This window comes from Phoca vitulina, unplaced genomic scaffold (genome assembly GCF_004348235.1).
Source record: "Phoca vitulina isolate PV1807 unplaced genomic scaffold, GSC_HSeal_1.0 scaffold11, whole genome shotgun sequence".
In the NCBI taxonomy this organism is placed as follows: Eukaryota; Metazoa; Chordata; class Mammalia; order Carnivora; family Phocidae; genus Phoca; species Phoca vitulina.
The window spans coordinates 2,009,410-2,081,498 of NW_022589714.1; the positions used below are offsets into that span (position 1 = coordinate 2,009,410).

Here is a 72,089-nt window from a genome sequence, read left to right on the forward strand (position 1 = left end):
TCCCCCCTCTCATGCTCTCTCTCTCTATCTCATTCTCTCTCTCAAATAAATAAATAAAATCTTTAAAAAAAAAAAAAAAGTCAGCCATTAAAGTAATCTGCACACACCTCAGTGAGTAAATATAGTCATCCACATAGGAACCAGGTAGGAACAAAACAACAGGTGCTTTGAAAGGATGACAAAATGTATTTGTACCTAGGCCATGCCAAAGCCATTTCCAAGCCAACAGGAAGGGTATTTATTATTTTCATTTAACATTTATTAAATAGTGTTGCAGAGCAGGCTCTCCTAATCTGAGACCCTTTTGGCTGTGTGCATAAAGCTTTTCAGATACCTGCAATTTCTTCCATCTTACTTACAAAGATGCTTATTGAACTACAGGAGATAAGTAAACATCAGGAGAGGTCTCATAGGAAACCTGATGAATGGTTCAAGTCTCTCCCTGGTGGAAGCGATCAGACACCTGACCTTCAGTACATCTCAAAATATTGCAGCAGAGGAATTAAGCTCTTAAATGTTCATACTACTGGTAGGCAGAGAGCAGCAGAAAAGCTTCAGGGTTGGAAGAAACATTATGATGTGGTCTAGATGTCTGGGAATCTCGTTAAAATGCAGATTCTAGTTCAGTCAGTCTGTGGGTGGATGCTGAGATTTTGCATTTCTAACAAGCTCCCAGGTGATGTTGGCTGGAGGGAAAAGAGAATGCTTAACACAATATTCCTCGAATAGCGTCATTTCAGGCCTGCGGGCCAGGTTGGTGGGAGACCCATCTGGGGGTGGGGGGTTGAGCCTTTTCTAGCATCCCACAGTCACTTTTAAATATTCTGACTTCAGAATATATGTCTTTTGAGTCCTCTACCTGAAATAGCCAAAAATAAATATTTGCATGTAATTTTATAGACATTTCAGCCAATTTCCAAGTGCAGAATTTTAACCGAATAGGACTGCAATCATCATAGTTTAAGCAACGTGGCATTTCCCGTAGTACTTAGCACAATGCCTTGCTCAAAGTAAACCCCTGGATAAACACGTTTTGGCTGAAGGAGAGGGTAAGTAGATATATATTCATATCTCTGAAGGGTATGATGATTGGAAAAACACTACTTTTTGATTGGTTCTTATAGGAAAATCACAAAATAAACTGGATAATTCATTATTTTACCTCAAACAACCAATTGGTTTCTTATAATGAAATTCAGCCTTAAACTTTACCAGGTAGCTCTTAGAGTTAGCTTCTGTTCCACATGGAGAAATTCTGATTGTAGGGGGTTCGTACCGCAACCAGTATGTCACCTACAACCATCAAAATTCTCAAACTCTAAATAAGGTCTTCACAAGGCAGTTGATCCAGTGTGACAGGATCTTAACAATATCAACAAATATGAAAATGCACTGACCCTTAGAGGGCTGTACAAATCACTGAATAAATGATATGGAGTCATTTTGATTATGAACACATTTATTTCAATTTTCCTTTTTTTCACTGAATATTTGTTATATGTTAAATTCAAAACACCCTCTTTTCCAACTGAAGAAATAGCTTCGATTTAAGATACAAAACATTTTAAACCACAAACGTTTTTATTAAACATTGAATGAAATGAGTTAGGTTGAGCCCAACAGAAGGTGACCCTAGAGTTTTAAAAATGGAATTGTCTTGCATACAGCTCTGTTGCTAAGATCTCTACACATTTTTTTCTAATCAGCTTTACTGAGGTATGATTTAAAGTGTGCAGCTTGATGAGTCTGATAAACGTATATGAATTGTGACAAACATGCTTGCCGCTACAACCAAGATATAGAACATTTGTTTCATTCCCCAAAGTTCCTTCATTCCCTTTCATAGTCAATACCTACCCCACTCCCAAACCCGCCCTCTTGACAACTACTCCGTTTTATGTCACTATGGTTTTGCCCTTCCTAGATTTTTACATAAATGGAATGACATAATATATAGTCTCTTTTTGTCCAGCTTCTTTCGCTTAGCATGTTGCTTTTAAGATTCAGCCATGTTGTTGTATTATCAGTAGTTTGTTCCCTTTTTATTGCTAAGGAATATTCCATTGTTTGGGTATATCACAATTTGTTTATCCATTTAGCAGTGGATGGACATTTGCCTTGTTTCTGATTTGGGGCCATTGCGAACAATACTTCTATGTGTCTTTGTGTTGGACATAGCTTTCACATCCCATGAGTTAATACCTAGAAGTAGGATTGGTGAATCATACATAAGTGGATGCTTAACTTCATAAGAAATTGCCAGACTGCTTTTCTGCAAGTGGCTGCATCATTTTGCATCTCCACCAACTATTAATCGGAGTCCCAGCTGCTCTACATCTTCACCAACATTCGGTGTTGTCAGTTCTTTCCATTTTTGCCATTTTCGTGCAATATCCTTATTTTATTTCTTTATTTTTTAAAGATTTATTTCTTTATTTTAGAGAGAGAGAGAGAGAGAGCAGAGGGAGAGGGAGAGAAACTCAAGCAGATTCCCGCTGAGCGCAGAGCTGGACGCGGGGCCCCATCCCAGGACCCTGAGATCACGACCCAGGCCAAAACCAAGAGTCAGTGGCTCAACCAACTGCACCACCCGGGTGCCCCTCTCCTTATTTTAATTTGCATTTTCCTAATGACAAATGATGTTGAGTATCTTTTTTGTGCCGACTGGCTGTTTGTATGCCTTCTTTAATTCACAATTGTTTATAATGTTTTTAGAGTAAAGGTGACCCCACTATAAAGACTGATGAACTAAGGCCAAGAAAAGAAAATGTAAACTCCCACCCTTATGCCACAGAGCATACTAAGGGGAGACAATGTCCTCAAGGAAGAAATGAGAGGTTTTATTAAACAGAATTAGGAAAACCGGTACAAGTGAATTTTCGTAAGTTTTTATATTTGAGAGTCTAGCTAGATAGAGGATAGATTTTTTAACATAACAGAGCAATTTTCATATGAGAAAGGAAAATTAAATCCTAAATTAAATGAGGAGACAGTCCCTTAAAATGTTAAATCATAATTTAAAAAAAAATCCCAGCGTTGGGTCAGATTTTCTATATGAAGTGAACATAGTATGGTGGTTTAGAGTGTTGGCTCAAAAGTCAGATCGTCTGGATCCAAATCCTGGCTCCATGATGCGTGTGCTGGTAAGCCAAGTTATTGAGCTCTCTGACTCTAATGTCTTTATGTATAAAACGAAAATAATAATAGCTACCACAAAGGCCTGTTGAGATAACACATGTGAAATGTTTCGAAAGATGTCTGGCTTGTATTAAACGCTCAATAAATATTAGTCATTGTTATTATTACATGGACACTTAAAAGCATGATATTGCAATAGATACACATAAAAGACTTTGAGTTAAAAATATATATATACAATTTCCTCTATAAATAGACCTTTACAAGATTGACACTTGGGACCAATCCAGGTCACCACTGGTTGGAATGAAGTCTGTTTTCCACCTCAAAACACATTTAACAAGGACCCATTTCTGCAAAATCATCCCAGGTAGTATGCTAGGTAAATTGTCTTCCTTTTAAAAGGAAGGCATCACTTCTTCCAGCACCAAGAAAGGAAGGGCTGAGGGTATGGTTACCTAAAATCAAACTCATAATTTGATTCTTTTCCACCCAAACAATTGGCCAGTGTCCCCTAAACAGTTTATTTCTAACACATTCTGGATATAAGGCTGATCACTTGCTAGAACAGCAGCTTCTAACCTATAGCTCTATTAAGGTAAAACAAATAAATAGATAAAAATAATAGCTCCATTAAGGTAAAACAAATAAATAGGTAGAAATAATCATAATATTTTAAAAGCACCAGTAGTTTGATGTTATATTTAATATTTTAGTAATCATTTTAGTATCTACCTACTTGTGAAAAATAGCACACATATATGTAGGACAGTTATTTGTTAAATCAACCAAAAATGCTTGGTGAGGACCCTTGCAAATTACTCCAAGTGCCCTCAATGTCTGAAGCTCCCACGGGGGCAGAACACACATGCAGATTTTCTCAATTTGGCTCTCCTGAGATGATTCTCCCATGATGTGTTCAACGATACTCTCTCACACTAAGATCAGAACAATTTCTCCGAGTGTTTTGCAGCTCTCATATAGAATGGGTACAATTGAGACATCATTGTAAAGGCCTCCAAGTCCAGAAGAGACTGTCCACTTTCTTCAACGACATAAATGTCAATCCTGTTTTTGACCGTGGTTTCTGGAATCTTTCTAATACTTCCATCAGGACCTCTTCTGTTACTGGCCCTGCTTTCCATGTGGATGCAGACTGAAGAGACAGTTCTTACTTACTCAATGAAGGCATTCCAAGTGCTGGGCTTTTTTTCCCCCCAGGCTGACAAAGATGAGACTTCTTTTCCCTAGAGATCACAGGTGCGTCTCTACAGGTTTGCAGCCCTTCTGAACGCCTCAGAGTACCTCTGGCTGGGTGACGTTCCACCCATTTCTCTCCTCTTCATGAAACGATGGAATGCCAGTAACATTAAACACAGGCAGTGAATTATTCTTAAGCAGCAAAGACCAACTGGTGGCTCACCTTTTCAGTGAATTCCAAAAATCTGGAGTCATTTGAGTCCAAAGGGGAAACTTGTGAGAGAGGGGGGCGGGGGAGCAGTGAGAAAATAGAAGCAACAAAAATATGCCTTCAGTGTTCTCACTGCTCATTAGACTAGCACTGAACCAGTACTGGTATGGCCTGAATAACTGATACTTTTTATAAGTAACTGAAGAGCTATAAAAAGTTTAACATTTAAGAAAACAACAAACAGCTGTGGCGAATGAGCAAGAAAAAGTCTAAAGAAAGAGCCTGTCTGGGTGGCAGGAGGTCACACTGCTTCATGAGGAAGTGCTAAAACATCGCTAACATTTTGCTACATCAGTGTGTTTTCCTGGCTGGTCATACTACTCTTTCTTTCACCTCAGCCCCACTCCCCTATCAAACAGAAGAACGAATGCATGTCACCAGAATATTTCCTGAAAACAACATTTCATTTCTATGCATCTATGTGTTTGGCAGTGGAAACATGAGGGGTTCCTGATCAACAGAGTGAACAAACACACTCTGCATTCAGGCTGAGCCTCACTGCCCTGGGACCCCTGGGCTTGGTTCACAAGCGCCTTGAGGTGCCGCACAGCTGCCCTTCCCTTTAACGGAAAATGCCATCTGCAGGTCCCATAGCTAGCAAAAGGCAGCAGTAGTCCTCCCTATTTCCTCTGGTAATTGTCCATAAACTCAATAATGAGGCAATTGCCAGTGGGAAGCAGTATGGTAAAGTGATCAAATTTATGGGCTTGGGGCTCTGAATTCCAACTCCAATACTTACTCCTGGATGATCTTGAGCAAATTAACTAACCTCTCTGCACCTTAGTTTCCTTAATAGCAAATAGTAAGTCAAACAAAATTATCTTCTCCTGGCCTTAGGCAGGCTTTTTAGACAATGCTTTAGAATGACTTTGAGAGGCACATGGCCATCTTTCCTAATTTTTAAGCTTTAGGTAACTTTTCTTAGCAGTGCCTAATAAGTATTAGTTGGGACAAATAAAGTGAATGGGGAAAAGTAGGTCCAGATCCAACCATATCAAAAATTACATTAAATGTAAGTGGATTAAACACTTTTAATTAAAAGGCAGAGATGGTCAGAATGAATACAAAGCAAAATCCAGCCGTATACTAGGCAATATAAGAGATATACTTTAAAGATAAAGATTCAGATAGGTTGAAATGAAGTGGATGGGAAAATATATGTCATGCAAACAGTAAACATAAGGAGGCTGGAGTGGCTATAATAATATTAGATAAAGTAGACTTCATTACAGAGTTTGCCAAAGGAAAAGAGGGACTTTTCATAATTCAGTAGAAAGACATGACAATCACAAATGTATATGCACCTAATAACAGAGCTTAAAATACATGAAACAAAATAGAGTAAGTGAGAAATAGACAATTCTATATAATCATAGTTGGAGATTTTAACACCCAGCAATTGATAGAATAACTAGGCCAAAAAAAAAAAAAAACCATTAAAATGTAGAGGCCTTAAACAATATTATTATAAATATCAGCCACAATTTTCTCTTCCTTTGATTCAGCATTTCAGATGCTTGCAAAGCTGCCAGTTCTTTCTCCCTACCCCCAGCAAGGAAGCCACCCAGGCCATTGTCCCACCTCGCAGGAGAAGCTTCCGAATGCTACAAGGTGGCTACATCTTTTTTTTTTTCTTCCTTAGCCTGTTTTATATGAACCAACTCTAGAATCGCCAGTCTGTTCCTACAGCCATCCTGCCATCTGCTAGGCTTGATCGCCATTGCTGGAGTTCTCAGAATCTTCCCTAAAATAGTTGCAGTGCTGCCACAGGAGATGTCCAACCATCATACTTCATACATGTGGTGTAGGACAAGACCTCCGCATGGGAATACCGGAGGGCACGTGGAATATTAAAATCCTTTACAGTGTCCATAGCAAAAGAATTTATGCTTTAACTCTGCCCCTTATGTGAACTCTAAACAAATATAGTCCTCATTTTTCTTTATATCTATTAGCAACTGCTCAGATATGATGGAAGACTGTATCTGAAGGAAAAAATAAATGACAAAAAAAATTGTCCTTCTGAAGAATGTAAAGGATCAGTTTCCTCCTTAGAAATATTTTCTCCTGCCTCCTTTCTGCCCAAGGCTGTACAGTTACATTGCAGGATTCCATTCCATGGAATGTCCACAGAATGAGATGTATGTGATCCAAAGCCCAGGTGAATTGGGCAAAGGCTTCCCCAAATAAGCAATTTCTTTTTCATTCACTTGAAGACATGGACCTCAGGTACATAGTTTCAATTAAGAAGTCTGCATGCAGAGGCATAGACATTTTCAAGGTTTGTGGATTCCATATGTTGGCATCTCCAACCCACATAAATCTCTTTCCCAGAATTCCATTCATCCTGACAGCCTTTGCCATGTGGAGGCCATGATGGAAGGAAGAAAGTCTAGGGAGTATGGATGTGGGACAGGATGGAACCTTTGCAATGCTTTCCTTTAAGACCCATGATTTAAATCATCCCTGCAGGCACAGGCTATGGCAACAAAGGATCATGGCATTAATGGAGGCCTTTTCTAAATAGCAAGGGCTTCTCATCTCAGGATGCCCTCCCAACACAGCAGCAGCTCCCAGAGGAAAAGAGTCTACTGCTTTTCAAACCCATTCACCTCTCACCCCACTCACAACTTGGTGTTCTCCCCTTAAAGAACATTCTTAGCCCTTCTCCTCCCAAATGGCAGTACCCGAAGAAGCCCAGTCAGCTACAGAAGACTAGGCCATTGTTAACAAGATCTTTTCCTCCTCACCTGGACTCTTCCCCCATGATACGCCCTGTTAAAAAGGAGCACAATTATAACATTTTCTCCTCCTTCAACAGAGTATTTTATTCTTTGCTGACCAGAAGGAGAATCCAGCTCATTCCATGATTAGTCTTTTCAATGGTCTGGGAGGGCAAATAGGTGACAGGCACAAGGGGAAAGCACTTCCATGAACACATTTTTTTTTTTTTTTTACTGGAACTTGTCCTATTGCAAAGCTCTTCTGCCAGATTCCATTAGGAAATTGCAAGCAGATTCATATACCCAAGTGTTCCTCTCTCTGCTACTCATAAATATATAGACATCACATGGCAGGGAGGGGGAAGAGGCTGACTCTCTCGCATGGCATACTCTTGCACAGCAGACGTGTAGGCAAATGCAAATACTGAACACGGTAGTTCGTGCATATGTGCATATGAATATATATAATGTTATTACTCCTCAGCAATGAGATTCCAAGCTACCAGAGAGGGGAGGGAAAGTCATAATCAATACAGCTGCACTTCGGAATGTCAATTGAAGGCAGACAATGATAAGAAGATGGGAAGGCTGTCCCTAGCAACATGAAAATAAGAGCCAGGACCACCTAAGGATTGATTAGGGACTGGGCCAAATTCCAGCCCTAAACTCATCACAAATGACGCTAAGAGCTCCCTAGGGAAGGCTCCGATTGGCATTTTTGAGCCACACATCCTTTTCTTTTGATACAGACATCAGGACTGGCTAGGAGATGACTGGAGAATAAAAACTCAAGCAAAAAAATGAATTCGGGAAAAAATGTTCTCCCATCCAAATGCTTTCAACTTTCCTGAGAAATCCTTCAGCTTCTTTAAAACAAGTCAGGATTATGATTCCACTTTGCCATTCAAGTCCCTAATGAAGGGCCAAGCCAGTGTGCAAAAAGGTAAAGAGAATAGTAGATGAAAACGTCAGCAGACAGGTAGGAAGGCTGCAGCATGGCGGAGCCTTCCAGCTGGAATTGTAAGGAAAACAAACCCAAAAAAATCTGTTTTTCAGGGAATATGCTAAGATTTTTTTTCTTTATTCCTCCAGGAACACTTAGGTCTTGGGTATTTTGTTTGTTTGTTTGTTTTGGGTTTTTTGTTGTTGTTGTTTTTTGTAGACAGAGACATATACTTAATCACACACATATTGTATGAAAGAAAAATGTATAGACCTTCTAGACCCCAAAATATAGAGCAACGGTTCCAATTTTCATTACCAGAAATAACTAGAGGAAATGAGAAGCAGGTGTGGGAAGGCTTCCCTGAGCGATGCCAGGCTTCGTTTTAATTCAGTCGTGTATGGCCTGCCGCTACCTCCCAGCCTTGCTGCGAGCACACTCAGAGGTCAGGCTATTAAAATCAACGAAATATGCTCAAATTCCTTTCTCTTAGACCCCAGCCCTATGTTGCTTGTCCATGGAACACTTCACTGACTTGTGGCAGAAGCAGCACTCCCTCTTTGCAGTAGGAAATATACTTTCTTCTTAGATGACATGAAATGTTTAAGGCCTAAGCTTTGGGGGGTCTCCAAATTAATCAAAGAGAACTGCTCATATACAAAACATGAAACTACTTTTGGGTGGGTGGTAGAAATCTAAAATAAGTTCCATATTTCTTCTACTGGTAAACTACATGTTAAGGGCGTATGGAGTATGTGGCTTGTTGGTATCAGTAACTGTTCATATCATGTAAATATCTGATAATGTGCTTTGTTTGAGGACCACAACCTGGAGAGAAGGAAGGCTGAGATAGAGCCAAGGATCTACCTTTCTTCTTCCTTATCATAAATAATCCACATTTGCTTCTTTTATGTCCATTGGGTGGCTCTTTCACTTCTTTGAAGACTTAGAATTGACCACAAATTAAAGAAATCATGAGCATCTGCTTTTAATAAATATACCAGAGACCAGTGCCCACAGAGAAAGAATAATAGTTACTTCATTGGACAGGATTCTATCTGAAGTGCTTGTTGTTGGATAATTCTTTGTTAGTTTATGACCTCGCTCTGGAATTATCATATATGGTACTTTCAGTAGAGAAAGGAGGGTCAGGAAATGGGTTTCAGCCCTGGTTCTGCCACTTCTGGGTTGCTGACCTTTGACAAGTGACCTAATCTCTACAAAACTTAATTTCCTTATCGGTAGAATGAGAGGTTGAACTAGATGATTTCCAAGGTCACCTTCTGCTATAAAATTTTATGATTCCAAATCTCTAGCCTTCTTGGAAAAAGCGTATCTGGCTGTGCTTGTGTGAATTTGTTACACTTAGCACTATAATGAGCTAAAAAGACCTTAAAGTGACAGACTAATACAACTGAAATAAAAGGGTAGTGATGATCCTAATGACTGAATTTGCTCACAATTCATGTTCATGTAAGGAATGGAGACACAATAGTGGTGTTTAGCTATGGTAGATTGTTTGGGACCAGGCCGCAGCCAGAGAAGCTTCCACAAAGAAAGGTCAGAACCTCAGCTTTAGTGCTTAAACTCACCTCCCCAGTGACTTCACACACCGCTGTCCCAAGAATGCAGGATCTCCCTTACTAAGCCTCTAATCCAATCAGGAGGCAGGCTGTTACTTCCCATGTCGGTATGTAGAGCTCAGGGATGGACAGAAATGAATCCTTAATGAAAGAAAGGGTCATTACATTGGCTGGTCAGGTACTTTCATAGCCAGTATGCTCTTGTCTCTCTCTTTTTTTAAAAGATGTATTTATTTATTTGAGAAAGAGGGAGAGTGGTGGGGAGGGGCCAAGGGAGAGGGAGAGAGAAACTCTAAACAGATCCCATGCTGAGCGCAGAGCCTGATGTGGGGCTCGATCTCACAACCTTGAGATCACGACCTGAGCCAAAATCAAGAGTCAGACACTTAAACGACTGTGCCACTGAGGCACCCCCAATATTCTCTTCTTTTATGCAGAGATAAACTGCCTCCCTCTGGAAGTCTGACACCTTCCTAGGACCTAGAACTCACCCAGAACTCCATTTATTCTTGGATCTATGTTTCTGCTCATCTTGCTCTTTAACTATAGTGACACAAGTGTCCCTCTCTCCCTTGACTTTTTATGTTCACTCTCATTTACATGATGGACTCCTAAGTGTTGGAAATAGCACCAACATAAATATGCACACCATACTCACAGGGATGTGGGTGTACATGGATGTGCTCACACAGGTGCATGTCCCCCTTGCAAGGATTGTTGTAAAAAAAAAAAAATAAGTTTGTTGGCAACCTCAAAACTAAAGTCTTGAAGTTTTAGGTACCAAATTTGTCTTCTTTTACGATTTTGTTAAATTAAAATTTCATGTTTTGCACTATTGTTAATGGGGGGACATCTGTGTGGTACTTGCATTCATAAATGCAAGTGTATTTACATGGCATTGTACCCAGATGATTCAAAAGATATTTGTTCAGCCGAAATATTCTTTTTTAAAAAAAGATTTTATTTATTTATTTGACAGAGAGAGACACAGCGACAGAGGGAACACAGCAGGGGGAGTGGGGGAGGGAGAAGCAGGCTTCCCGCGGAGCAGGGAGCCCAATGCGGGGCTCAATCCAGGACCCTGGGATCATGACCTGAGCCGAAGGCAGACGCTTAACGACTGAGCCACCCAGGCGCCCCTCAGCCAAAATATTCTGTTTTGGGTTAAAGAATTGGTCTCATTTTAAATAATTATTCCTCATTTATTGAAATATATTCAAACTTTTTTAAGATGCTCAACTTTTCTTCCAGATTTAACAGAGACTAAGATCGACTACCAAAGAATTTTAAATGAATCCATTATTTTTAAAATAAATTATCTCTGGCTGATAGATAGGTAACTGTTATGGGTTGAAATTTGTCCCCTTCTCCCAAATTCCTATGTCTGAGTCCTAACCCCCTGTACCTCAGAATGTTATCTTATTTGGAATAAGGTCATTGCAGATGTAATTGGCTGAGATGAAATCATGCAAGAGCAGGGTGGGGCCCTCATCTAACATGACTTGTGTCCTTATTAAAAGGGGAAATTTGGAGACAGATACACACAGAGAGAAAGCCATGTGAAGGTGAAGGCAGGGATCAGGGTGATGCTTCTACAAGCTAAGGGATACCACAGTTTGCAGCAGACACCGGACGCTAGGAGAGAGGAATGGAACAGATTTTCCCTCTCAGCCCTCAGAAAGAACCAACCCTGCCAACACCTTGATCTTGGACTTCTGGCCTCCAGAACTGTGGGACAATAAATTGTCTGTTGTTTAAGCCACTCCATTTGTAGTACTTTATTGTGTCAGCCCTAGAAAACTAAAACAACCAAATTTGGAAATTTTCTCCTCTAGGCTTTTCTTTAAATTACCAAGATCAAATACCTCTAACAATTTGTGTAAGCCTGATTTGCTCATTCTACTAACTACACACACACACACACACACACACACACACACAAAATTACATGACCACGCCCAAACAGAGAGACATGTGTCTGGACTCAGCTCCATTGAGAGTGGTTTTGGGAATGCCCCGGAGACCATGTTGTAACAGTAGACGTCAACGGGGATGGTGTTTTCTTACTCTCAGTCTTGAATAAGTAAAGGATGAAGAAAAAAAAAAGCACACTTGCGTATTCATTGGTTTAGGCCCAGTCATGATTTCTTTAAAGACGCTGCCAATAGATTTTAGTCATTCTCTGGCAGAGGTTTCTCTTCAACCGCAAACACTACATAGTTGCTGAATGAGTCACCACCTTGAGTGATCTAAGTCCTTGACCAGTACACGCCTGCTGCCTACGGCACACACTGTCTCTGGTTGTGCATTTTGTTGTGCTCCATTCTCCGGAACTTCTTTAATGCTTTCTTAAGGGTAGGGCTGAGGATTCACTATGAATCCCTAGAAAGGATGAATCTTGCTTACTCAGCAGCGTGTGAACTGGCTGGTCATCAAGAACCAAAATGTTAACTTTTATTAAGCTTTCTCATACACTGAGCTAAGCTGGATGTGGCATTTTTACTGCCAAAAAAAAGCAGTAAATAGGAATTTTGAAATAATTTTCCCCCAAACCAGGAGCCTTCTTTTTTTTTAAAAAGAATCCAGGGGGAAAACAAGAGGAAAGAAGCAGAATGATGTTCCAGGAAGGACAGTGGAGCCGAGGGGGGACCCCCGACACACACATACATCCCTCAGCAGCCAGACTCACACAGAGACTAAACCTGCATCCCTGGACATGTCGAATTTACTGAATTTACCAAACATTCTGGGCATTTATTCTTCAGGAAGAATGTACTAAAACTACCACCAAAGAGTTATTTCTATCAGTAAAGTTGAAAGCACATAAACCTGTGAGCTTCTTTTTTGCATGATTTTTTTAAAAGTGTGCCCTAAAGATATTCTTCCTATCAATATGTTTTAACCGCAAGATGTTTTGTTCTTTAACGGGGAAATTTTTTTTTTCTCCCATGCTGGCGTGCTGGTAGATTGAACCATTTTGAATATTTGTAACATTTTCTTCTAAGGTGAACTTTTTTATTAGTATCTGGCCAGCTCTTCTTGAGTCCCTTTCTCTTTTGTTTTCAATCACTTATCTCATTTTTGTTGTTCTTCTGTGAATGGGTACCAATACCATGAAAAGAGAAATTGGAGAAATGAAACCATCAACAAAATGATAAGCCAACCTACTGAATGCAGAAAACATTAGCAAATCATATATCTGATAAGGGATTAATATCCAAAATACATAAAGAAATCCTATAATTCAATAGCAAAAAAAACCCAAACAATCCAATTAAAAAATGGGCAGAGGATCTGAGTAGACATTTTTCCAAAGAAGACATACAAATGACCAACAGGTGCATGAAAAGATGCTCAAAATCATTAATCATCAGGGAAATGCAACCTCACACCTGGTAGAATGGATATTATCAAAAAGATAAGAAATATTAAATGCTGACGAGGATGTGAAAAAAAAAGGAATACTTGTGCACTGTTGATGGGAATGTAAATTGGTGCAGCCATTCTACCAAACAGTATGGAGATTCCTCAACAAATTAAAAATAGAAATACTATATGATCCAGCAATTATACTTTTGAGTATCCAAAGAAAATGGAAACACTAACTTGAAAAGATACATACACCCCCATGTTTATTGCAGCATTATTTACAATAGCCAAGACATGGAAACTATCTTAGTGCCCCCTGATGGATAAATGGATAAAGAAAATGTGGTACATATATACAATGGAATATTATTCAGTCATAAAAAAGAATGAAATCTTGCCATTTGCAGCAAGGATGCGTCCTAAGGCATTATGCTAACTGAAATAAGTCAGACAATGGAAGACAAATACCATATGAACTCACTTATATATGGAATCTTAAAAAAAAAAAAAGGCTCATAGATACAGAGAACAGATTGGTGGTTGCCAAAAGCAGAGGTGGGGGGGTAGGTAAAATTGGTGAGGGGGTCAAACAATACAAACTTCCAGTTATAAGATAAATAAGTCATTGTAATGTAATGTACAGCATGGTAACTATAGTTATTAATAGCGTACTGCATATTTGAAAATTGCTAAGACAGTAGATCTTAAAAGTTTTCATCACAAAAATAAGTCTCTTAACTATGTGTGGTGATAGATGTAAACTAGACTTATTGTGGTGATCATTTCACAATATATACAAATATCAAATCATTGTGCTGTATACCTGAAACTAATATAAGGTTGTAGGTCAATTATACCTCAATTAAAAAAAGAAATGGAAGAAAAGTTTTAAAAATTCATTTCAACTATGCTGTCCTATTCCATAACCTTCCCAAATGCAAAGAGAGAAAGACACGTCTTAAGTTTATGCGCTGGCTGGGGATGTTTTCAGAACAAGCTGAAGAGTGGCTATTTAATAGTATTATTCATAACTTACATTTGCATGCAATACACAGTTCTCAAAAAACCAACTTCATCCTCAAAACAACCTTGAGAACCTGACATATTACCATTGAGGAAACAGAAGCCCCCAGGTTATATGGAAGGTGGTGGAGCCAGGGACCCTTGGCTTAGTTCTCTTTGTTCTCCATCCTGTTAAGGCTGGAGACAGGACAGGTAACTCAGCCACCTGCCACAAAGAATTCTCTAGTTAACTTACCATTAGACTTCCCTTTGCTGAGGACAGCAAAGTGAGCCACAAAGCTTCTCTGAGCTTTTGTTTTCTCGTGTGCAAAATAAGGACAATGCCCCCCCATCCCCATAGGATAGGTAAGAGTAAAACTAAATAAAGCCAGTGAAAGAAAGTTACTAAATCATAAGTGTTATACAGATCCCTCCTTCAGAAGCTGTATCACACTTATGTGCTGTTTGACCTCAGGCAAGTTTCTTAATATTTCTAAGGCTCACCTTCCTTATCAGTGAAACAAGGCAACTGCCAGAACCTTGCCCATAAAATGCTACTGAAGACTAAAGGAGATAATCCGTGCCAAGCATTTTGCACCCTGGTCAGTGCATGGACACAGCAAGTCCTCAATAAATGTCGTTAGGAAAGCCATTCATGTTTGATCCCAGCCTTTTCCCAGCACGAGTATAAGCAGGCAAGCAAAACCCAAAGGAGTCCAGGGATTCCATATTATAAACCTGTCTGTCCAGGCTCTTTGCTCCCACGGCAGTTTCAACTCTATACTCTCAAAATACATTTTTGGGAGAGCTCCACTTATCCTTAGTTTTGCGAAGGTACCGTTTTTGGTCCACAGCAAATATTTAGCCATTGAACATGGTTTGCCTCCTTTTATTCCTACTGCACGAGATTCTAGGATTTGGTTGGAGAATATGCACATTACACCCATCCTGATATCTAGGGAACAAAACAGACCTACTCCACACCTCAGTGTTCCTCTCAAAAGAGGGGCAGTACCACAATGCCCCTTCAAAAGATATGCAGTAGTTATGGAACCCAGTTTTACAAACACACACAAGAGCAAATCACTTTATGTACTAACTAGGAGAAGTCAGTTCTAGATGTCAAGGAGTAAAGGAATGTAAAAACCAGCAAAATGCCTGACATGTGTAATTGGCACTTAAGACAAGCCGGGATAGAAGAGAACAGTAACAAGGTATCTTCCAGATTGGATTGGTGTCTGATCATAGCTTTGAAGAATGTTTTAACAGGAAATGAAGAATAAACATCAGCACAAACTAATCTTAAAATCTCATCAGTCTCTGGTTATGAACACTACTTCTTAATTTAATCAGCTAACTACATTTTTCTGTAACTTAGATCATCTGAATTTATAAATCTTTGCATATTGCCTGAGGGTCATATAAATTACACCTATCAGCCCTCACTTGAATGGTAAGTGTTTACCAATGTGCTGGTATGGTTGTGGCGTCTGGGCCAGTTCCTCAGACTTACTTTTAGGATATGTCAAAACCCTGAAAAGTCTCAGTGACTTTAAGAGAGGAGAAACACCTCAACTTGGGGAAGGTGGATGCAGATGGAGGGGTCCTAAAATGCTTGACCATGTCTTGTTCCTTAACATTTCAGAAGTAAATTTGTTCATCATTCTCAAACATTTTATTTTCCTCCTAATTTTTTCCTCTGGGAGGTCTTGCAGGGTTGGTGATTCAGATCTTGGACTTCCTACCCTATCAGCTTCTTTCTTTCTTTTTTTTTTTCCAGAACTTAAATGTTCAAACATGTTACTTCCTATCGTATGGGAAATGCATTCAATCAATGAACATTTATTAAGAGCCTACTACCCAAAAGGCATTATATAGGGCAGTGCAGTTGATACCATAAACCCTTAGTCATCTGCAAACTATACTGAGAGCTATAGAATGTTCCCGTGGCTCTGAAAACAAACAAAAACAAAAAAACCAAGCCTTTCACCAGGGCCTCTTACCTTTCCCTCAATTCTCTCTCTAGTCCAGTTTTTCTTTCTTCCCCCCCACCCCCATGTCTGTTGGTGTCTTTGACTTAAGCCTTCCTCTTCCACTGTTCAATGCTGTCATCCCCTCATCGTGCTGGGCTTCCCCCACATGACACCTTGTAAATAGCCACCTCCCTGAAATACACAGAAGTATTTCTTTTGCAACGTAGGTAATTCTGCCATATAGCATTTAAAGAGTTTGACACGATCATATTTACATTTTGTATTTTTAACTTAATTCTCTAGGTAGAAGATATCTCCTTTTAAGAATATCGAACAGTGGGGCACCTGGGTGGCTCAGTCGTTAAGCGTCTGCCTTCAGTTCAGGTCATGATCCCAGGGTCCTGGGATAGAGCCCCGCATCGGGCTCCCTGCTCAGCGGGGAGCCTGCTTCTCCCTCTCCCACTCCCCCTGCTTGTGTTCCCTCTCTCGCTGTGTCTCTCTCTGTCAAATAAATAAATAAAATCTTTAAAAAAAAAATTTTTTTGAAGAAAGCCCATAAAGGCCCTTTACCTTTGAGTATGCATGAATCTGACCCAAATGAAAACATGAGGAAAAGAAAATTATATAATTATCAGAAAGTCCTCCCTGTTTCCGGATGTACACATTTCTGGAAAAATCAAGAAACAGAGGGTTGGGGCACCTGGGTGGCTCAGTCGGTTAAGCGACTGCCTTCAGCTCAGGTCGTGATCCTGGAGTCCCAGGATCGAGTCCCATATCAGGCTCCCTGCTCTGAGGGGAGTCTGCTTCTCCCTCTGACCCTCCCCCCTCTCATGCTCTCTCTCTCTCTCTCTCTCTCTCTCTTGTTCTCTCTAATAAATAAAATAAAATATTTAAAAAAAAAAAAGAAACAGAGGGTTAAGGAGGAGATGAGCTAAGCCCAGGGTGTGCACCCTTTCTGTGGCATCCCCCTCAGGTACTGTGGCTTTGGGTACTTTGTCTTTAACTGAGAGAGACAAGGATACCATTGTTGCTGCTTTCACCACAGTTCTGGGAACGGAGAATAGCCACGTTCTTTATTTTTATATCCCAGTATAATCTCTTTATTCAAGGCCTACATTTCAGAAGGTCTCAATTTGAAATGCGGTTCTTGGAAAACCCCGTCTAGTAACCAGGAAGCAGGCCGAGGGCGCATGGGAGTTTGAACCACGCTCACGTCGCTGTGTGATGCTCTGACCCGCGGCACCTGGCCAGTTGGCGTCCTCCTCAGCTGGAGGCCCACTCGGAGGCAGTGCCAGGGCTCTGGAGTGGTGGGGACTGGCAGACTCTAGAACCTGACCGACAGCAGGCCAACCCCAGCTCCATCACTTACTAATGTGACTTTGGGCCAGTTACTTAACTTCCCTGTGCCTCAGTTTCCTCCCTGTGAGATGGGGAAAACAATAGAACCTGCTTCATGGGGCCCTCGCGGGGGTTAAGTAAGTTAGTATGTACGGGGCTCGTAGAGCTTACATGTTAGGCATGTAGTAAGCACTGAGTGCGTGTTTACTATTATGATAACCAAGACTCCAGGGGAAATCCAGTTGAGGGCAGAATGGTCTCCTTTATCTGAATAGAAACCATGAAATACCAGCATTCAATATACTTAAATCTCGAGTCACCTAATTCCAGATCCTGAAGACCGGCTTCTAAAAAGGCACAATTCTTAGTAACACCGGAACCAACAAACAAAACAGAAGTAACACCACCACGTACAGGATTCCATGGAGCCATTTCAAGGCAAAAAAGGAACTGACCCAACGGGAAAAGGGTTGCGCCACTGCTGCCTTCGAGCACCTGCCTTTCTGGACTTGGGTGTGTATGCGTTTCAGAAAATGGCCCCATTAAGACAGACAGACTTTCTCCCCAGATTCCTGGGTTCAGAGAAACCCACAGTTCACCAAGGCAGTTTGCTCAACTCTAATTAGGAATCTGATTGCTGGTTGGCCTTGCACAAAGGACTTTTAATTAGGGCTGAGAACGCTTAGAAAAATCCACTTGGCAAGTCGACTCCCTCTCTCTATCTCTTTTTTAACATCTTGCCAAGATCATAAGGAAAGGGAGAGCTTAATTACAGTTGGTGTATATATCTTTAAGAAAAAAAATACATTAAGTGCTTTAAAATAGGCTCTCTTGGCTCTGTGATCACAAGGATTTTACTCACTTCTTATCCCTGATTGGTCTCATTCTCAGTTACAGATGAATCAGACACATTTTGAGCAGCTTTAAGATTTGCTTTTCATCCAAAGCCAAGTAGGCAAATGGCAGTGAATTCACAAGCTTTTCCAAATGATCTCATAGGTTCCTCTGGCTCCACTGTGGGGGCCGTTTGCACTCGGCAACGCTGTTATCTTAAACACCCCCGGCCTTCCTGGGTCCAAGGAGAGGCCACAGCATAGGACCCGGCTAGGCACTCCGCTTTCTCGAAGGCAAGCTTCAGTCCCTTAGTGTGTCCACGTGGCAGCTGTGAATTGGAAAAGGAGAATAAAATGAGCACACGAAGGACCCTGAGCCAGAAAGGTGGGCCTGGGGGAGGGTGGGGTGGACACCGAGCCTTGGAGGTGGAACCTGTCCTTAAATCCTTCCCTAGACCGTGGTCGTGTCTCAGGGCCTCACTCTCATTAAGTCTCCGCGCCTGAACACAGGTGACACACGCTCCCCTTCAGTCCTCATGAACCCAGCCCTGGCAGCCAGCGACTTTTTAATTATTTATATGAAAGATCTGATCGTACATGGAGTGGCTGAGCCCAGTGTAACAGGTGCTCCAGGCGACTCTGTGAAGCTCAGATCGGCCACTCAGATGCACAAGATTTTCCGACTGAAGTTTGCCTTTTACTGCTCCTTTAGTCTCTGCCTTTATTTCTCAAGTCTTTGTGCCTCGGTGCTAAGGATCCCTTTCATCTAATCTCAGGAACCCGAAGCTCTGCTATGGAATTACATTTCTTCACTTACTATTTATGTTTGATGCAAAAATAAGAAACCAGGTAGAAGCAGAAGACTCTGCCACTTATGTCTGAAAGGGATACGTCGATCATCCTGGAGCCCCATCCAGCTCTTTCACACGTTTTCAACGTGATGCTTCTGTGCAGACTCTTGAGTTTGGCTCGGTGGCACTGTGTTAAAATTCAGGCACATCCCTCTCTGGTGAGCTTGTGCAGCTTGTGGGTCACTAGGGATTTTAAAGTCATCTGCCTTTTGACCAAGACGATTGGTGAGGGGTGGCAGAGCCAAGCTGCTTTGAAATCGTTCCCACCGCCTGGGAATATATGACGGCTGCCTGAGTGCTTTTCCCACACAAGCACCTTGCTCAGGTCACTCTGTTCCGCAGTAGCAGCCGCAACAAACACACTTGATGATCTTATGGTGAAACGTCATTGGGCTGAAAACTCGTTAATATCACAGACAATATTGGAGGGAGAACGGCTTTCTAATTCAAGCCAGGTCAATTTCCAAGCTATTTGGCCGATTTCTCGCACCATATGTATGCCTCCCCCTTTACACTGTTTTTACCCTGTCTTGCGAGAGATCAGGCATCTATTGATCACCGTGATGTTCTACGGGCTATTAAAAATAATCAGGTTTATGTGTTACCTTCTTTCCCAACCGCCAAGACGCTCCCCAGAACTTAGCATGAGCTCTTCTGATGAGCTAGAGAGGGAAATATCATTATCCTTGTTTTACAGATGGAGAAATCTGAAGCACAGGGAGACTGTTTTGCCTAAGGTGAAAGTGTTGTTTTAATCCTAGACTTTTATTTTTATCTCTTCAAATTTCTTCCCGAGGGTGGTAATGAGCTCGGAGAATTCATCAGGACGAAACCTTGTCTGAAGACTTGTTTATAAAATTATTTCAATAAAATTCGCAATCAGATTGGCCGGGGTGGGCCTTCAAACCGAGTGGCTTCCCTAATGAGCACACTCATCAGGGCGGCACAATCTTGTTACCAGCCAGCTTCTCCCACACTTGTCAAGGCAGGGTGGGGGTCGGGGGTGGCTGGTGTAAGTTTATTAGTAATAAAGACCAAAGCCCTAGGAGCTTTTATACGAGAATCTGGTTTCTTTTTCATTTGTTTAATTATTTTAAAAGTTAGGTTGGAAAGTGTTTGTGGAGCAGCTCATAATGTGACTTCAGAGAGGGAAGGCTTGGCACATCCCATTCATTAGCTCTGAGGCTGCTTCACGTCGGACTTCCCTCAGTTAGGTGTTCTCTCCTAATTTCTCTTCCTGTGTTGGTGCTGTTTGCCCCTCTGATTCCAATCCGCCTCCCCTACTCACATCACACCTAAGTTACTTAGACAAAAGACGGAATCTTCAAAGTAAAAAGGAATCCAGAAGGAACCCAGGGCTTCTGATACTCAGGGACCTAGAAGCCACCATGCATGGGTATTGGTTGGCGGAGGGTGTCTTCCACATATGCGGTGTTTTGAAACATAGGTCCTCTGGTTCTTTACACTAGGACAGCGCCACTGAAGACAGGGAGCCAAACTTTGAACCATTGTGGGGGTAGGCTGTCAAAAGGCCCCTCACTGCCAGGTGGGAAAGTGCTTCTCAGTCCAAAAAATCCACCATTGTCCAAAATACATCTCATACCTACACACCAAGTTGACTCAGTTGCTCCTAGGCCTCCACTGAAATGGGAAGAAGGCAAAGTAAAGGAGGGCTTACGACTAACTGCCTTCCCTAATGGAAGCTCAGATTGTTAGACAGACCTTCTACTTCCCATTTGACAGCTGCACTTGGTGCAAATGGAGAGAAATGTAATTCATTTCCATTCACCTTTGTTATTTTTAGAACATTCATAGCTTTCCAATAAAATTTCTGATTGCAAATGATAAAGCAATAAACATTTATTGTCAAGAATTTAGATAAAACAAAGCAAAGAGGGGGCACCCGGGTGGCTCAGTCGGTTAAGTGTCTGCCTTTGGCTCAGGTCATGATCTCAGGGTCCTGGGATTGAGCCCTGTGTCTGGCTCCCTGCTCTGCGGGGAGTCTGCTTCTCCCTATGCCTCTCCCCACCACTTGTGCTCTCTCCCTCTCAAATAAATAAATAAAATCTTAAAAAAAAGTATTGGGAAGAAAATTACATCATCCATAATTACATCACCCAGATAGTAAGTGTGAACATTTGGCCTAGGCCCTACCAATCATAAATAGATGCTTCTTTTTTTCGTTTAAGATTAGCATAGAGTTTATGCCCCACTTTTCCTTTCCATTTGACATTATTTCTTGAACATTCTTCTATGTCCTTAAGTAGTCTTTGAAAATACGATTTTTATCAACCACATAAATTGCACTGTTTGGTGTACTATGATTTATGTGCCCATTTCCCTAATGGGGGCATCATTCCCTAATGGGGGCATCATTCCCTCCCTAATGGGGGCCCATTTCCCTAATGGGGGCATCATTCCCTAACCTTGGACATCAAGATTGTTCTAATTTTTAGTTACCATAAAAAAATTGTGTAATGCCCATCCCTTTATAGTACATTTCTTTATTTTTGGAAAGATAGATTCCTCAAATGAAACTAATAATTCAAAGCCTATTAACATTTTGAAAATTCTTAGTATCTGTTTTCAATTTGCTTTCTTTTTTAAAAAAATTTTTAAAGTTTTAATTTTACTTCCAATTAGCTAACATACAGTGTAATATTAGTTTCAGGTGTACAATATAGTGATTCCACACTTTCATACATCACCCAGTGCTCATCACAAGTGCCCTCCTTATACCCCATCACCTATTTCACCCATCCCCTTACCCACCTCCCCTCTGGTAACCACCAGTTTGTTCTCTATAATTAAGAGTCTGTTTCCTGATTTGTCCCTCTCTCATTTTTTCCCTTTGCTTGTTTCTTTTGTTTCTTAAATTCTACATATGAGTAAAAGCATATGGTATTTGTCTCTGACTGACTTATTTCACTTAGCATTATACTCTCTAGCTTCATCCATGTCATTGCAAATGGAAAGATTTCATTCTTTTTAATGGCTGAGCAATATTCTATTGTGTATATATACCACATCTTCTTTATCCATTCATCAGTCGATGGACACTTGGGCCATCTCCATAATTTGGCTATTGTAGATACTGCTGCTATAAACATCGGGGTGCATATATCCCTTCTAATTGGTATTTTTGTATTCTTTGGGTAAATATCCAGTAGTGTGGTTGCTGGATCATAGGGTAGCTCTATTTTGAACTTTTTGAGGAACTATGTTCCACAGCGGCTGCACCAGTTTGCATTCCCACCAACGGTGCACGAGGGTTCCTTTTTCTCCACATCCTCACCAACACTTATTGTTTCTTCTGTTGTTGATTTTAGCCATTCTGCCAGGTGTGAGGTGAGATCTCATTGTAGTTTTGATTTGCATTTCCTTCATGATCAGTGATGTTGAGCATCTTTTCATGTGTCTGTTGGCCATCTGCATGTCTTCTTTGGAGAAATGTCTGTTCTCTTCTGTCCATTTTTGACTGGATTATTTGTTTCTTGGGTGTTGAGTTTTATAAGTTCTTTATATATTTTGGATACTAACCATTTATCAGATACGTCATTTGCAAATATCTTCTCCCATTCCATAGGTTGCCTTCAAAAATTTGTTTTCTAAAAGGACTGTATCAATTATATCCTGATTGTTATGTATAACAGTACCCTTTGAACTGAATCTTTGCTACACTAATTTTTTAAAAAATCTTACCAGTTGGATAGATGTTTACATCTCTTAATGGCATATTGATATTAATTTGTACTTTTTGATAACTAGCTATTCTTAATAGCTTTATTGAAGTATAACTTACATACCATAAAATCTCCTTGTAAGTGCACAATTCAGAGATTCTTAGTAAATGTATAGAATTGTGTAACTATGACCAATTTTATTTTATTTTTTTTTAAATATTTTATTTATTTATTTGACAGAGAGATAGACAGAAGAGCACAAGCAGAGGGAGTGGCAGAGGGAGAGGGAGAGGGAGAGGGAGAAGCAGGCTCTGCACTTAGCAGGGAACCCGATGCGGGACTCGATCCCAGGACCCTGAGATCATGACCTGAGCCGAAGGCAGACGCTTAACCATCTGAGCCACCCAGGCGCCCAACTATGACCAATTTTAAACAATTTTAGGACATTTTCCAATTTTAGAACAGTCCCCATAATCGCCCCAAATTCCCTGAAGCCCATTTGTAGTCAATCCCTGTTCCCCTCCAGTCCTCAGGCAACCACTGATATGCTTTCTGTCTCTAGAGATTTGTCTTTTCAGGACATTTCATAGAAATGGAATTATATATAGTGCTTTGTGCCCAACTCTTCACTTACCGTACAGTTTTTTAGTTTTATCCACATTTTAGCATGTTATAATAGCATATTTTTAATTCATTTTTACTTAATATTTACTTCATTTTTACTGATGAATTCTGTAGTGTGGATGTATCACATTTGTTTATTTTTTCAACAGTTGGCGGACACTTGGGGCTCTTTTGAATAATGCTACTATAACATTTGCATACAAGTCATTGTGTGGATATATGTTTCATGTCTCTTGGCAGATTCTAGGAGTGAAATTGCTGGGTCCTCTAGTTTTTTAAATGTCCATCAAGTGATGAATAAATAAGCAAAATCAGATAGATCTCAAATTTTACTTATGTTCCTGAATGGTTTACAAAACACAGAAATCATGTTTTCAGAAACTTCTAAGGAATTCTTAGCTAAGCCGTCTGGACCTGAAGAGTTCTTGAAAGGAGCGTCTTGATAACTTTGTCAATTCCTTCTCAAGGTTATTGATTTTTTCATATGTATAATTTATTTAGTCAATTTTAGCAATTTCCCCCAGAAAATCTTCCATTTATCACTATTCTCACATGTATCAACATACCATATTATCTTACTCCATTTAAATCTTCTTTGTAATATGTTCATATCCCTTTTCCATTTCTAATATTATTTGTATGTATTTCCTCTGTTCCTGGATTTGAATAATGAAAAGTATTTCCACTTTGTTAGCCTTTAAAAGTATTTAAAGCACTTGTATTAATCCATTATGCTTTATCTTCTAATTTGTAAATTGTTATATTTATCTTTCTTATCTATTTCTGCTTGTTTGGATTTTCATCAAGTTGGACTTTCCTCATTTTTTAGTCATATACTTATTTTCATTATGTCTAGTTTACTAATGACAATGGTTAAGGCCTTCAACATACTCCTTTGTACTGATCTGGCCATATTCCACGAACAGTTATATATAATATTGTGATTTTCATTACTTTCTAAAAAGTTTGCAATTATGGTTTTGATTTTCTTTTTTATGAAATTTTAATAAAGGGTTTTTTAAATTTCTAAGTAATTGAAAGTTTAAATTTGTTTATTCTTATTTAAACTTGGGTATTTTTTTTCTAGTTTTGCTGTATTTTAGATAAAAGTTTTCTTTGTGGCCTTATATATTATTTGTTTTGCTCAGGGTTTCAAATAATAGCTTTTAGGAAGGTTTATTCTTTGTTGTTGGAGGAAAAATAATTTATTTTTTATTTTTTAATAATTATAGTACTTCAAACTTCAGCATGCTTTTTTCCTCTTTTTTGATTGTCAAAATTTAGGTCTCCTGAAGACAACTGTTTTTCTGTCCATTTCTCCTTCTGTCAATTTTTATTCTTTCTATTTAATGCTATGCTTTTATCACTGTGATATTTTCATTTGGTCTTGTATCTTATATCAACATAAAAATGCCAAAATGAATCTTTTTTCCTGAAGGCTGCTTTATGACAAATGCTACTTTGTTATTTTATTACTGTCATTCATGTTTTCATTTCATTTGCATCTGCTTGATAAAGATTTGGCCATGGTTTTATTCTTTTAACTGCTTAGAGTTAATTTTAACATTTATTGATATTTTTCCTAATTTCCAAGTGAATTCGTGTTCATGACAGAAATTCTGGCAACTATAGAAAAACACACACACACACAAAATCATCCACCATCCAGTAGCCGGAGTTTTCTCTTTTTTCTTTCCCTTCTTTTTAAATTTTCTTTGATATGTTCAAAGAAAGCCAGAAGAGCCTACACTGGGGCCTACAGGTCACGGGCCAATTAAACCAGAAACAGGATCATTTCACAGTCCAGAGCATGGGGAGACAAAGTTCTCAAGAAACTAGCTCTCGTTTCTGTTTCATTTCTTGAAATTCAAAAACAGCAAATCACACTCCTCTCTTGTCTACCGTGGGGCTGGGGAAATAAAATGATTAGATTGCCAGGGATTCAAAGCAAGAATGGCATGAATCTGCTGTGGTCAGAAGCCCAGGCATCTCCCTTGAGTCTGGACTTCAGAGAAGGTGATTCCAGTGACTGTCACTGAGAAGCAAAACCTTGGCTGCCCCAAAGGCCTGGGGCATGCGTCAGGCTGTGTGTGTGTGTGTGTGTATGTAGGGGATCACAGCAGTAGAGAGGGTTTGGCAGCAGCCCAGAGGTCCCACTGAGGCAAAGCAGATAGTCTACACAGCTGAGTCCATTTTCTTTAGGAGGTCAAGGAAACTGGTCTGAGAGCTGCCTCAAGTCAGGTTCTAGCTGAAAAGTCAGGTCCAAGAGCTTAAGCCAAAATGTATCCTCTGTCAAAGGGTCAGAAAATAGGCTCTCCAAGGAAGGGTTAAAAGGATCGAACCCTTTAACATAAAATAAGAAAAGATTAAGTGGCTGCTTAATTAATACCATCAAACAATGAGGATTTCTTTTTAAAGAGACTGATGAGTGGTTTTCCACTATCTATCGAAGACAGAAAGGGTGAAATGCAGTCTATTTAAAACAATGGAGAGATCGAGGAGTTTCTTAACCCCCAGATTTAACAACATGGGCCGGTCTTCAGCAGATTATAGAATTTTGATCCCCAGGGATCTTTGAAGAGAGAGAAATAGCCATCCAGAATGCAGGGCCAGGAACCATTGGAAAAGGACACAGGCCTCTGGGTGGGGCAGACCTGGGCTGGAATTCCAGCTCTGCACAATCCCCGAAAGATGACTTAACCTTTTTATTCTTAGTTTCCTTACCTGTAAAATGGGCATAATGATACCTGTATCACAGATTTTTGTTGGATTAAATCAAATGACAACCTATATAAATCTCCTAGCCCAGTACTTGGCACATAGTAGGTGCTCAACAAATGTCACTTCTTCCCCCTTTTCAACTGTCATTTGACAAGCAGTTAATCTTCCACATTCTTTGACCACTAAAGAGAATACTAATTTAATTCCACCCATTGAAGATTTATCGAGCACCTCCTTTATGTAAGGCGCTAGGGAGGATATTTGGTGTTTCTTAGCTTCCCAGCATCCATTCACCCTACCTTTGGTATGTCTCCAATTTTTATGTATGGGTCCATCCCACCTACCTGCCCTCTTGATGTGGTTTTGCTGGGGTTTACTAGGCGACACCTGACCTAGGCATTGCTAGTCAAAGCATCTTGAACAGCTCTGCCCAAAGTGATGGTTTAGGAAAGAGAACATGACCCAGTCAGAGCCAGTGAAACTCAAGGAGTTTTGCTTAAGCTCACTGGAGAGCCAGCCCTCTCTTCTCCCAAGAGCCTGGGAGGCTGGAGCTAGTGCAACCATTTAATCTCCTCAGGAGCCTGAGAATGAAAACGTGTAGAGGAGAGCTGAGTTTAGAAACAAGGAGAAGCCAGCGCAATCCCAGGACTTTCTATTTATGTGACCCAATAAATCCCACATTCTATGTAAGCCAGTTGAGTTTGGTTTTATGTTGCCAAAAGGATCCAAAGTGATATATGCTGTGTAGGACATGCAAAAAAAATAAGATCAAAAAACTTATAAATTATAAATAAGATGTTTACACAAGTAATAATGGGATAGGGCAAAGTATTTACTATATGCTATTTATCCAGGGCTTACCACATGCTGGACACTGCACAAGATTCTTTGCTTTGCACGTATTGTTTTGTTTAATCCTCAAACAGTTATTTTTATGGAACTAGTAGCATTTGACTTTGAACTTGAGAGATGGGTAGAAATTGGGCAGGCATGAGAGGAGGGTAAAGAGGGTAAGTGGAAAGAGGAACAAATGGAGACAGGAAAATGCAGGGACAGTTAGCAAGTGGCTGGCAGTCCCATTCACTGGGACCTGGAGGGCACAAGGACAGTAGTGGGACATAAGCCTGGAAAGACCCTTTGAGATCAATGCATTGAATTATAAGCACACTTTCCAAGGCAAAGAATTTGTGTTCTTTTTTTCTTTTTAAGATTTTATTTATTTATTTAACAGAGAGAGACACAGCGAGAGAGGGAACACAAGCAGGGGGAGTGGGAGAGGGAGAAGCAGGCTTCCCGTTGAACAGGGAGCCGATGTGGGGCTCGATCCCAGGACCCCGATATCATGACCTGAGCCGAAGGCAGATGCTCAACCAACAGAGCCACCCAGGTGTCCCTAGGGAAAATATTCTTATCATGCAGGAAAGTGAAAATAATTTCAGAGGTGAATATAGAAGGGGAAATAATTAATGTTTAAGTATTCATAATTTTTGCCCATCCCTAATTTTTTTTAAAGATTTTATTTATTTATTCGACAGAGAGAGAGAGATCACAAGCACGGGGAGCGGCAGAGGGAGAGGGAGAAGCAGGCTCCCCATTGAACGGAGAGCCCGATGTGGGGCTTGATCCCAGGACCCCAGGATCATGACCTGAGCCGAACTGACTGAGCCACCCAGGAGCCCTGCCCATCCCTAACTTTTATAGCATGACTCCTCCTTCTGGGTCAGCAGCCAGGTGCTCTTAATTGTGCAGAGCCTAGGTCGTGAGAAACACACAACAAAACTTTAAAAACCTGAAAGGGTAAGTTCGTCTACAGAAAGAAGGATTTGGGCGATGGGCAGGGAAGAGAGACAGCAAGCCTGAGTGTTGAAGCTTGAGGGTTGGAATCTGAAGAGAGAGGGAGAGTCTCTCAGAAAGCCGTTGCACTCCACGTGAGGGTGGCAGGGAAAGAGAGGGCTTTTCTAATGTCATGGTGTGTGCTTTCTTGAAAGAAAAAGCAAAGACTTAAGGCATATTTTTGTAACTGCTTTTTTCACTTCCAGGTTGCAGAAGCTGGAATTTACTATCATTAGGAGGAAGAGCTTGAGTTGGTGAGGACTGGCTGATGGTGGGGAAGAGGAAAAGCATTTTGTGTTCAGTTTGAAGGAAGACACAGGATGGATCTGCCCAGGGAATGTGCTGCAACCAGCCTACCTTAAGAAGAGCCGCCAAATAAAGAAAAAGAAAAGTGAGAATAAAAGGTGTGGATATGTCAAAACCCGCGATGGATTCCTCCGGAAGTTTAAGAATTTTCATCTGATCTAGCAATTCTATACCTCTAAAGTACAGACCCAAAAGATTAGAAAGAGGAACTCAAACACGTACTTGCACACTGGTGTTTGTAGCAGCATTATTCACAAATGGCAGAGAGTAGGAACGACCCAAATGACCATCAATGGACGAATGAACAAACCAAATGTGATATATACATACAACAGGATATTATTCGGTCTTAACAAGGAAGGAACTTCTGACACATGTTACAACACGGAAAAACCTTAAAAATACGCTAAGTGAAATCAGCCAGACACACCAGAGAAATAGCGTTATGATTCCACTTATACGAGGCACCTAAAACAGACAAATTCATAGAGAAAGAAAGCCTAACAGAGGTTACCAGGGCCTGAAGGGGAGGGGATGAGAAGGTGTTATTCAATGGGTAGAGTTTCTGTTTGGGATGATGAAAAAGTTCTAGAAATGGATAACAGTGATGGTTGCACAACATTGTGAATATATTTAATGCCACTGAACTGTACACTTAAAAATTATTAAAATGGCAACGTTTGTGTTATGTGTGTTTCACCTCCATTTTTAACAAGCCACATGTGATGTAAGGTTTCAACCCTAGACTAAGGAGTGGGCATTTGCCTTCTGTCCCCAGACACAAGTCTTGATCAGAAGGGAGGATTATCAAAATTCTGTTCTAAGAAGGCTAATCAATAGCCATGAGGTAGAGAAGCTTGGCCCAATGCCAAGCCCCGGTCTAGGGTGAGAACTCTCAAACCAGTGAGGAGGTGGTAACTCTATGAGCTAGACAACGGGAGGATCGGGGATTTTGTGATTATTTGATGGGGAGAGAGGCTTTGGGAGAGCTAGGCAGTTTTCATGATTTCAGCTCTTTCTGCCTTACAAAGTATTTGCTACAGTGGTTGGTTTCTATTTTTTAATAAGCCAAGAATTTCCTTCCTAATATTACCTAAGTTTACTTTTCTCAACTGCTGCCATAAATAGAGCTCATCAACCACGAAGTCTTTAGAAAATTGTCAAACTCAGCCAATAAATAGTACTCAACCATATGGAAAAAAGTGGGCAATCATGACTCAGGCAAAGTGACTATGTTTTTCTGAATGGAAAAAAAAAAATTCCTCAATTTGATTTTAACCAAGAATGTTACTGAATGAAACTCAGATCTGTAAATCATTTTTTCATTCCTATAATGTTTCCTATTGCATAACTATATGCTTTGATAAAGAGACATGTCAAACTTTTAGCTGATCGATATCAAAGCCACTTTGCAGCCTGTTTTTCAGGATCTCCTTTCACTTTTTATGTTTCCATAACCCTGCTATTCCAATAATATTTTTATTTCAATTTATTTTCATTCTTCACACAAAATCCAAAACAAAGTAGACACTTATGTAAAAACCTGAATTCCATGGTTTGCTGCTCCCTGAGATACAGCTTAGGTGTGTTTTATTATCCAAGGGGCCCTGATACCTCTTAACCACAAATGAAGTTAAAGCAACTGTCCTGTTTACCCCACTTGCCCACCCAGCATCACACACTAGCAGAGCAGAGCCTTCAGATACTGGGACAAGAGGGAGGTACGTTTAATAATGAGGAGAAGGTCTGACATGACCAGGTGGGTACTGAAGACATCAGCCTGGTGGGTGCTGCAGTGGGAGGCTCTGAGCAGCCCCCAGAAACAGAAAGACAGAGAAGAGAGGATGGGGGTGTTGGAACTGGTATGAAGCATGAAGCTTGCCAAAAACCACCTTGGCCTTCATCAGCCCGGGTGTTACAGGCATAAGGGAAATCCTAGCTGTGCTGAAGCAGAGATCAATCTGACAGCTGGAGACAGGTGATCTTCCTCTCCAAAGCATCTACTCACATCCACGGATCTACATGGAACTTTCAAGAAAAACGCTTGAACCTTGTCCATTTCAGGTATATACAGATATATTCATTCCACAAATATTTACCGAGTGCTTCCTACTGTGCCAGACACTACGCAAAATCCCTGGGCTAGAGCTGTGACGAGTCCTGCACCCCAGGTGCTTACAGCCTTAATGGAGGAGAGACCACAATAGATAGAATAACACATAAACAAGATAGTTAACGATTGTGATAGCTACAACGAAGGAAAGAATGAGAGTGAGGAAGTAAGTAGAAACTGAGGAAGGTTGCTTCAGAGAGGGTGTTCAAGGATGTCCTAGGAAGGGGGTAACATCTGAGCTTAATCATCAAGGAGGAGACAGGGCCAGCCAGCCTCCCCTTGGGGAGTTGGAGGGAGCATCCCAGAGGAACTCAAGCGCAAGGCCTGGGAGCACGTGTTCATGACAGAGAACTGAAGGTGGAATGGCTGGAGGTGTTGACCATGACATAACACGGTTTGCTGAGCTGGCAGGAGCTAGATCTTGCAGGGCCGGTAGACCATGAGGGTGGTTGGAAGCCACTGAAGAGTCTTAAACAGGAGAATGACATGATTTTACTTATGTTTTTACAAGTTCACTCTGGCTGCTGGGAGGAGAATAGAGGCGAAAGTGGAAGTAGATTACTTAGGAAGTCACAATGATAACGCAGATAAGTGATGACAGCAGCTTAGACCAGGGAAGTGGTCCTCGGAGTGGGGTCCCTGGACCAGCAGCAGCAGTATCACCTGGCAACTTGTTAGAAATGCAAATTCTCAGGCCCTAGCCGCCCCACTGAATCAGAATAGGTTGGCCTATTTATTATGCTCTGGACATGCATTATGTGTCCCACCCTTCCCTCCTCTGCCCCAGTCTAGAATCCTCTCCTCTTCCCTTTCTCTCCAAATCCTTCCCATCCCTCAAGACTCACTTCTCTCCCCACCTCTCTTGAAAAATCCTCTTTGAACCTCCCAATGCACAATGATTTCTCCCTCCTCTAAATCTTTAAAACCCCTAATGTCTATGCCAGTCATCTGATACTCATCAGGCACTGCCTGGTATGACTTGTTTCTTCTTCTTGGGCTTGTATGCTGGCTTAGATGAGAGGTCAATAGAGGAGATTTTTGGAGACAGAGATGGTGCAGCTCTAGGAAACGGAGAGAGAGGCTTAGCTCTAATGGCCTTCTAGTTCTCAGGTCCAGTCTTCTGCCAAGCAGGGTCTGGTTGTGTGTCTGACCCATGAGATCCTCCTTTAACATTTCTGTAAATTGGGGCTAGCCTGAGTGGCTTTCTGTTTTTTGCCTTCAAAGGAACTTCGACTAGAGAAGAGGCAGCACAGGCTGATAATAATTCTCACCCTCCATTCTTTATATTAATCCCAGGCTCCGACAGGGTCCTGGCCTTTCCCTTCTCCTAGTGCTGTCACAGCAAAGCGTGACTACTGAATTCCGAGCATGGAAAACCAAGAATCAATTGCTCAAATGCTGTCAAAAAGTGACATTCAAGTTTGAGTGACAATGATGTCTTTGGTCCTGTCCTTATCCACTTTTCTATTTTTGGTTCTGCTCCTGCTCTCTGCAATTACAATGCTTAGTGCTTAAGCAGTTGCCAGGAGTTATTTAACAAGTACTTCGCCCTTCTTTGAAGATGATGCTTTGATCCTGAGCTTACATCCTTCTCTCGGTGACAGAGACTTCAGAATGTGCCATTTCACAAAACACCACGTCTCTTTTGGTGTTTTTTTTGAATGATGGGCTTGGGCCCATTGATTGATCCTCGAAACTGGAGCCTGTCAGAAAGAAATTTCCCCAAACCCCAGTGTCTTCAGCAAGTCACTCTCCATCTATAAAATGGGGCTCATCTGGCCAAACTTTCTCAAGGATGCCAAGAAATAAATCAATATAATGGATGGAAAGTGCTTTGTAAATAAATCCCAAATAGTATTATTATTCTAATTGCCAGTGCCCGTTCATCTTCAGATATATGAATCAAGGTATAAGTTCATGTACAAAGGACAACTACCCAGCACTCAGAGCTGGGTGGGGATGCAGAGGGTTACTCTGGGTCTTCTAAATGATGGCTATCTGGTGGGTGTGCTATAACGGCAACTCACGCATGTATACATATTTCTTTAATATGTGAATTTTTTTACATTAAGCGCAAATTATATCTCCCATTGGAAACCTATGTGTGAATTAGGGATCAATCAAGGTTGGAAAAAAATGGGGAGGCAGGCATCAGGGAAAGAGTTTAAGCAAATTAGAAAAATATCACCCTTATCCAAAGAACTTAATGAAAGTTTGTATGAATCTTTCTCCAAAGTGTACCTTCATCCTTCATTCTTCAGCATCCAGAATATGTTGCCGGGGGTTACAGATCAAGTCTCCCAGAAACAGACTGGGGTGCAGGAAGTTTATTGGGGAGCACTTTAGGAACCCCATCTGTGGGAGAGCGAAGCAAGCTGGACTGAGCAGGAAGAGAAGCTGGATGGCATTCAGTCACAACAAAAGCCTCAGCGGACCCCACACAGGCATTCTTAAACTGGGATGACCCGGCAGAATTGTCCCAAGTGAAGCCAAGAGGCAGGACCTTTGTATCCCCACCTGTCAGTCATCAGACTCAGGCTGCCCCCAGGAAGGGGGGAAAACAGCTCTTCATCCAAAGGCAATTTCGGGGAGGGGTTACTGGGCTGCAGGCAGTCAACCGTCACCCCCAGCAGCTTGGGTGAATGAGTGTCCCAGTCCTGAAGGAGGGGAAGGAAAGTGTCCATCTGACCAGGTCAGAGCTACCATTATGGTTTGGGGTTTTTTTTATGTGTCAATGAAATAAATGACTAATAAGTCATTCCATGAAGAAAAGGTGCTTTTCACATCAGTGTTCCTGTCGTTCCAATAGCTCGCGGTAGGGACAGGAACATAGCCAAAATAAACTGGTATCTTACTAACAGGACCAACAGGAGAAACTGTGGTCAGCTGCAGGAAAGTGCCAGACACTACCCAGCACCGCGACCCAAGCCCAACAACACACTATACCACTGACTCCTGAAACCACAGACCTGAATCCCCTGTCACAGTCATTTAATTCCCAAAGTGAGGTCTCTGCCTGAGCCCAGAGGAAAGGATTATTTTTTTTTTTTCAAGCTTGCCATCACCCTTAATGCATATACCTAGAACTGATGGCACTATTATTTCAAAAAGGCTTATGGCTATTAAACTGAAATTAAAAGGATTATCAGAAACAACTTGGAGAATTAAAAGATCAAAAATACCATCTAGAATATGTGCAATTTCCCCCATTTAAGTGATAAGATGTGCTAAAACTTACCTACACACAGTTTTGCAAGATGAAATCCTTCCAGGTTTTCCTCAAACATTTCTAGATATTTATTCCTTAGAACATTTTTATAAAACTTAACTGAAATACATTGCAAAATATCTTGTTTTTTATCAAAGCTGTGTTTTTCTTACAAGTTCAAAGGAAGGGCATTATCTCTCACCTGATGAAATGTACAAGCGGCAGCTCTATGGTCTCTGTCCTGTCTTGCTGATTACCTTAGCTCAGAAATTTATCAGTTCAAGAAGATGTATTTACTTCCTGGTTAATTTAAAGATCGTATTCTATGATTTCAGTCTACCCATAATGGACAATGTGTCCAGGCTATTATCTCAGGAGAATCACCATTTAAGTTCCTCCTGGATGCTCAATTCTTCTTTGTCCATTTGCTAGGATTTTTATCTTCAACTAGGAAAAAAATGTACATTGTCCTACATTAATAATTTGGCAGATTATAAACAACCATTGTTCCTTTCTTTTTTTGATGTTCTTCAGATTTTTTAAATGACTATAACAAGTACTTTGGGTGTCCCTGACCCTTTCCAACTTATCACTGTCATAATGTACCTAATTGATAGACAAATAAGTATTTATTTTATGCCTGGGTATGAAACCAGTCTCTATCGGTACTCGGTATGGATAGATTCTCACCAGCATGAGAGGCTATATAAATTACTGGCTAATAGGCATGCATTCTTCAGCTAGATTGCCTGGCTACAGATCACACCTCTGTCACTTAGCTCTAGAAAAATCACAACTTCTCCATGCCTCAGCTTCCCCATTTATAAAATGAGAATATCTACTCATAGGGTTACTGTTAGAATTATTTCAATTAAAAGCAGTGCCTAACACATAAGTGATAGATATATATATATATACACACGCATATGCTAGTACTATTATTGTTATACTATTTTTACAAAAAACCCAACAATACACATTTAAAATTGTTACCGCTTATACAGCTAAATTATGTCATTTTTAAAAATAACAGCACAAAATTCATTCTGGCTTAATCATTCTCTTCTGTTATAAATGAGATCATGCTCTATATGTCACATCCATAGGCGCCAAAAACATGATACCCAAGGTAGTTAAAATATCCATTCATTTATTCCATGGCACATCTCTGAGCAAAGCATTGAACTGGGTGCTAGTACTCCAGGTACCATTAGGACGTGGGTCCTGCCCTCGGAGCACTATTCCTCCCAAAGGTCCACAAACACTGGCCCTTCATGGAGGTGGACAGTGGCCTTTCCAGTACATCATCTTATCTCATATTTATTCTCAAGCAATCATTGTTAGCGGATGCCCTTATACCCTGAGCATGAAGCTTCCTTTCAGGTAACTGAAAGTTTAAGAAGGATATATATTGCACATTAGAAAGTGAAAGGAGTTTCCAAAGAAAGGAGTTAGCAGATGCGATAGTATTTTTCTACAAAATCATTGTGATCTCCCTACCAATATCTATTTCTAGGCAAGTGCTATATTAATATACCACTTTCCGCACATCTACCACTAAAGAGAACTGACAGAGCTAGTCTTTTTCCCTTTCCCTGTCATTCCTTGGATAACATGGTTTGCTTCACAAAATTACTTGTTTAGTTTGATGGCTCACTAGTGTCACCAATAAAGTTTACTGGGTATATTACTAATTAAGTCACATGCATTAATTGTATGCTTACTGTGGGATGCTACACAATACGTAGGAAATTTTAAAATACCAAAAAAGGTATTAACCAAATTTTAAAATTAAAAAAAATACAAAAGTCATGAGAGCATATTTGAATTAACCAGGGAAAACTTTAAAGAGGTGAATGTGAAGCCAGAAAAATTACCTACGTGGACTAGTGATAGCAGAGAAGGGGCGGTGGTATCCAACAAGGCACAGAGGAAGGAATTAGAAAATCTGTGCTGTGGTCTCCCTGTGATAAACACACCCCACACACCTCTACTTTCCCAAAACTCATGTTTGTCTGAGGGCAGAGATAAACTGGTCAATGAACTTGACAGATGTTTGTAGACTCTCGGTCAGCCACGTGGCTGAACAGGATACCCCAACTTCTGTGATCCCAGGTGAGGATGACCTTCTTAAGTTTCTCTAGGTGACTGAAGTTGGACATCAGGGATCCCTGTGAACCCCAGTGGAGCTCTACCCATCAGAGGAGAGTTTTGGGTCCTGGAAATCATCTGCCATTGGCCACTGAGTAGTCGATGGTGATTCCCTACACTCTTATTGCCTGGGGAATGTTTCCTAACACAAATACAGAAAGTATTTTCAAGGCTGCCCAATTCAGAAATCTGATCCAAGTAGCTCCTGAGGGGCATTAAAACTGCCCTCCTGTGGCCACAGTATGAGAAAGAACCCAGACACCAGAGAAACCACACACTGAGAGGACCCAGGTTAGGAAAGCAGAGAGCCAAACATCCTGCTCCAGTGCTCACCATTAGCAAAGACCAAGGACTCTCTGGTAGCAATGAAGGGAGTCAAGAAGCAAATGTCCAAAAGGACAGGCAGACAAGCCAAGGAGAAGAACGACATGGACACATCTGAATATTGGACAGGACCAGCGAGGCTTCCAGCAATTTCTGTGTGACGAGAGACTAAAGCCTGACATTGAAATCCACACCTTTGTTCAATCTTAGGACAGAGAGCAAGGTCAAGCTTTTTTAACAGATTCTTTGGTCTTCATAAAACTTCTACTTTAAACATCTTTCTACGGTATCGTTATTTATACATACCTGGACCTAGTGGTCACTACCTTTAGAGTTAAGTTGCCAGGATCTGGAGTAAAGCAAACAAAACAGGAATGCCCTCTCCCTTTCTCCACCCTTAGGAACTGTCCTAAGAGAATTACTTGTGTTACAGTGTGCCACATCACACGGGGCACATACCTGGAGATGAATCATGTCCCTCTTCAAGGTGGTCTGGGTGAGCCTTTCAAGGACATTCTGTGCAGCTGAAACTTCTCTAATCCTAAACTGTGGATCCAGTGCCATGCCAGCCAATCTGGTGTGGGAAGACGGAGAAATCCACTTACCTTGATATTCTCCAGCTTTTCTAACTTGAACTTGATTCGTTCATTCATTCATTCATTCATTTGTTCGTTCATTCAACTGGCTCATATATAGCACTCACTAAGGGCCCAGGACTGCTCTAAGCACTTTATGGATTAACCCATTTAATCTACCCCACACACCATCAGTTGGGTGGCTTCTGCACCCCTCCCCCTCTACACAGAAACCATCCCTTGCCCTTCAGGTGTGTCTACTTCTTTATTTGTTTATGCCTTTTATGCGATCATGTGTAATGCTCTTATTTATGTGTTTGTGTCATTCTGAGCTGGATTACTGGCTTTAATAGGCAAGAACTCGACGCTGACACTTAGCCAAATGCTATGACTTGTAGAGACTTTGACGTTTCTCGCCTCCCTGGCAAACTGTGGAGGAGGGTGCCACTCGCTGATGTTGTAGCTTCCTCTTAGGAGCTTACCCTTCAGGCTTCCTGAGGAAAAAACAGCTTGCTCCCCCTTCCTCTTTTGGGGGTATCTGTCTATACATGTACTGTATACCGCATGAACTGAGGCTTCCGTGCCCCACCCCCACTCAGGTATCTCCGCATTGCTGGGTATCCCTGGAAAGACATCATTTTTCCTGCCAAATTGCAAGACTCTGTGTCTGAGGGCCAGAGCCCTAGCAATTTCCTTCCACACCCAGGCCTGGCTCTGTCACACTTGGCCCGACCATGGCAGTGAGACTCTTTATGGAGTGCTTAGTGCAGCACTCTGGCAATTAGGGGCTTGACAAATGCTTTTTCATGATGCTGAAGCTGAGGATCAGAGGAACAAAATTTTCCCTGGAACAAAGGGGCATATTGTGTATGAATTCACCTTTTATGATGGCTGTCTGGCCACTGGACCCCTGTGTGCCCAGCATGCAGGGAAGCAACACCATGAACATGGACACAGGACTGGGCATGCAGAGACTGGGGCCATGGCGCCAAGCCCTTTAGCACCAGAATGTCTCTACTGCACACAGAAACAAGAAGACCCTAAATTAATAACTAAGTTAGGGAAATATGAACTGACACAAAGAATTTGGAACTCACAAACTGGCATGAGAAAAAACCCATAGATTCCAAGCTCAATAGCAAGTATATATTAAAAAACACTAATTAGCAGGCAAAATGCAGGTTCATGAAACAAAGCTCTAAAGAAAGTGAAGAAGGATGGAGAGTGGGGGGCGCTGGGGCGGGGGAAACAATTTCCCTAGTGAGAATGATGAGAGAATGCTTGCTCAAGGGCAAATTTTATGGAAAATCATGATCCAGTGCTAACAGAGGGAGAAACCTTTCCAAAGAGTTAATGGAGCAGTTAGAGAAATTCAGGTTCAGTAAATCATGAGGACTGGGAGTATTGATCTGAACATTCTGGTGGGTGAAAATATGAAGCTGAGCTGCTGACCAAACTATATAATAGAACAGCTCTTCAAAAGTGGCTGGGGATTTTAGTTGCTGAGTTGATGCTGGAGTCTTGCCCACTGAGCTCTCCCTCCCAAGAATTTCTCTTAAGAAATTCTGCCCACTCTAACCCGGAGGTTAGTTGCCTCTCCCACTCACATAACTGCACCTCTCATCTCTGATGATCCCAAATCCACAACCTCCAGCCCAACCTCTCATCTGATCTCTGGTGGGTATTTCCAGATCTCTCCACGACAGGGCTACTCAAGCAACCTGCAATCATAGCTACTTAGACACTCATCACCTCAATGCCCTCACAGCCATAACCAATGAGAAAACAAAACAAAGCAAGCAAACTCACCACAAAACCATCCAAATTGTGTTCCCTGCCCTCCAGCCTTGAACACCTGGGGACACCTGCGATTCCTCCCATGTCTTCAGCTCCTCTACCCAATTTGCCAATAATAACAGCATTTAACCTTGGCCAGTTATTCAACTTTCTCTAATTCTGTTTCCTCATCTGGAGAATGCGAATAATAAAAATTGACATGAGGACTGAAGAAGGCCATGTATGTCAAGTGTCAGAATGACACTTGGTTCCACATGAGCTGTCATTTTTACCAGTACTGGCGTTACGTTAAAATATTTCTTCACCTCCTTCCACTGTAGGCTCCAGCAGCATCACACTGAGGCCTTTATTGCCTCAGCCCTACAATAGAATCCCAAACATTTAGAGCTAGCAGACTCCTAAGGGAAATGAAATACTCAATCTAGGGTATTTTCACTTCTCTACACTGGCTCCTCTCAGCCTTGTGAATGCCATAGCTCTCGCCCTGCTCTTCTCCAGGGCCAGTGTCTCCCTTTCTAAATACTCGGTCTACATCAGCCCCTGTTCAAGAACCTACTGTGGTTCCCCAGGGTATGGCTATCCCCAGGGAGGGTGAGCCCCAGGCAACTGTATTTTGCAGGTACATCTGTGTATCGGCAATTTTACTAGAAAATGAACCCATGTGAGGTATAGTGATTTACTGATGAAGATTTGGAATAATGGGTATTTATTTATTGCCCAATGTGAATGTTCTTATCTTCTTCATCCCCTGTGAATGAGCGTTACCCCAAATCAGCATGTCAGCACCACTCTACAGGTCCAGTGTCATGCAATATTACAAAAGAAATAACTTGCCGGCCAGTGTCAGTGGGAATGTATGCTGACCAAGCTGCTCTCTTGAATTAGGCCCCACTTTGGCTCTAAAACAGTACATAAGTATGAGTTCCAGAACTCCTCTAAATATCTGGTCAACCTTACAGGCTGGATAGAGAGTAGCAGCGAAGGACTTCAAGGAACGGCATCCAAATCACAAGGACTTGTGAGGTGTAGGGATCCAAGACAGGGTTCTTGCCCATGGCTAAGAGCAGTACTGTCTCATCAGGTGGTTAATAGATTGAGATGCTCTGGAAGAGTACCTCAGAGCCACTTTTCTTAGCTTTATGAAGATGTCTGGCCAATTGCATTATATGTTAAATAACTAGGAACTTGGACGCATTAAAAATTAATAGAAAATTGTATGAATAATGAATCTGTGGCAGTGTATAAAATGATCATACATTACCTCCAGTTAGACAATGAATCCTTGAAATGGTATGAGCTATGTGACCTGACAGTCTTTTCACTGGTGGCCTGAGGAGAACAGGAACAAAGGAGAGAGTAAATAAAATCTGGGTGAAGGACATTCAGCTATCCAAGTTACTTTTGCTTATAAAGCAATGTGCCCAAGTGTCTACCCGACCCCTTCTTTCTCAGAGACTTGCCACACACAGCCCTGAGCCCCTGAGCCTAAATTGCAGGTGGTGAGGCTGATCCCAGCCTCCTAGGATTAACAGACCCCTTAGGATGCAAGCAAAGTAGGTTTGGTCAGCCATCCTGGAGCCAGGCCGGCCAGGGCTGTGATTGTGGGAACTGCATTGATCTGGTCTGGGCCACAGAGGGTCAGGTATAGGAAGAACCTAAAATAAGGCAGTGTCTACCAACCTCCCACCTCTACCCCTAACCGCCCCCCTCCCCAAGACTGCTTTGGGACCTCCAAAGAGAAATATTATAATCCATGTCCATCTCCAGCCTCATGAGGTCATTTTCCAAAGGTTAAAGGCTTCATAGTTTCCCGTGTCTCCTCATTCTGCCAGTATCCAATTACTAGGTTCTCTCTTACTCTCTCTCTTTCACACACACACACACACACGCACGCACGCACGCACACACACACACGTGCACACACAGAGCGTTGGCACATTCTGGCTTGCAGAGTTTTAGATAATATGTTGGCTCAACAAGAGAAAAAAAATGAGCATTTCCTGGCAAATTAAAGACAAGCAGAGCCTGGTAACACAGGTGATGGGGCGGACAGTTACAAAGTCTGCCTCCCCACACTGCTTCTTTGATGCAATTCTTTTTGTGCCCTAAAGGAATTTCATGGTAATGAAATCTGTACTCAAAAATCAAGCCTTCCTAACTAGAGATACCTTGGGACTATTTGCTCTCTGCAGGGTAGCCGTGTGCGGCATGACGCTGTTTCTGAGTGTGCATGGGAGACAGTGGGTGGGGGGGAAGGGGGATGTTGCTATCAATGTATGATCTGAGCCTACTTTGAAAGCCGATCCCAAGGGGTAAAATAAGATATGGAACTAATTTGATGAGACACTAAAATCTTCTGACCTGTCTTATCTAACAGAATTCTGGTGCTTGTTTTTCATTATAAAGATCTGGGGTAATAACTTTATTTAGTGCTTGCATTTTTTCCCCCTGGATTTCTAGTGGAAAGTCAAAGACACTGATTTACAAACAGAGGTTTCTTAAGTACTATTTTTAGAACAATGCTGTATACCAGATTTATAAGGGGGTTAGGGGGGAGAAACTACAGTCACTTTTGAGCAAAGTAGCATTTCACTGCATAATAATGAAGTACTAATTGCTCTTTGTCATCACTTTTTATGCAAATTGCCCCTGGAGCATTTGCCCAACATGCATTTTACATTTTAACAAAGAAAGTGGAGTCTTGATAAACAAGAATCGTATACCCAAGCAAAAATAAAAATATCAGCTATAAAATAAAACTGCTTAAGGTGCATTCTCTAAGGATATAAATTTTTCTATTATATCTTCCCCATTATTAGATCTATTTGACCAGTAAGATTCCTTTGAATCTAAAATAACAGTTTATGTGTTAGGCAAAAAAAAAAATAAGTTTGTATGCCAAACATGCACATTTTACTCATCCTACAATTTACAGTGGAAGTTAGATGTGAACTCATGTACCCAGCAGAATTTAAATAGATCAGGTCAAAAATCCAGATTGGCAAAGGAATCAAATTGTGTCAAGGCATTTTTCAAAGGCGCAAATCTCACTATTTCAGAGGTTTCAGTTATTCTAATGGATTCCCATTTTCATAGAGACAGTCATCAGCATTATCAAAAAAGAAACATGATTTGCGTATCATAAATAGGTACAGAGTTTGAAACATACCTTCAGGACGTGTGTGTTCAAAATCTGGTCTGGAGAGTGTTACTGGTTGCTATCATACTAACACCAGGCAATAGGGGGAAAAAAGAGAAATGTGATTTATAAGTTTTCTGGGACCTTCAGAGAAATCTAAAATTCAAACCTGGCCTTCCAGGTCATTATGAAGATATATTTGTGGAGGAAAGAGGATAGAACATATTTTATTTAACAGTCTGTTAGCTTGATCTATACCATTTAAATATTTAAACATATGGTACGTGGGCCTCCATTTGTACTCTTGCCCCAGGCCCCACAAATGTTAGGGGAAGGTCTGCTTCTAAGAGCCACTCCCCCGCTTCCAACTCACAAGCTTCAATCCAATCTGTACATGTTCATTCTAAAAATGGAATGCAATTGGCTTTAAAGGCAGCTGATCTTGAGGGCCATAACCTATGCTATTCAGTAAATCCACACTTTGCAAATAGAAAAATACAGTGTGTGACAAGGTGCTATTTATGGAGCAATAGATGATTTCTTCCCAAATGCAGAGAAATGGACTGTTGCCTTATTAAATGACCATTGTAGAGTGTTATTTCCAAAGTAGGATAATTCCTGGAATAATAATTATTATACTGTGAAGCCTATTTAATTCTAGACTTCAAAGCCGTTTACAGTCCTAAAGTTATTAGTCCACAGTCCCTTCTTCTGAGCTGGATCCATAAGGTGTTATCCATTCACTTTTATAAGCACGCACGCTCAGACCCAGAAGAGTATTGCCTGCGGTCCTTGAATGAGTCAAGGAGCAAGTGGAGTGAGGAATCCTCACTCATAGGCCCAGATTCCCTCCATTAGACCACCTGATTATGAGATGAAATACTGGTAAACATGAGCTTCTGTGCCCAGGAAATGCACTGTGAAGGGCATAATGAATTACTTATGCTATGTAGTGTATGTATAAATCATATTAAAACATGCTGAATAGTACATTATCATGCTTCTATTTTGCATTACAAAAGTAACTAATGTAAGCTGCAAAGTGTACGTTTAATCCATTATTCATTTCCAAAAGTAGTCAGACCACTATTCAAGTACAATAAAAGGCTACCAGTATAAGCAAACCTGCTTTTCAATTTATGAAGATGAAACAGCAAGATTTTAAAATCAATTTTAAATTAGGCAAGCTGTATTTATCAAAACACATCAAATCTATGCATTCCTAGCTCAGAGGGAGAAATTATTAGGAACCCTAATTTTCCCGCCAAAAGATTATATTTCTTAAGTCTGGACTCAATATAATTACTTTTACTATGTGTGATTCTCTGATATTATTTGTTTTACTTTACTTTTAATGTTTACAGCAGATCAAAAGCTATTTTTAGTTTTCTTTCTCATTTAGGTTGAGTTATCTACATTCTGGTTTTCCACAGCACTACCTGGGGAAACAAATTTTCCCCAGCATACAAGCAAACAATTTGGATGGACTTATCAGCCCTGAGCACCCCATCTGAAGTACTCCTCAAAGGTCCTTCTAGTTAGCGTTCAATATCCAGAAGCCGTAAAAGAAAAGATTGATACAAATTGATACAAAATCAACAGTAGCATAAGATACAAGTGACAAACTAAGAAAATGTTTGCAATCTAAATCATAGTGGGTCAAGCCCTTTAATGTTTAGTGAGTCTTAACAAATTGAGAAAAGTCCAAAAGCCCAATAGAAACTGAACAAATGATGTGAACATAAAATTCACAGAGAGAGCAATACAAATGGTTCTTACAACATACAAAAAGATGTGCAGGGGTGCCTGGCTGCCTCTGTTGGTGGAGTGTGTGACTCTTGATCTCAGCGCTGTGAGTTCAAGCCCCACATTGGGTGCAGAGATTACTTAAAAAATGAAATCTTGAGGGGCGCCTGGGTGGCTCAGTCAGTTAAGTAACCGACTCTGATCTCAGGGTTGTAGGATCGAGCCCTGTGTCGGGATCCATGCTGGGCAAGGGGCCTGCTTAAGATTCTCTCTCTCCCTCCCTCTCCCTCTCTAATGAAAAAAAAAAAAAAAGTTAAAAAACATAATAATAAAATAAAACCTTGAAAAAAAAAGATGTGCAACCTCACGCACACAGAGCAATTCAAATTAAAGCTAAATGATGATACCACTTCAAATTGGCAAACATTTCTCAAAGTTCGATAATATAATTGTTACCAGGGCTGTGCGGAAACAGTCACTTACAGATGCTAGTGGGACTGCAAATTAGAATAAGTCACATGGATGGCAACATGGCCATCCCTATCAAAGTGACATGCTTGGACCCAGTAATCCCACTTCTGGGACTTTACCCCACAGACAGCTACACCAGCACACTTAATGAAACAATATATATATACAAGGTCATTCACTGCAGTATTATTGCAGTAATAGCAAAAATTTGGAAACAACCCAAGTGCATGTGATGGTTAATTTTATGTGTCAGTTTGACTGGGCCACAGAGTGCCCACCCAAACATGATTCTGGGTGTTTCTGTGAGGGTGTTTTGGGATGAGATTAACACTTAAATTGGTATACTGAGTAAAGCAGATTGCCCTCCCTGTTGTGGGTGGGCCTCATCCAGTTACCTGAAAAAAATGAAAAGGCTGACCCTCACCTACTCTCCCCTCCCTGCAATAAGAGACAGTCAGCTTTTTCCTGCCTTTGAACTGAAATATCTGCTCTTTCTGCGTCTCAAGCCTGCCAGCCCTCAGACTGGAACTACACCATCAGCTCTCCTGGGTCTGCAGCTTGCCAACTCACTCTGCAGATCTTGGGACTCTGTCAGCCTCCATAATCACATTAGCCAATTCACACACACACACACACACACACACACACACACAAACACACACACACACACGGTTTTGGGGTTTGTTTCTCTGGAGAACCCCAATACAATAGAGAATTGATTAAATAAACTATCATATGCATACTAGGAATAGTACTCAGATATAGAAAAACAAATGGAGATGATCTGTATGTGATCTCCAGGACATACTAAGTGAGTAACAGTAATATGCAAAACAAGATATATTATATGCTAACCTTTGCGTGAAAGGAGGGATAAGGATATACATTTGTAATTGTTTATATGGAAAAGAAACACAAAAGTAAATAAATAAAATTATTCTACTGGGGATCAAAGTGAACCAGGATATGCAAATGAGTAATTTTTCAATCCTTTTAGTTTTTAAATCATGTGAATATACTACTTATCAAAAAAAAAAATTTAAGTTACAAATTGATAATAGTGTTTCTTTATCATATCACCCTAATTTATTTCTTCTATGGCACTATTATTGTCTGAGGTTTTCTTGTTTAGTTATTGGTTTCCTTATTTCCTTCTCTCTAGAACGGGGTCAGCAAATTATAGCCCAAGGGCCAAATCCAACCCACTTCTTATTTTGTAAATGAAGTTTTAGCAGTAAACAGCCCTGCCCATTCATTTATATATTCATAAGGCTGCTTTTATGGTACAGCTGCCGGGCTGAATAGCTGTGACTGAGACCACATGACCCATGAAGCCTAAAATATTTACTATCTGGCCCTTTACAAAAAACGTTTACTGACCCTTGTTCTAGAATGTGAACTCCTTCCAAATCAAATGTAAAGGCAGAAAGCTTATTCAGTCTTCACTGTATCCTTCAGAATACTGTCTAGAGCCTAGTAGGTGCTCATCAATTCTGTCACAGGTTGGGTTTCCAGGGAAATGAACTCTGAGAGGGAGATAGCAGGTGGGAGGTTTCTTAGGGAGTGTTCCTGGGATTTACCTGAGGAATGGGAAGGAGCAGGGCTGGGCAGAAGGAGAAGTCAAGCCTTGATGCAGTCTCAATGGAATGCCTCCCCTGAACTGGCAGGGAGTTCTGAAAACAGGGTGATCCTTCAGAGCTCTCCAAATGAGTTGAGAGAGCTGGGCCTTTATACTCCCACTTGGATCTGTCATTGGATGGGGGCCAAGCCAGGAAGGAGGTGTGACCTTGAGGGAAGCAGCTATCTTCAGCCAACACTAATCCTGGAGCGGCACCACCAGTAAGGGCTGTCTTCCAGCAGCATTCCCAAAAGCTGGGGTAATAAGTCTCTAATGGGGGGTGGGGAGAGTGGGGACCCACAACATAGCATCCATCACAAGGACTAACTAAATACCTGTGTTTGTATGCATCTGCTCCAGTGATCATTCCACCTCGCAATACCATTCAGATTTCATTGTCATAATCTTTCTTTGGGCTTTTCAGTACGTCTTAGTTTGTACACTCTCAGAAGCAGACTCCGAGACAACCACAGGGGTGTAAGTAGTTTTTTTGTGAGATGCAGGAAACACCAGTAGAAGAATGGAGACATCAGACAGGGAAGGTAAGGTGGTTAATCCACCGCCCATGGCAATGTACACAAGTGCTGCTCAAAGTGGGATTCCGGGAAGAGTGCCCATCCGGGAACTGTTTGCCACTGAGTTTACAAAGGACGGTTGTTCTCAATTCCATTTCATCCTCATCCTTGGTTTCTGAGCAGAATTGGGTAGAACTGTTTTTCTGCTCACTCAAAATCATTATCTTAACTTAAAGTGAAGAGCCAATGCCTGGATGCAAAAGTTATGCGGGTGCCTAAATGCTATAGAGCAGCTTGGTATAAAAATCCCTCCCCTTTGTTTCCTTCTCTCATAAGGGAACCTAAACACCAGCTTAGACATTATCAAACGCAAGGTGCAGGTTTGCTTTTTCTAACAACTTCTCCGCTCTAGGAGTGGCTGACCTGCAGTTTGTTTCATTTCCCTTACTCTCCTATCATCACCATCAACACAAGGAAAACTGAAAGAGAAATACCCACCTAGAACATTTCACCCATTCAGGAGATTGCAACCACACGACCATGCTTTTCAATAAGAGGATAGTAATTTTCACATTTTTCCAGGAAGGGTAAAATATTTCCCATCACGAACTTAAGTTTTCTAGCCTTTGAATCTAGAGATTCTGGATTAAAACAACAGTTCCTATGGGAACAAAGTATCAGTTTCTCTTAGCAACCACTGCAGCTTTTATAACATTGATAAACTTGGTTTCAACATGTAACTACTGTCACTGAGAGCTTAATGTTACTGTAAAACCAAGCCTACCATAGTGTGATTAAAAAAATACATTTTAAGCAGGATACAGAATTATATACAAATAGTGATAAGTATGTACAAAATAACATGTACAAAACACAGAAAGATGTCAAAGAAATAAACTAAAATACTAAATTTTTTTCCTCATGTCCATACTTTCTAAATTTTTGCTTTGTGCACAAAACAACTCTAGTGCCAAAAAAAAAAAAAAAAAAAAAAAGTAACTCTAAACACAACATAATTGGATTTTAAATTAGAGATACAGAATGGAAGTATTATATGGAACTCTAAGCTGGCCGGCGTCAGACTGTTCTCTTCTCGTTCTGGCTTCATGACTACATCACTGGATGGCAAAGCCCACGTCACTTCACCACTGGCCTGCATGCTCTTCCCATGAAAAATGATGTCTAAGCTTCTTTTGAACCCTAAAATTTAATGATTTTATAATTTTCCTTTCCCGCAATAATATTATGTTGGGGGATGACCCAATATTGGAGCAGTTCATAGACTTTGGAGAGCATGAAAACCATCAGGAAATAAAAAATAAGAAGCATAGGTGAGGATGTGGAGCAAAGGGAACCCTCCCGCACTGGCGGTGGGAACGTAAATTGGTGCAAGCACAGTGAAAAGCAGTATGAAGCTTCCTCAAAAAAATTAAAAATAGAAGTATCATATAATCCAGTAATTCTGCTTGTGGGTATGTATCTGAAGGAAATAAAATCTGGAAGAGATAGCTGCCCCTCCATGTCCATTGTAGCATCATTTACTCTAGCCAAGATTTGGAAACAACCTGAGTGCCCGCTGGCGAATGAATGGATAAAGAAAATGTGATATATATACACAGTTAACCCTTGAATAACACAGGCTTGAGCTGTGTGTCACTTATATGTGGATTTTTTTTATAGTACAATACTGGAAATGTATTTTCTCTTCCTTATGATTTTCTTAACATTTTCTTTTCTCTAGCTTACTTTAGTGTAAAAATACAGTACAGAATACACACAACATACAAAATATGTGTTAATCAACTGTTTATGTCATCTATAAGGCTTCTTGTCAACAGTAGCCTTAGTACCTACAACAATATCAACAGATGATATATATCTCAGCTTTTACTGGGAACTTTCTTCTCCCATGAATATGAAACTAGGACGCACTGATAAGCAAAAAAGAAAAGGCCTCATAGAGGAGTTGCTTCTTGAAGATAAGGAAATTTTTTAAAAATTCAAAACAGAAATGTTTTTACTAGCTGTTTATTATAAAAAGACAGGGTTTGATTTAATAACCAGAAGAAAGCAGTTCAAGGGTTGTATGGTGCTAGACTTCTGATGCAGGGTTGGAGTGGGGGAGGTGTTCCTTTCTTGGTGCTTATATTGTTCGACATGGGTTCTCTTTAAATGCATCCTAGGTTTAAGGAAATACAAGGTATGAAATTCAGAATGTGTAAAACATAAAGTGGGGCATAATGAAACACATTTCAAGTGCATTCCTACCTTTACAAAAAGATTATGTACATAAACTTTGAAATAGGAATGTTCCCTTCAGCATTTAAGATATCATTAGTTTGGTAATAATGTATTTCTTGATATGGGTGCTGGTTCTATGGGTGTGTTCACTTTGTGAAAATTCACTGAGGTGTGAACTTATGATTTGTGCCCTTTATAACAAGTATGTTATAATTTAGTAAAAACTTTACCTCAAAATTCATTCATTACAAATAATCCAATGTGCATACAGGGATGTAAGTCTGCTATACCTTTCGTAGATGGCATGCTAGAAAACTGAGTGAGGGGGAAAAGGACAGGATAGAAGCAGTTTCTATGAGTTCAAATGAGGCCACGGGAGGTAAGAAGGAAGACTAAGTCAAGGGAAAGTGTAACTGAATGTTAACAAAATGGCATGGCCATGTAAGATGGCCGTTTTTAGGGTTAAGTCAAATGTCAGAGCAGACCATTTTTCTTAGTCTCCCTTTTTAAAGAAGACTAATAAATAAAGATACAGATTTGGGCCATGAAGGTTAAAGTAAAAGCGATGTAATTTCTCCTGCCACAAGATTGGAACTCCATTTCCAAGAGAAGTAGTGTGAAATCATGGAAGGCAGGATTTGAATACTGAGCTTGCTGCTTGCCGCTGGGCATATTTAACCCCTCTGAGTTTATTCGTCTATAGAAAAGAGATAATGAAGCCTACTGTATGGGGTTTTGTGAAGATTAAGCAAATAATAGATATGAAGTACTGGTCTGGTGTTTACCTCAAATAACAGTAATTATTATTGTTCCTACCCCAAGATGAGAAATTCTGAGGAAAAATTGTGTTTCCATTTGGAATTATTTAAATTTTTTAAAGGCAAAACTGAATGTCTTGGTCAAAAACCGCTTTATTTTCCCATGGTAGCCCTAAAAACATTTTCAGGACCAATATATGATTTCTACATGCTGAAAGAGTGTGATTTGGCATTTTTCCCTTCTAGTTTTTGAGAATGATGTGGAACACGTAGGCTTCAAAGTAGGTACTGACTGTTGGCGCTTAAGCTCTTGGCAGTTAATATAAACCCCGGATTTACATGGCCTTCAATTTCCTTTACAACAGTTGCCTAAGTAGGATTTATCACCCTTGTCCTAGCGCACACAGGAGGATAGACAAGGTGAAAAGAACAATCAAGCTGGTTAGCCTGTCTTAATGTTAAAATGCTTTTGAGCGGGGACTAGTTTTAATTTTTACACCCAAATCAAAATATGAGGATGCTCTGTGTGGACAGGTTTCGTCACAGATCTTAATTTTACTTGTGTATACTTAAATAAATATCTAAGAATTTGGGGTGGGTTTTTTTTTTCCTGTAAATTACCTCTATGGCAATCATATGCTTTCTGGTTAGCATCAAATAGGTCTATATCTATACAAACTTTGTTAACATAAGCAGAAATCTCTGAACATAAAAACCCTTTAAAATCACACTGGAGTCCAGATTACCCACAAATGCAAGGAGGTTCAAGGGTTGAGCGACACCCTCTCCTTCATTTGCCCTGTTGCTGTGATAGTTGAGACTCGGTGAACTGGAACAAAATTGACAAGGGGCAAACTTGCCATTTCAAGTCTCCCAGATTAAATTGAAGTCTTGTTTTTAATTTCATTTCCTTTTTTATTTAAAAAAAAGAACTTGTTATTCACATTTTGAAATTACACTAAAATGTAAGTTAACTGTCCCAGCACTGCCTCTCTGCCTGATTGCTCACTGGATAAAACACAAGTGTATATTCAAAAATAGCCTCGGTGTAGGCAGCTCAACACAGCCAGTAACGTTGGCTGAAAAGGGCTCTAAGGAACGAAATAACCAGAATCTGGGAATCCCCTACCCAGTGCTATACAAAAAGTCACCAAAATTTTTATGCTCAAGTCCACTGCAGGTACTGGAAAACAGTGGCAGGAGTTTAATCTCTATTTTAAGAGGAAAGTATTGGAGAGATGGAATTAGTCTTTGATCTGAGCAAAGATTCAAAGCTAATAGTTCTCTGGCTGCCAACCTTGACTCTATTAAGGAGTCTCTGTCATTCTCAGCAAGTCTTTGGGACTCAATTTCGCCATCTAATAATACAAGCATTCTTTAATAATCTTCTGTAATTGCAGTACCCTTGAAAATTTGTGTGAACTGAATTGTGGAAAATAAAATTAGAAGCTTTGAATATATTAGAAAAAAATCAGTATTTTAAGAAACCTTGAGATGGATCCTTCAGTCAAGTAAAGAATCCTTTTATACCCTATTTTTTAAAATAAATTCAATTTTTAGCTTCATAGTCTTTAAAACTAGAGCACATTTTAAAAAGGCAAGTATGTGATTTTTACCGCATTATGTAATGGGTTGGGCCTAAGGGTTCCCTACCCCTTAGCCGCTAAGGAGGTTTCTGAATGTTCACCTTGTTCCAACTCAGCTCCTCAGCTGCAGTACCAGGTGGGAGAGCGGGGTGGCCATGGAGGGCTGTGTTGTTGAAATATGACTCTTCAGGCAATAAAAAAACCCCTCTGTGTTCTTGGGAGGATTAAGGGAGTGGGAAGAGACAAGCTGAGAGATGGAAGGTAAGGAGAAGAGGTAGGACTAGGGCTGGTGAAGGAGTTTAGAACAGAACTGGTAGAAAGCTTGACATGTTTGAGAAACGAAAAGATGAGCACGATGGAAAGGTGGCGAATGAAGGGGAGAATGATAGCAAGTTGGGGAGGGGGGCAAGGGCAGGTTATGCCAGGTGCTGTAGACCATGACATGACATTGAATTGTACTCTCACCTCAGCGGGAAGCCATGAAGGGGTTTTGAACAGCAGGGTAACATGATACAATCACGTTGAAGAAAATCATCTTACTGCCATGGGAAGATAGACTGGAAGCAGGCACCAGTGGGAGCAAAGAGAATGTTTAGGAGCCATTGTACTTGCAGAGCTCAGGCGGGAGAGTCCACAGCCTGAACCAAGGTGGACAGAGTGCAAATGCAGACAAGCACAGATCCAAAATAAATTTTGAAGACCGACTGTCAAATGTGACTGGAAGAGAATACAGGGAAGTGAGGGGGAGGGAGGGATCAGGGACGACTCTGGAACTCTCCAGGTCTCTGGAATGAATGACCGAGTGTCATTTGCTGTCCCCTTATTTTTCCACAGTCTTTTGGATATAATCTCCTTATTCCTCTTATTTCAGCTGTAACTGTATTCATGATTCTCTCTCTCTCTCTCTGCAGCTCTAACCTCTGTCCTGAATCCCAGATCCACATTTCCAATACCTGCTGTACGTCGAATGCAAATCTCCTTCCTCTCCACTCTCAATTCCAAAACTCAGGAAATAACATTGTTTTTAAATTTCATCTCCCTCTCTGTTGCTACCCAGTGCCAAATCAATTTCCAAGAACTGAGAGTTTGCCTCCCAAACTACCATTAGTTCTATACCCTTCTCTTTTCCCGTCTTCATTCAGGCCCCTCCCCTCCTGCCTAGACTACTGTTAGAGTCTCCTATCTCATCCCCTGGCCAGCTGCTCCTCTTCAGTGCCTTTCACAAAAACTGAGCTCCTATCAGAATTAGACACATCCCAGCTCAAGAAAAGCACCCCAACGAAACTGTGGTGGACATTGGCTCTTTCTGTCTGCCCAGTACCCCTCTTTCTTTCAAGATGGGAATGTGCCAATCATGGTTTTTATCTCCGTTTCCTAAATGATGGGTCCATAGCATGGGCACATGACCCAGGGGGGCTGTTTAAAAAAAAAAGGTTCGATATATGGACCCTAGAAGAGAAAGTGTTGTTACCCCTGCCAAGAAATGCCAAACAGTAAGGACCGTGTGAGCCTGAAGCTGTTGGTGACCACCTCTCCCTTCACAGAGAGAGCACTTGCTTGAGGATGAGAACAACAAAGAGACCAGTGGAGCTGCGAGAGAGCCCGAGACCATATCATCAGAGTCTGGGGCTAGCAGTGCCCTTTCCAGTTACACAAGCCAAATGGATATTATAAGAATGGTGGCAAAGAAGGGAAATGTAAATCATTCCAACCCACTGTCCTTATTGTAGTGAGTCAATGTTTCATTTTACCTAATCCTGTCCTTTGCCTTTGTGGTTGCCCTCTTCCAATGCCATCCGCCCCAGCCCTGTGCCTCTATTCAAGCTGAGAAAGGGCTGTGTTTTTCCTATACCTCCCAGCCCGCAGGGTGACATCTGTGTAAGCAGCCGTCATGGACCCTCTCTGCCCAGCCCAAGCATCCCGAACGAACTGGAGTTTGGGGAAGTTCATGCACTTACTTTGCTGACTTCACCCTCTCAATCATCAAACTGCCACCCACTTGGTGTTCCCCAGTGGATTATTTCAACCCTAAATAGAACTAATTAACTATAAAACATTTTGAGCCTTGTGCAATATGAAATATGGCACTACTATACCACAGAGTTGGTTACAAAATGTAGCCTCATTTATCTGAGATCAAAAGCAAGAGCATTATCACACACACACACACCACTCCACAAAACTTTGAGTTAGTAAGGTTTTGATTATCTGGTATCTTTTACAACGGAATACAGAGTGTGTCTATTCAGCTAAAGAACAGCAACTGTTTTGATATGTTCATGATTTTGAATAAACCAATAACAGAACAATTTTATTGCATTTGATGATACATTTGGGGCCAGATTCTCTCTGTACCTTCCTCTTTGGGTGAACATAGGATACCTTTGGATCAGCAATGACTCAGACCTTGACAGTTACTGTTTTGGAATACTAAATATGACATCAGTGGCCCCATGGCATTAATGCACCTACCAAAATGGCCCATTTTTCTCTTTGGAAGTAATTTCAGCAGTGATGGGCTACAACTGAGTAATTTCTGATAAGCAATTAGCACGTATCAAATCAAGTCTTGTTATTTAAGGTTTTATACTGTTAGTAGAGCTATAGCAGAGGTAACCTATTAAAAAGCATCTGTGAAAAACTTCTGCTATTATTGTGGAAGCGGTGTACAATATTCAAATGGAGGCAATTCAACCATTTAAATAAATGTGTTTTTAATCATAAAATGTCACTGTTCTACAGGCCTGTTTTTCCTATTAACGTGTTGGAGATAATGTTAATGAGATTTAGTTAGTGTTTAAGAGCAGTTGAAGTCTTATTATGAAAGGCAGCATAAAAGGACACAGCAGTATTCTTCTGAAGCTGTGAATCATTATTTATCTGTGTGAAATTTTATGGCACTGAAATCTACATGGGGATCATCTAAGTGACAAAAACACAGACTTAGATAACAACACAGGATGTCCCCCTAAAACTCTTCTCCTCTGCATTACTTTTCATATCCTGAGAAGAAGAAAGAAGAAGAAAGAAGAAAGAAGAAAGAAGAAGAAAGAAGAAGAAAGAAGAAGAAAGAAGAAGAAAGAAGAAGAAGAAGAAGAAGAAGAAGAAGAAGAAGAAGAAGAAGAAACACACCAGAGTTGAAAGTTTTAATGTATGTAGGGGAGGGGGGAGCTGGGTCCCAAGTTGATATTTCAAAGAAGAGCTCATTTTAAAAATATGAATGTATTTGAGATATTGATCACTGTGTTTACCCACCAACAGCACCTATAAAGAGAGAATGACCTACACACATAGGTTGCTGGAGGGTAAAGGCCTTGGTGACCAGGATTTGTTCCTTATGACATCTTTCCCTTCTCTCCATCCACCCTCCCCACCAACTTGGTAGGCCCCTGGCACATCCAAGGCAGCCAATCTGTTGCCAGGCCATCAACCTGTGCTAAAAGATAAGTCAGGCCAATTGGATTTCTTCTCTCACAAATTTGAGCTAAGAAAGACCTTGCACATAAGAAAATAGACAATAGGAGCTCAAGCTGAAAAGATGCGCATAAAGGTGTCCTGAGGAAGAGTCAGAACCTTGAAAAGGGCAACATTTACTCCTGCAATTATTAGGCAACAGAAATTATGAGCCTACGGGGGTATCTTGGCTGGGCTCCAAGCTGAGACTCAGATAGGTGTGTGTGTGAAGTAGGAGGAGCCTCAGAGATCCTCTGCCTGTTCACAGAATGTGTGAGGACCCTCAGTAAGCATCTGACAACATCCCCTGGTTTTGCTGGGGTTGCACATGCTCAAGCATGTCTGACCAGCCAAGGAAGGACAGATGGAGAATAACGGAGGCTACATTGCAGGCAGCGATCTCAGAATCCGAGTGGAAAAAAAACAACTCATAAGCAATGGAGAAATCCAGTTGGGTGGGCTGGAAAAAGACATGAGAGTTTGGGTACTGGGAAAAAAGGAGTGGTTTTAGGTCCAGTGTGAGGCTCTCCTTCACAATCTCCCTTCCCCCCTCTGGAGGGGTATACATAATACAAAGGAAATAGCTGCATTGTTTGCCATGGTACACACCCATCTCCGAATTGCCTAGACCAGAGGAGGCTAGAAGAAGAAGGCATTTCACTAGGAGAGAGCAGCACACAAATGAGTAAGTAGATGTCTTGGGGGACACAGGGGCTGAGGCTGGTCAGCTCCGCTGTGGAGCAGCTTGGGCATGCCACTGCAATGTTTCAGGGAGGGCTAAAGTGGCAGCCCGAGGGCAGAGCCAAGAAGTTGTGATGGTCAATTTTATGTGTCAACTTAATTGGGCCAAGGGATGCCCAGGTAGCTGGTTAAAACATCATTTCTGGGTGTGTCTGAGAGGATGTTTCTGGAAGAGGTTAGAATTTGAATCAGTAGACTGAGTAAAGAAGATCGGCCTTCCCAGTGTGCGTGGATACTATCCAGGCCCTTGAGGGCCTGGATAGAACAAAAAGGTGGAGGAAGGAGGAAGTTGCTGTATCTCCCCCTGGAGCTGGGACAGCCATCTTTCCTGCCCCTGGCCATCAGAGCTCCTGGGTCTTGGACTTTCATATGCTAACTGAATTATACCACAGGCTTGCCCAGTTTTCCAACTCACAGACAATAGATTGTAGAACCTCTCAGCTTCCATAACCAGGTGAGCCAATTCCTAGAATAAATCTCTCTCTCTCTCTCTCTCTCTCTCTCTCTAATATCTCCTATTGGTCCAGTTTTGCTGGAGAACCCTAACTAATACAGGAACTAAATAAGCCACACATACCCTGAGAAGGGACAGAGCTGAGATTTTGCCACTTGACAAGTGGTAACTATTAACACAATGAATCCAGGACAAATTACTCAAGGAAACTCCTGCTTGTAGGGCTGAGGGGACATCAGGATTTCCTGAGTTAGCAGAGAAAGCTGGTCAGTAGTGAGGAGACTGGAGCAGGACACTCAGAGAAAAGCAGAGCCCTTGAGAGACTGACCCTAAGACTATTGACAGCTTCGAAATTCTAGTTTCAAATTGAGTCCATATGTTTCTTAAAATAACTTCTCCCACCCCTTTCCTGCACTGCCTTGAATGGGTCTCTATTTCTTGCAAGTGAAAAAAAATATAATTAAGCAACAAAATTAAAAGATTCAAGGAAGAACTAACTCCATCTCTACTTTGACCTCCAGGAAATCACCAAGTTGCTGGTGTTTGCATGTGTGACTGGTGCCTTTTTTTTTTGTCCTGTGTCCCTTCCTTCCCTATCTTTGGGCCTGTCCTGATAACTGGTTCACGCTCTTCTTCAGCTGGCATGTGCCATCCTGCTCACTTTTGATCTGAATGAAGTTTTACATGGGCCCCAGAGCCAGGAAAAGTATATCTAATCAAGCACTCTTAATGCTCAAGACGCTTTGCTGGTTGCTGTCATACTTGTCATCTCATTGAATCTTTTGTGACTACCCAAGTAGAGTTACAATCATAGTTTTATCAACGAAGAAACAGGATCATCAAAGTTAAATGAGGTGTTTAGGAAGTTACAGAGCAGAAGTTAGAACACAGGACTTCAGGACGCCGCAGCTGGTGCTGGTTGTACCAGAGAGAGGGTCTCAATGTAATTTCAGGAGTGAGAGGATCTAGGTTGACCACGGAGCACTTACACCTACATGCTGTGGACTGCATGTTGCATTACCAAGGTGGTGCTCCTGGGAGTGGGAGAGGGGAGGAGAAAAAAGAGGTAAAAATGCTGCAGAGAAGAACTGCACAGGAAGTGGAAGAACAGGAGAAGCAAAGAAGCAAAAGAAGACTAGCAGATAAGGTGGCAGCTAAGTGGGCAAGGTTCCATAGAGATGACAGCGGAAGTGGAGGATATGGAAGCCCTTTAAAGAGAATGACAATCTCATTTTCCACCTCCCCACCGTAAAGCTACCTGCCAACAATGCTGATCTGGTCCCTATTCCCTACTCTCACCGACATAAAAGGCACAACCAAAATGAGAACAAAGTAAGGCATCAAATCTAAGAGCCGGTTGAGTCTCGAAAGCATTCTTTGGCATTTTGTCAGCAATAGAGTGTGAGTTTCCATTTTTAATTTTGGGAAATTTCATATTGCACAATTTACTATTTCCCCCACAGCTGCCAGTACTATTTGCCATCCATTTGGTATCTGGACCAAACCCAAGCATTTACTGGCAGAAGCTGCTTTTACTGGTTCAGGCAGCATTGTATATTGGTTAGGAGAACATGCCCTGGAGTCACTCTTCATGAGTTCAAATCCTGCCTCTGATACTCGATGGGGATGCAACTTTAGGAAAGCACTCCTCTCCTCTGTGCCAAGTTTCCCACTTCACAGGGTGGTTGTGAAGATAAAACATAGTAACCAAGGCTCTTAGTTTGCCCAGGACTGAAGAGCTTTCCCAGGACGCTCCATTTTCAGTGCCAAAACTGAAGAAGGTCCTAGGCATACTGGAATGGGTTGGTCACCCAAGGATAAAAGAAAATATTGCAGGCAAAGCACTAAGAACAGTGGGTGCTCAACAAATGTTAGCCACTGATTTGTAAGCCCACTTAGAATGTGACTATTGTAATGGTCACTGTTTCCCCTGGGGGTCTGGGACTAGGGTCCCAGTTTTTTCTGAAAGGCAAAACCACTTCTATTTCTCCAAAACCCTGGAATCACTGGGAACAGGGCAAAGATGAGGATCGTGTGCCTGTGATGCCAGTGAAGTCTGTGCACAGAGGGAGGAAGAGCCAGACTCCAGCTTCCTCGTTGGTCATGGAATCATGCCAGAAGTCCCCCTTCCTTTCCCTAAAGACCTCCCCACTCTAGGATGGGTCCACCTGAGCCATGCTGGCCATCTGGCTGGTCTGTACTGTAGGTCTCTAGACAGAGCTTGGTCATCTGAGAGAAGACTTCTGATCTTTGGAGTCAGATTTCCCTTCAGGACACCCTGAGTCTCTCCAGGAGTTCCAACTGCATTTCTGAAGGATGAAAGGGCCAACCCTGCACACTCTGATCTGGCATCCTGGGAGGTTCCATTTCTTGCAAATTCCTTAAACATTTTATCCCTCAGGGGCTTATGACTTTCCTCGCTGCCTGGTCTCAGATATAGGGGAGAACGGTGTACGTAGGAGGCACTTTAGTGAGGAGCTTAAGGAATTAGTGATTCTAGACTGCCTAGGTGTGATCATGGGCAGCTTATCCTCTTTAAACCTCAGCTCCTACGTTTGCAAAGTTGAGATAATGATTGCTAGGATGTAGTAAGCACTTACTATGTGCTAAGCAACTGACATAAAATATCTTTTTTTTTTTTAAGATTTATTAATTTATTTTAGAGAGCAAGAGTGAGCATGAGGGGTAGGGACAGAGAGGAGAGAGAGTCTCAGGCAGAATCTGCACTGAGTGTGGAGCCCTACGTGGGGCTCAATCTCAGGACCCTGAGATCACAACCTGAGCCGAAACCAAGAGTCTGACGCTTAACCGACTACCCCACCCAGGTGGCCCTACGATATTTTGATGAATGCGTACGACAAACCAAAGAAGTATGCACCTTAGGGATCCCATATTATAGGAATCAGGCACAGACAGATGAGGTAACTTGTTCAAAGTCATACAGCTTGCAAGTGGCAGAATCAGATTCAAAAGAAGTCTACTCCAGAACTTAGACTTTCAACAAAGTATATTCTGCCCACCTCACTGAATTGCTATGAGAAATAAAGTAAGATATACAAAGATATAGCATATAGTAAGCAGTAAGTAAATATTAGGTAATTTTTTTAAAGGGAGGAGGGCTCAAAAGACAGTCAAGGAGGGCTCAAAAGTCAGTATACTCTTTATTCACATATAAAAATAGACAGTAAGTCTACCAAACCAGCCTGACACTATTAGAAAAAGTTAACAAGTATTTATTTAACACGTACTTAGTGACTACTGCTACACAAAGGCCTTGGGGGTACAGCTGTGGGCAAAACCTGACACTGTTTCTACACTCCTGAAGCTTCTAGCCCATAGAGAGATAAAAATTGAACAAATCATTCCACTCCAAATAGAAAAAATAAATGAACAATCAAGAAAATAAATAAAGAAAATGATTCTATTTAGGGGCACGTGGGTGGCTCAGTTGGTTAAGCGACTGCCTTCAGCTCAGGTCATGATCCTGGAGTCCCGGGATCGAGTTCCGCATCGGGCTCCCTGCTCAGCAGGGAGTCTGCTTCTCCCTCTGACCCTTCCCCCTCTCATGTGCTCTCTCTCTCTCTCTCTCTCTCTCTCATTCTCGCTCTCTCAAATAAATAAATAAATAAATAAATAAATCTTAAAAAAAAAGAAAATAATTCTATTTAGAATATCATCAAAAGAATAAAATACTTAGGAATAAACTTAACCAAAGAGGCAAAGACTTGTACACTTGAAAACTATAAAATATTGCTGAAAGAAATTAAAGAGGACACAAATAAGTGGAAAGGCATTCTGTGTTCATGGACTGAAAGACTTAATGTTGTTAAGATGTCAATACTACTTAAAGTGATAGCAGATTTAATGCAATTCCTATCAAAATCCCAATGGTAGTTTTTGCAGAAATAGAAAAATCCATCCTAAAATTCATATGGAATCTCAAGGAACCTCGAAGAGCCAAAACAATCTTGAAAAAGAAGAACAAAGTTGGAGGTCTTACCCTTCCTGATTTTAAAACTTACTACAAAGCCACAGTAACCAAAACAATGTTGTACTATCATGAATACAGACATATACACCAACGGAATAAAATAGAGAGCCCAGAAATGAATCCTTGTGCATATGGTTAAATGATTTTTGACAATGATGCCAACACAATTCAATGGGGAAAGGACAGTATTTTTAATAGTGTTGGGAAAACTGGATATCCACATGCAAAAGAATGAACTTGAATCCTTACCTTACACCATATATAAAAATTAATTCAAAATGGATCAAAGACCTAAACATAAGAGCTAAAACTATAAAACTCTCAGAAGAAAACATAGGGGAAAGCTCGTTGACACTGAACTTGGCAATGATTTCCTGGATATGACACCAGCAGCACAGGCAACAAAAGTTTTAAAAAACAGACAAAATGGGCTACCTCAAAATTTAAAACTTTTGTGCCTCAAGGGACGTAATCAACGGAGTGAAAAAGCAACCTACAGAATAGGAGAAAATATTTGTGAATCACGCATGTGATAAGGAGTTAATATCCAGAATATATGAAGAACTCCTACAACTCAACAACAAAAAACCCCAAATAACCTGATCAAAAAAAAAAAAAAAAAAAAGGGCAAAGGACTTGAATAGACATTTCTCCACAAAAGATATACTAATGCCAACAAGTACATGAAAAAAGTGCTCAACATCACTAATCATTAGGGAAATGCAAATCAAAACCACAATGAGTTACCACGTCACACCCATTAGTATGGCTACTATCAAAACACAGAAACAAAAATAAATGTTGGTGAGGATGTGGAAAAACTGGTACCTAGAATAGTCAAATTCATAGAGACAGAAAGTAGAAGAGTGGCTGCCAGGGGCTGAATGTAGGGGACATTGGGGAGCTGCTGTTTAATGGGTCTAGAGTTTCCATTTTACGAGATGAAAAGAGTTCTGGAGATTGGTCACACAACGTGAATGTACTTAACACTACTGTACATTTAAAAATGATTAAGATGGTAAATTTTATGTTATATGTGTTGTACTATAATCTTTAAAATAAATTTAAAAAGGAAAGGGGAATATAATTGTAATTGTAATGAATGCTGCAAAGGATGAAGGTCCAAGGTTCATATAGAGTGGATCTGACCTGGGGAGTGGTGAGGGAACTTTCACTTAGTTGATAGCAAGATGAGTAGGAATTTTCTGGGGAAGAGGCAAAGAAAACAGTATATACAAAGTCCTTGTGAGGTGAGACACTTTCATTTACTTGGGATGCTTCTGTTAATTATCAACTAAGTACAAACACTTGTTTTTACCTGGTTATTTCTCTTTCTCTTTTTTTAAAAATATAACCTACAAAGATCACACAAATCCTTAATGGATCTCAGTACGTTGAGCACCAACACTTTGAATCAAGTAACAGTCAAGAGAGGTATTTTCATGCTTCCTTTACCCCTTTCTCCCTTTCCCTGAAGCCACTGATGGGGCTGAGGGCTGAGGAGACGTCAGCAGGGAGCTGCCCCACATGGAAGGAGATTGAAGAGATAGGACAACTACGTGTAACCTGTAATCCTGAACCAGATCTTGGGCCAGAAAGCAAAAAGAGATATTGTTGAGACCGTTGGTGAATTTTGAATAGGGTCTCTGGATCAGATGGCAGTGTCATGTCAATGCTAACTTCCTGATTTGGCTGTTATATATATTGTGGTTACATAGAACCATGTCATTGCCTTTTGAAAATATGTTCTGAAGTATTTAGGGGTTGGTGGACATCCCGTTGAAAACTTTCTTTAAATATTCGGAATAAGAATAATGACGACCGTGTATGTAGATAGAGAAGAAAGGGAGTACACAAATGTGTTACAATATTAACAATTGGGGTATCTGGGTGAAGGTGATATGGGAGTTCTGTGTATTACTCTGGCAACTTTTCCAAAAGTTTGAAATTATTTCAAGATAAGTTATTTTTCAAATCCATTGTCTATGATTGAAACGAGCCCACAGGCGAGGCAGTAACAGAGGTGAGATCAGAAATGAAGACACACATTTAATCTATCACTGAATCTGAAAAAGAAAAGTTTGAGAGAAAAGAATTTTTGGTGTTCATTTAGCTCTGTCCAGAATGAAGTATGCTATCCTGCCATAACCCACTAGTGGTTATAATAAATTAATAATTAAGCATTCTGATTCAGCATCCGCTTTGGGTAGCATGAATTGGTCATCAAGTCTGGGAATACAGGTCCTTTCTCTGAATCATGGCCTTGCACCAATCCCGAGACACATTATATACCAACCCACCTCCCTGACACCGCTCTTCTCGGCTTCAGAAAGTTGAGGATGGAGGAAACCTACCAATGGGATCTTGCTTGCAATGACGACAGACCTGGGCAAAGTTGTAAATCTAGAGGGTGCTGAAGTGAAACTGGAACAAACAGTACGCCTTGATGTTTTCATCCAACTGCAAGATCACCGAAGGCCTGATTCAAGTCTGGGCACGAGTCACTGGGTTTCCGCACGCACCTACCACCTGAAACACATTGAACTCAGCTTCTCGGTGTGTGGTGCTGTGGGAGATCTATGTGGGAAACATCTTGGACAAATGAAGACAGATGAGGCCCAAATCTCCGCCAGTCACGCAGGCACTGTGGCTGCTGTATACACGTGGGGACAGGGCAGCTGTGCTGACCAACACATAGCTGTTACCAGTGTTCAGGTTGGATGCCCTTGTGTAATTCTATCACATAAACAGGTTTTTGTTTTTTTTTTTTTAATAGATTAGAAACTGTAAATAGAGTCATATATTTTAGGAGGAAATTGCTATAGAGTTAGTGAACTCAGTTCTGTGCCCCTCAAAGAATCATTAGCTGGGTTGAGAAAAACAATTCCGTTTCAACGACATTTTTGTTAGAATAACATCATCAAGACTCTCTTTTCACGTCGTTTGAAAATTGTCAGATTATTTCTGTCTCCAGCCGAACTTTCTCAAGTTTCTTTGAGCAAAGATGTGTTGAATGTCCAGCCACCTTTTCTCCTCCCTGAATCCTTCCCAGCCTTGACATTTGACTCAAATTTGCCTTCTCCGTGAAACCTTTCCTGGCTGCTCGAGCCCTCATAAATTTTTTCCCCCTCTTAACACCTACAACACTTAAGTTCTTATTAGAATTTAATTACACATGTCTTGAATTTTATAACTTTTATTGGCTTTCTTTATTAGAGAAGTAATACATTTATATTAGAGAAAAAAATTTAAAAACCAGGTAGGCACAAAGAAAAACCACTCATAAGCTCTTCATCTTGAGAGAACCACTTTAACACTGAATATCCTTCCAGACTTTTTTCTATTCATGCTTAGACAGTTTTTCCACTTCTGGGATCATACTGTGTCACAAATTGTTTTTAAAATGTACTAATAAAACATTAAAATGCCAATATACCTACTTCTTCAACATAACTTTTGATGAAATCTGCGGTACTCCATTTTACGGATGAACCACAATTTGGCCAGTTTTCTGCTGTAAGGCATTTACATTTTTCCATTTTGTTTTTGCTATCATACATTAAAAAAAATCTTTCTGGGGGTGCCTGGGTGGCTCAGTCGTTAGGCGTCTGCCTTCAGCTCGGGTCATGATCCCAGGGTCCTGGGATTGAGCCCCACATCAGGCTCCCTGCTCAGCAGGAAGCCTGCTTCTCCCTCTCCCACTCCCCCTGCTTATGTTCCCTCTCTTGCTGTGTCTCTCTCTGTCAAATAAATAAATAAAATCTTAAAAATAAAAAATAAAAAATAAATCTTTCTGTATATTCTGAATGTTTACATTAATATAAATTCCAATAAGTAGAATTTCTATGTAACTATTTTTAAGTATTATTGATTAAATGCTTTAAATAATAAAAAAATAATAAAATTAATTAACTATAAAATCATCGCAGTATGTCAATTGTTTCATTGACTACCTGCCTAGATTTTTTTAAGTTCATTGAGGATAAGATCCAATGTTTTCCAATTTCTCATCTCTCATCAGCACAACCGATACTCAGTTGTGCATGTTAGAGAATTATTTTATTTCACTTAAATTTTTAGATAAGAGTGGCATCAGTGCTTTATTGTAGAAGCAGATCTTGGGCTAGTCACTACATAAGTGATGTAAGCACATCCCCTCCTCTTAAGGACTATTTCCAAAGTCCTTCTTAAGAACTGAGGTGATTTTAGGGGGGAGATAAAGATAAGAGGAATGGTTCATTACAAAGAAAAAAGGCTGCCAGCCAAATTTGACAATAGCTAGAGTAAAATTTTTGCATGATCCTAGTTACTCTGGAAAATTACAATGCTCTCCAGTTTGGAACACACTGATTATTTTTCAAAACTTGTGTGAGATTTTGTACAATGAGAAATAACTCTTCTTGACAGTGGCATGTCCACCCAGGCTCAAGTGGTGACCCTCAGATTTCCTCTGTGTTACATCACCTTGTGCTAGACCACACCTTTCCTCTCTCCTCCCCCTTCTACACTTTTCCCTCCTCCACCATCAGTTGATCATCCGGCTTCAGAATCACTCACACAGGGACAGCTCACATTTCCCACCACCACAGTCCAGCCTCCCCACACCCCACAACCTGAGCTGCCATCTCTCCCATTGATAGGGATGAACAGGCCCTACCCAACTCAAGAACCCTACCAACTTCCCTCCAGAAGTTATCCCCTCTCTCTGTGCATCAACAGTTTCCCCTCTAGCCTGGATTATTCTCTCCAATGAGCTTTCATTTCTCCCATCGCCTGCCGCTCACTTCCCCATCTTCACTTTCCCAGCACGGCGAGGGAGTGGTCCATACCCACTGCCTCTACTTCCTCTCCTCCCACACTTTCTCCAATCCACTCCAGCCAGGGGTGGTCCCTACCACTCCCCTCTATCAAAGACACTGATACCCTCCAGGTGACCAAGTTGAAAAGTCAGCAGCCTTGGCATAACTGAAGACTCCCTGATTCTCAAAACATTCTCTTTCACTTGGCTCCAATTCTTTCTCTCCTTTCCCTCATTGGCTGCTATTTCTCAGTCACTTTGGCCAGATCTCCTTCATCTTCTTCATCCGCTGAACTCCAAATGTTGGGAGTGCCCCAGGTCTCAATCCTCAGACCACTTCTCTTCTTTTCTCTTCTCTACTCATGTTTCCAGATTCTCTAAGCTGATTGACACACAGATTTCTGTCTCTAGTCCAGGCCTCTCTCCCGAAGGCTAGGTTCTCATGTCTCATTGCCTACTCAACTTTTCCACTTAGATGTCTGATGGGCATCTAAAATTTACTACATCCAAACCCAAATACTTGAGCTTTCCTTCCATACCTGCTCCTCCTATAGCCTTCCCTGTCTTACTAAATGGAGTATCCATTAATCAACTGTTCATGCCCAAATCCAGAATTCCCTTTGACTCCTCTTTACCTCACATCCCACAACTGAATAATCAGTAAGTCCTGTCTGGTTTAATTTGAATATACATCTAGATTCCATTTATAGTCATCATTGTAGTCCAAATTACCATCACCTCTCTCTTAGCCTATCTCAATAACCTCAATAGCCTCCTAATAGTCTGTGCTTCCATACTCGTCCTCCCCTTCCATTTCACAAACAGAATGATCTCTTAGGAGTCAGGGCCAGTCATGCCCTTTCTCTGCAGAAATCCCTAAAAATGTCTTCTCATTTCACCAAACTATAACCCTACTGGCTATCCCTCTGGCCTCATCTCTTGTTACTCTCCTTCCTATTCTTCTGTATCAGGCATAGTAGCTTCTTTGCTATCCCTGGAGCATGCCAAGTCCTCTCTACCTCAGGGCCTTTGCACTTGCTCTTCTCCATATCTGAAAAGCTTTTCCTCAAGATAGCTTCAGAACTTGCCTCTCACTTCATTCATATGTCTGCTCAGGTATTCTCATCAGGGACTCCTTCCTTGCTCCCACCACCCTATTTAAGAATGGCTCCACCCCTATCACTCCTGAGCTCCTTTACATTCCCTATTTTCTTTTACAACACTCTTCACCCCCAGATATTATAACATACAACTTGATATTATATAATATTAACTATATAAATATTATTGTATATAGTTATATGTATATTTATATATTACACACACACACACACACAGATACACACACACAGGCTCATTGTCTGTCTCCCTCTCCCACCCCCATCTCATCACTAGAATAAGAATTCAACATCCCAGCTTGTAGAACAGTGCCTACCACATAATAGGTAGCTCCAAAATTGTTGAACAAATTGCCAAAGTTATTCAAATTTCATCAGTTCTCCCAAGTGTCACCTGTGCAGTGTTGAGCTGGAGTTTTATGGTTTAGATACACTTTGAAACATCAGATTTTGAAATAATAAACCCTACTCACAATTCTGAGGAATTTGCCCAATGAGTAGAACTCAGATTCTTCTTAACAGAACTTCCTTTAATACATTTGTTCCTCCTGGTTTTGGCATTCTCCCTCTCTAAACATCTCACTCTGTTCTCTCTCATTGGACATTAACTTTGTCCTGCTATATCTTGTTCAAGGTACCACATTTAAAATTCTGCCTACTGTTCTGCCTAAGGGAAACTATTATATCTTCTCAACATCATCAGATCCTCTAATTGGGTGCTGGAGAGCAAGAAAATCAAGGACTTGTGAACTGCTCATTTCTTCTGTCTTCCTTTGCTCATTTTTTGTTTCCTGAATAATTCTTCCTATCTTATTTTACAAAATCAAGGAGATTTATAGAAATGATGTTTACTGACTTCAATGCTATGGTTCAAAGTTATTATCCCTGGAAATCATATCCTGCTTAGAAATGTATCACAGATGAACCCATATTCTGGATCAGTGCACACATGTAATTATATAGAAAAAAAAGTATGTCAGAAAAGGTTGAACATTGCAGACATGGGAAATCAACTGACCTCTACTTAAGTTACTGCCATGAATACACAGAGAGAAGAACCTGCATCTGTTTCACATTGTAAATGCCTGAAGTGTCCAGAGCGGCACCATAAACCCAGGGAGTGGCCAGCAAATACTCACTATAAGGGTGCTAAGGCCGTCCATAGCCTAACCTCTGAGGTAGTACTGTTAAGAGTGTCCGGTACTAATTTCATATAATTCTGAATATGTTTTTATAGGCTTTAAATCAAGTAACCTACTTCTAACCATTAAAAAGGAAATAACTAACTCCTTACTAGGCTTCAAGCTCCTCAAAGGCAACGGTTTTGTCTTATTCACAGCCACAGAGCCACATGATTGCAGTACTGGACAGGACTTTAGAGGTCAACTAGTTCTAATCCAACCACCTTGAATGACTAGGTAATACAACCTATCACAGTTCCGTTTGGCTTTTTCATCTCTAATCACTGTCCCATCTCATACATGAGAATTTCAAACGAAGCAAACTGCAGTCTGAGTCTTTGGCAAGTAGACTAATTGAAATGACCTAATAGCCTTTGTTGGACCCATCTGGGACCAGAAGCAAGGTGGCAGTACCGTCCCTCTCCTTCCCCCTCCGCATCCCACACCGATGTGCCCAACTCCTCACAGCTGGGCAGTCATGGCTGGCTTGTAAAGAAACGAATTTGCATGGCCCTCACAGGGATCTTCTCAAGCCTGGCTCTAGGAAAACATCGACTGGTGCTATTAAAATGCACAAAGTTATCACACTGGCGCTCATGTACTTACAGGAATGAGGAATGCAGAAACATCACCATCCACAAGACTAAGAACTGGCCCTGCCAGGGCAGACCGGAGATCAGTCTTCTCGGTCCCAGCCAGGGCACCAGACAGGGACCTCAGAAGCAGGGTGTTTTGTCAACAACAATGGCACCAGACCCAAAGTCAGGAGACTGAGACCTGCTCCAAGCTCTGAGGCTTCTCTTCATCTGAAAACCGTAAAAGCTAGCAGACAGAAACTCTCCATGTGGTTCCAGACCTACACGAGAGGCCCTGCAATGCTGTTAGGAAAATCAGCTTGGCCCCTTCAGCTTCCTTTCGTCCATCTCTTAGCTTTCCACACAGACGGTCAAAATGGGGCCTTTTAAAACTCTGCCTCAAAAGAAGGTGGTTCAGAGTAACACTGTGGCTGATATCACAAGACTCCCAGGGCAATGCTTCACTGCTTCCTCAGCATATGCCAGTGCCCATTTTACAGGGGGGATTTATGATCCTTCTCTCAGTACAGCGAGCCAAAGTTTTATAATATTCATTAAAAATCAGCACCACATGTAATAATATGGAATACTGCCGGGACACAAGGGGGCCAAGTTATAGGTGTTCAGGGACCGTGGCAGAATTTCTTGGCCTTGGCAAGGGTAAGGTTGCAGGCACTAGCACTGCACAACACAACCGTCTTTTATTGCAATGTTCGTTCAGTCCAAGTCCTAATTACTTTCTGTGAAATCCTCACCACCATCAAGCTTTCTTCTGACAGGGCAGCCACACGATGGCCTTCAAGTACAGCAGCAACACCCGGGCAGCCTCCAGAGTAAGAGGCAGGGGAGAGCCTGGAACACAGTAGGAGTTGGGGCTGAAGCTGAGAGCGAGGCTCTTCATTTACACTTCGCAACTGCTCTCGACCCTTCTGAAACAAGTCGTGAGGGCTCACGGACTCGCTCAGCGCGACGGGCCGAGGCCCTCGGGTGAAGGATTCAGACGTCAACACAGCTGGTGGGTCGGAAGCTACTCTTCCTCTCCCCACCCCCACTCATGGGGGAACCGGTTAGCTTTGTGGGGGCCCGTGGAGCATCTTTTCCCGCCCCTCCTGGGAAACGCTAGACAACCCAGGAATCCCAGGTCTCGACATCTGGCTCCTCTTCCTGGGGGGGTAGGGCCCTGGGCTCTGCACCCCTCCCCACGTGCCACACCAGCCCTTACCATTCTCCCCTCCACACCACAAGCCCCCAACCCTTGCCTTTCATGGCCCTTGCGAGTCCCGAACAAGGCCGGACCCAGCCTGGCGGTCAGCCGGGCCGGGAGCAGGGGGATCTCCCCGCCGCGCGGCTGCACAAAGCGGGGAGTGCAGCGGCGGCTGAGGCGCGCCCCCTCCCGCGAGCCGGCCGAGCGCGCGCGCCCGCCCCCGCCCCTCGCCCCCCACCCCAGCCCCCGGAGCGCCATTCGCGGAGCGGCTTACGCTAGTCGCCAGGCGTACGGCGCCCCAGCGGCCGGGGAGGTGCGCTGCCCGGCTCCCGTAAAGTTATTGTGAATGGGGAGCGGGTGACGTCAGCGCCGAATGTCAACAATGTAGCGATTGAGAGTGTGGGCGTTCCGGGGAGAGCGCGAGCCGCGCGGCGCGGAGCAAACAGCGCCGAGCCGCCGCCGCCGCCTCAGCAGCAGCAGCAGCGACCGTGCACACCCGGGCTGCGGTCGCAGCAGCGCTAACGTGAGCGCCCGCCGCCGCCCTCGCCACCCCGCCTGCCTACTCCCGCTGCCGCCGGGCTCTCGCTTTCTCTCCGGCCTCCCCTCGACCCTTCCCCTCCCCCTACCCGGCACACACGGGGGGCTGGGAGCGAGCTGCCATGTGATGCGCGTCCTCTCGGTGAGCTTTTGGTGACCCCCCGAACCGCCCACCGCGCCGGCTCCCTGGAGGGGGCTGCAGGCTGGGAAGACGCTGGGAAGAGGAGGCGGAAAAGGACGCAAAGTTCTCTGGCGAGGTGAGTCCCCGGCCCGGGGTTCCGGGCCCCGGCGTCGGGCGGGGCGGCGGGGCAAGTTTGCGGGGGGCGCGGGAGCGCGGGGCAGGCGGGGAGGCGTGGGGAAGCGGCGCGGGAAGGGAGCTGCGGCCGCCCGGCGCGCAGCCGCCCGTCGAGCGCCCGGCCCGCTTTTATGGCATTTTCTAGGAACGGGAAGGGGGTGGGAGCCGAGCCGGCGGACGCGCCGCGGCGAATATGCGCTCTTTCGCCAGGCTGTTTACGGCAGGCGAGGCGGCATTGTATTTTGCTCGCGTCGACGGGTGTTTTGGAACAGCAGGGGGAGGAGGAGCAGAGGGTAATAAGTCAGGCGTGGGGAGGGCGGGCTGGAGGGAGGCGCGCGTCCGCGCGAGCCGGAGCAGCTGTCAGACCCACGGCCCTGTTCCCGGCCCCCAGCCCGCGATCCCAGCGCCAGGCCCGGCGGCCTCCTCCTTGCCCGCGGCGTCCGCGCCTGGGGCTGTTCCGCAGGGACTGCGGCCGCGGAGCCTTCGCGCTCAGCTGTCAGTCGCCGCTGGGCGGCTAGGACCTCCGCGACTGGCGCGGCATCAAAGCCCAAGTTTAGGGTCCCGGGAAGAGGCAAGCTGGAGGCCTCGCAGCGCAGACCGCGGGAAGCGCGCTGGGTGGAATCCCTACTAGAGAATGACCGCGTTATCGGAATGCGTCCCTGGGAGCTCGAACCGCGGGGCTCGTGCCTTCCGACTGGGAAACCTTGCACCTTCCTCCCCCCAAGATTCTACATGAAATCAAAGTGCAACACACACACACACACCCTCTTTTTCCTCCCCACACTTCAGTCTCCAAGCTCCACCTAGGAGAGGAGTTTATCGAGGAGACGCCTCTCCACCTCCCCGCGCCAAGGCTCCCTGTGATCGCTCCGTACTCCTTCTCTCACGGGTGGGTGTGCTCAGTAGCCCAGTGCGGTTGGAGAGGGCGGCGGGCGGCGCTCATGGACTACCCCAGCTGCCCGCGAGAGGGGACTCGAGTGAGCATCTCGTCCACCTCAGTCTGGCCGAGGATTTGCAGGAACTCGAACCGTGGGAGGAAGCAGGCAGGGCCGAGTGTATGCCTGTGAAAGGGGCCGCGCGTACCCTTGGCTTCGGGGGATGTGGACGTGCCGGGTATCCCCGGCACCTTCTCGCGTGTAGGCGAGTTTGACAACTTGGGGGAAGTTCCGGTGTAGGCGCTGTCCCGATGGTTTTGTCTGTGGCCGGAGAAGGCGCGCCTCTCAGCTCTCGCGCCCGGTCACCGCGGTCGCTGCGACCCGTGGCCCCCGAGAAAGGGGAGGGACGAGGGCGCCCCACCCCCTACTGAGCCGCAGACTCCCGGCGGGCCCGCGGGTAGCCAGACGCGGCGTTCCTCAGTTTTCACCTTCACTGTCTAGGGCTGCAGTCGCACTCTGTGTGTAAATTTCATCTGTTGAGCGTATTTAATTAAAAAGGGTAATTACTTCAGATAAAAATCCCTGTCTGCCTAGTGGGAACCTTGGCGGAGATGATGCCTAATGAGATATTTTGCTTTTGTCTGTTTAGAGTAAAATTAGAGATGTTAACTCTGATAACGGTTTTCTCAGATCATTAAAATGTAACATGTAGGAAAGGCATGTCGAGCCGCGAAGCTCTAGCTGACGTGAAAGAAGCTGCGCGTGAAAGGCTGCCACTCTCACCGCGGAGAGGGCTATTTTGGTAAGGCAGCGGGCGTCTTGCTGAAAATGTGAGATGGCCCCACCCTGGTTCTCTGGCAGCTTCCGAGTAAATGGCATTTTTCATTCTTGCAGGTAGTAATAAACGTGAGTCAAAGTGACATCTTGTTAGAATTAGTCTTTAGTCTGTAAGAGAGATTGCTAAATTACAGTGTTGCGTTCAAACTGCTCCAGTGAAAGGTCTGTCAGCATTTCCATTATAAATTCAGGTTTTCAGGAGTTTATAATTTCACCACAAAACTTGTGGTGGCTGAAGTGTTTTTCCCTTCCAGTGTTTTGGTTTAGACAATACACTGATTGCCCAGTTCTGCCCTATTTGCTGTTCCTGAAACTTGGAATGTCATACACGGGGGGGGGAGGTGTCCCCAAAATGGAATACACGACCATGAAATGAAGTACTTTTGTTAGAACACACTTTATTTATGCAGAGCAGTATTTTCATTTTGGATTTTGGAAGGCTTTAGGTTTGACCTTTAGTAATCTTAAGTGTGTTGAGTTAATTCCTCTGGTATCTGTTGATTCTGCAGGTGGATCGAAATATCAGTTCGTATTGTATATGCCAGGATTACATGGAAAAGCATTCTCTTCATACATGTGTATGTCTGAACTCTCAGCTAAATTATGAATACCCGTTTTAGTTACTTTTCTGTTCTTTGTAGATTGAATGTGAGGATCTGCCATAGAGAAGGAGTAAGGCAGAAAGGGAGGGAGGGAATCAGAACAACCCACTCTCCCCCTCCCCAATTCACTTTTCAGTATCACTAATGCCTGGGAGGAAACCATTTATTCTCTTTCTATTGAATCATGCCTTTGACTCAGTGTCTTCAGGCAAGTCCCTTCCAGTGGCTCAACCTCTGGCTGCTGTATGAGGGGCTTAATTATTTGCAAACTGCCTTGAAATCCCTGGATGAAAGGCACTGCATAAGTGCAAAGTATTGTTATTCAGATATGGAATTTAATGATCCATTACAGTTCATCAGGAAATGCACTTTGCAGTGATGGTAGGAAACGTTTCCACCTGATAGAGGGTAATAATAACTGCTTAAAAGTAGGTTCGGATTACAGATGAGACAATTAACTCTAGCCATGTGCTCTTCAATTTGTTGCAATTCATTTTGTGATCAAAGTGAGTCGCAGAGAGCCAGATGGTCAGGTTCATGTTCAAATCTCTCCTAGGCCAGCCCTTCACTTCTGGGCCCACTGTCTGCACGCCGTCGGGACTTATTCATTAGCGCTTGTGAGCTGTTCTGCAGAATGTATGATCGGGGACTCCTGTGATGCCAACAAAAGGGCTCAGGCCTATCTATATTGTTGGGAGCAGTTTAATTTTACTTGGATTAACTCACGCTTAGTGTCTCTGGTGTGGATCCAGCCTTAACAAGGGAGGAAAGGGATCCTAGAGGCTCTCTAGCTCA

General features: G+C 42.0%; 1 protein-coding gene and 1 long non-coding RNA gene across 4 annotated transcripts in view; one reads left to right on the plus strand and one right to left on the minus strand.

Annotated features, from left to right (window-relative positions):
* Window positions 1-17,116: 17,116 nt before the first annotated feature.
* On the minus strand, window positions 17,117-41,787 carry LOC116635395. The gene is made up of 4 exons (XR_004300162.1): window positions 41,729-41,787; window positions 39,821-39,888; window positions 36,647-36,761; window positions 17,117-18,702 (listed from the first exon to the last, which is right to left on the minus strand). It is a non-coding gene; the product is annotated as an uncharacterized LOC116635395 (long non-coding RNA).
* A 26,742-nt stretch (window positions 41,788-68,529) lies between these two features.
* The window catches only part of BACH2 (BTB domain and CNC homolog 2), a 350,588-nt gene continuing 347,028 nt past the window's right edge, over window positions 68,530-72,089 (plus strand). For 2 of the 3 annotated variants that reach the window (XM_032409264.1, XM_032409265.1), the window contains exon 1: window positions 68,531-68,942. The gene's annotated coding sequence lies outside the window, so the exon portion shown is untranslated. Of the gene's footprint in view, window positions 68,943-72,089 lie in introns of all 3 variants that reach the window. The other variant, XM_032409268.1, reaches the window with a different exon arrangement.